The sequence below is a fragment of the Cryptomeria japonica genome, chromosome 1 (genome assembly GCF_030272615.1).
Source record: "Cryptomeria japonica chromosome 1, Sugi_1.0, whole genome shotgun sequence".
NCBI classification, from domain to species: domain Eukaryota; kingdom Viridiplantae; phylum Streptophyta; class Pinopsida; order Cupressales; family Cupressaceae; genus Cryptomeria; species Cryptomeria japonica.
Genome location: NC_081405.1, coordinates 623,288,493 through 623,360,581, shown reverse-complemented (window position 1 = coordinate 623,360,581; position 72,089 = coordinate 623,288,493).

Sequence of the window (72,089 nt, the reverse complement as noted above, 5' to 3'; positions counted from 1 at the left end):
TGGCCAATTCCTTGAGGGGGCATGCATATTTCATTATTATTGTCTACGGCATTTTCATTATTGTTCTTTGAAACAACGCTTAAAATCGCATTGTCTCAAAGAGGGGCAAAATGTAGACACCTAAAAATGGTCAACGCTTGCGGAGTCATACTTTAACATTTGCGCATTGCCTCATTTTAGGTTTTTACGTTGCATTAACATTTCTCCTATGTTTCGCACATGGTCTTTATCATTTGTGAGCATCGAGTCATTCTTCTACATTCTTCATTTGTCTCGCCTCTCAAATTTGGTCTTGTCAACAATACTATCCAGTCATGATTTTAATCGATCTTATCCTATTGCATCAATATGCGTGCTTATTTGTCATCATTTTGGACATCGTCAATCCTAATCAGGGTTTTGTCCTCCTGTCAATCTTGCGATCGATTTGTCATCAATCATTGTACTCTTATCAATCTTGTCAATTTATCATCAATCCTTATCATTTTCAATTCTTGTGCTCTTGTTCAATCTTGTCATTTTGCGATCGATTTGTCATTGATCGTTGTTTGTCTCAATTATGTCAATTTGGATCAATTAGTCATTGTTCCTCGTCAATTGGTGCATTTATTAGTTAAATCATTTATCACATTGGTCATTTATCAATTCAAAATCATGATCGATATCAATTATCTTCAATCAAGACCTAATTGTCATTCTCGCATTGCTAATTTGTCTTCTAGGGTTTTATGATTTAATCATTTAACCTTGTGTGTCATTTCTTCCTCTAGGATTAATAAATTGTTTATTTATCCTAAGTCTTCTCATTGCAATTAAATGTTCATTTAATTGGCTAATTATTCCTCTTTTTGTGAATTAATTAATAAATGACAAATTATTAATTAATTTACCAATTTCTTAATTCTTAATTCTCTAATTTCTTAATTTTCTAATTCCTAATTTCAATTTCCTCCTATTTCTCTCCTAAATTCATGGAAATGACATGTCAATTTGTCATAAATTTGTCATAATTGACAATCAATCAATTTTGACATAGAAGTTGTCATGATTTGTCATAAATCATCAATCAACAAATTTTGCATAGAAGGTGCATAATTTGTCATAAATTTGTCATAATTGACATAATTGACTTGCAATTTCCATTTGAATTGAATCATGGTAATCTTGTCATCTCTCCAATTCTTCTATAAATTGGATGATCTTCATCAATCAAGGCTAATTGGTAATCAGACTATCGAATTTACGCTTCTAGTACTCTTGACCAAAAATCTTGTCTACTTGCTTTCAATTATGTGTGTGCACTTGTAGGTGAGATCCACAACCAAACCATTTGAAGAGGAAAGAAGAACAATGGAGCCGCATGAAGGAGCATTCAAATCACACCTTTGGTTTTCTTAATTTCTAGTTTTGAATGTTTTTTATTTCATGTCTCTATTGAGTGTTTTTTAGGATAGATCATTGCAATGAATGCTTTTTGTGATTGAGCTATTACCTTTATAATGTTTGTGATGATTTCCTATTTCCTATGCTACAGTATTGCATTCACAGAACATGATATTCCCAATGATAGACTTCTCCATAATGACCCACTACATCTAGAAGCTTACATACATAAGAGAATAATCATAAGAGTACTTATAGATGGAGGAGTCGGTCTCAACATATGTACATGAAATCTAGTTAAGGCATTGGGATATTCTGAGCTGCATATTGATCGTTCAAAAATAATAAACATCAAAGAATATGATGAGCAAGAGTGTCCTTCAAAAGGTATAGTTATGCTACCAGTGCAAGTAGGACCTATAGCAATAGAGGTTACTTTACAGGTGTTGGACAGAGAACTAGGGTACAACATGTTATTGGGCTGCCCGTGGATTCATACCATGCAAGCTAAACAATCAACATTTCATCAATGTGTTAAATTCCCATATAATGGAATTGAAATCACCATAAAGGATGATCTAAATCTATTCCAACACTATAATGACTTAAAGGAAAGTGTAGATAACCAGGTACCCATTAATCAAGGAACACCCCTCACTACACAAATGGAGTCATTAACGATCACAGAAATACAAAAAAGTGTACCTACAACATCTTCTTTGTAGATTAATGATGTTGGTTGTGGGGAATACTCTATTTCAAGTACCGCAAATGGAAAATAGTTATCTCTTTGTCCTAGGTCTTCTGGCAAGCTTCAAAACATAGTAATGAAACAAGAAAAAAGAAAAGAAATAGTAAGATACTCAGATTCATGCTCTTTCATTAGGTGGGGAGATCTACAAGAACAATCTTGTTGGCATTGTGTTGTCATTGATGTCAACCGATATGAGATGACCACTGGTAGTAGAGATGGATGTGCAACACTACTATGAAGTAGTACAGGATGTGATATCTTTGATATCACCTTGTGTTGTAGAAAACTGGTAAGGCAAGAAAAAGTGGCCAGTGGAGTCACTAGTAAACAAGTTAGTGCCCAACTTATGTGATGAGATAGAGAAGTGTTTGAGCGGTTGTTTGTAATGAAGAAGCAAAATATTACCTAAATCACATCAAAACTGGACAAGAAGAATGAACAGGTCACCAGTATGTTGTGATGCTGCAGAATAGTGGAACTCCTACTGGATGAAGTTGTAGTCATTGATAGTTTTGATCCTTAATATAAGTACAGATCCAATAGCCAACAAGATGAGAGAGGGGGGGTAAATCATACAAACTTAATCTTCCATAAAAACATCAGATTCAACCTTGGTAACATATATTTCAGTAATATAACCAAAACTGTTAAACATGCAAACTCAAAAGCATATGAACATCATTAACCTCATAACAACAGATTTAAGATGGAAACCCAAATAGGGAAAAACCACTGTGGGATTTTGGACCCACTAAGAAATATACTCTTCTAGAGTATGCTCGGTTAAAAGAAAATCTTGTTAAAGATTACAAACACATTGCTAGATGTGACCCGGTTAAGGGATTTCCCTTAGATCTGTTAGGATCTTCACCTTGTTAGAAGTGACCTTGTTAGAAGTGACCTTGTTAAAGGATTTCAAACACTCAATCAGAATGTCACCTTGCTAGAGGGTTTTACAAATAAGACTGTTAAGTCCACTTGGTTAAGAGATTTTCTGTCACTTTCACAAAAAAATAGTAATAAAATCTATCTGCAACTTCACATCTAAAATGCTAAAGAAGCTTCTTATTTGTTCAATACAATCTAGACATAAAACTAATCTTGTCTATCTGTTGGGCTTCTATACTCTGTTATTCAAATCAAGTCTTCAAGCTTCTATGCTCGGTAATCATTATGTAGCATCCCTGTGCATACACTTGCCCACATACATTGTTTATCAATAGTTTCCTATTTATTAACAATTAGGTAACCGCATAATCTCCTTGATCACATTTCCCATGATCAATCATAAACATCAGATCTTCAATCTTGTCCAGGTTCAATGCTTCTTTCGATCTGAAAATGTTTTACCCCACCTTGGAACTTGCATATTAGTCTTGGAACTTGTGCCAAGGTATTGTGGTTCAATCTGAGCTGTAGATCTCCATGCCAACTTTGCCTTAGATTCGTTAACAAACTTCATTCACAACTCACCAATCATTGATCAGTTCTAGCTCATTAGCTTCCTTCATTAAATAACGCATGTAAAACATTTAATGCATTCTATTATAGCTTGGTTACAACTTGGTAACAACTTAGTGAATACTAAACTTCACTCGGTAGACATTCCGCCTTCATTAACCGATAGTGATAACCTTAGGGTTTACCGACTAGGTTCTTTGCTTGATAACATAGTATAGTATTAACCTTTATATTTACAACATATGTATGATGTTAAAACAATCTAAACATCATGATCTCATCATTGTCTGACTCAGTACTAGTTGCCCATTGAATACCTTATTCATCCCCTTATTCATCATATTATTTCTTGTGTCTTTTACCGACATCTTTATAATCTTCATATCATACTTCTCAAGATATGGCAACATCATATTGAATTAGAAAATCAATTTCTTGACATCAGTGACAAAATAATAATATCAAGATAGTAAACATCTTTAATCATTTATATCCATAATCATCAACAACCTTCTCCATATCCTTATGAAATGCCAACAATCTTTCATTGTCTGTTATAATGCAATATTGCCAACAATCTCCCCCTTTGGCATTGATGGCAAAACCAATTGATTTGACCTTAAAAGATTTGGATTACTATGACTCTGAAATTCTAAAATGCTCTCCCCCATATATTAGACTTCTCCTATTTTCAGTCTTCTTTCCAAGCTGTAGTCTGCTGATTTTTCTTTTAGTCTTCTCCCCTGATAGGTCTTCTTCCTCTTTATATTAGTCTTCTCCCCCTTTGACAACAATGCCAAAAAGTAAAGAACTAAAACATAATTAATTTTTGTAAGAAGTTATTTCCTACTGTTGTGTATCAACTGAGTCTCGGTTAGAGTATTTGTCTTCAATTCCTATTCCCTGTAATATTTCCTGTATTATTTCCTGTACACCTTTAGAAAAAATCGTAAAGTGTATAAATCAACACCAACTCCTAAAAGATATTCATTAGAGTCATCAGATTGATGCTTTCACCGAACTCAGTCAGTGAGTAGAAGATAGGGGTAGGACTCCTAACTTACTTTTGAGATATTCAAAAGTGTCCCTTGGTAGTAGTTTGGTGAAGATATTTTCTATTTGTTCCTTTGTGCTAACATACTCCAATACCACTTTCTTCTCTTGAGCTTCTTCTCTAAGATAATGATATTTGATATATATGTGCTTTGTCTTAGAGTGCATAATAGGATTCTTTGAAATATTAATGGCACTAGTATTGTCACAGAATATAGTTACTGGCTTGGTAACTTTCTCATTTATACCTTCCAACTGTTGTTTGATCCATGCAATGTTGGTACAATTCAATGTTGTAGCAACGTATTCAACTTTTGTTGTTGAATGTGAAACACATCCTTGTTTCTTGCGAAGCCAACTCACTAGTTTTTCTCCTAAAAAGAAATCTCCTCCACTTGTGCTTTTTCTGTTATTAATGTTGCCTACCCAATCAGCATCAGTATAAACTTTTAAATAAAAATCATTTCCTTTCTGATATACTAAGCCATAATCCTCTATGCCTTTCAAGTATCTAAAAATTCTTTTGATTGTTGTCATGTGTGTTTCCTTAGGATCTGCAGAGAATCTTGCAACTATACCTATTGCATGTGCTATATTCGATCTGCTATGAACAACATATTGTAGCTTTCCAATCATGGATTGGTAAAGTGTCTCATCAACAGATGCAGATTCATCATTCTTTGATAATTTACAGTTGGTAGTCATAGGAGTACTTATTGCTTTTGAATCCTCCATTCCAAATTTCTTCAAGATTTCCTTTATGTACTTGGATTGAGTAATGAAAATCTCATTTTTCATTTGCAGTATCTATAAACCTATAAAATACTTTATCTCACCAATTAATGACATCTCAAATTCTTTGCTCATTTCATTTCCAAAGTTCTTGCATAAAGAGTTATTTCCACAAAATATAATATCATCAACAAATATGGCTGAGATCAGTATTTCATTTTCATCATTCTTCATGTACATGTTGTTGTTCTCACTTGTCCTTATAAAACCAATCTTAATCAAATAAGAGTACAATCTTTCATACCATGCTCTTGGTGCTTGTTTCAAACCATATAAAGCTTTTTCAATTTACATACCTGATCTTTATTCTTGTCTTCAACAAATCCTTCAGGTTGTTGAATGAAAACTTCTTCTTCTAATATTCCATTCAGAAATGTAGATTTGACATCCATTTGGTATATCTTGAAATTTTTGAAAGCAGCATAGGCGGACAATGTTCTTACTCCTTCAAGTCTAGCAACAAGTGCAAACATTTCACCATAATCAATTCCTTCTTCTTGAGCATAACCTTTGCAAACTAGTCTTGCCTTGTTTCGAATGACCTCTCTTTTTTCATTTATCTTGTTTCTAAAAATCCACTTTCTACCAATTACATTTTTGTCCTTCGGTCTTGGGATTAGTGTCCATGTGTCATTCTTCTTGATTTGATCAATCTCTTCTGTCATAGCATTTATCCAATCTTCACTGTTAAATGCCTCTTTCACTATTCTCAGTTCAAATTTGGATATCAAAAATGTGTTTTGTCTCAGTTTGCTTCTTGTCATCACTGGATCATCCTTATCTCCTATAATCTGACTTGGTGCATGATGTCTTCTAACATACTTGGCTAATATAGGCTTGGTAGGCTCTGTATGATCTTCTTCATCACTTGGTAACTGGATATTCTCTTCATTTACTTCAAAAATCTTCTTGGTAGGACTTCTCAGTTGAACATAGACAAATTCATCATAGTCTTTTGGTTCCTTGGAATTTCCTTCATCATTTCTTTCTGCAAATTCATCAATTTTCACATTTGCACTTTCTACTATTTTGTTAGATGATTTGATCAGACATTTAAATGCTTTGCTTCTAGAAGAGTAACCTAGAAACGTTCCTTCTTCACTTTTCTGATCAAATTTGCCATTTCTATCATCTTTATGAACATAGCATATACTTCCAAAGATTTTAAAATAACTTACATTAGGTTTCTTATCATACCAAATTTCATATGGTGTCTTCAAAGTACCTTTCTTCAATTGAACTCAGTTCAAGGTGTAAACTGCTGTGCTTATTGCTTCTCTCCAAAATGTTTGTGGCACCTTCTTTTCAATCATCAGTGTTCTAGCACAATCCACAATAGATCTGTTTCTTCTCTCAGCTATTCCATTATGCTATGGAGTTCTTGGTGCAGAGACTTTTCTTTTAATACCATGATCATTGCAAAATAAGTTGAACTCATCAGATGTGAACTCTCCTCCTTTATCTGATCTAGGACATTTAAGTTTTCTTCTTGTTTCATTTTCAACTCTTGCCTTGTACCATTTAAACATTTGAAAAGCTTCTGATTTTTCTTTCAAAAACATTACTGACATCATCCTTGAATATTCATCCACAAATAATATGAAATATTTATCACCATAATAACTTTGAACTTTCATAGGACCACAAAGATCAGTGTGCACTAGATCTAAAATTCCTTTAGAAGTGTAAGACTTACTTGTAAAGCTTGATCTTGTCATCTTACCCATCTGGCATCCTCAACACATAGAATTCTTAGGTTTTTCCAGACTCGGTAGACCTCTTACTCTGTGCTTCTTTCTTATTTTGATCAGATTATCAAAATTGACATGACAAAACCTTTTATGCCATAACTAGGTATCATCTAACTTTGCATACAAACACTTATTCTGAGTTGAGTCAAGGTGAAATGTGTTACCTTTTGTTTGTGTCTCGGTAGCAGCTAACTTTCCATTTTTGTCATGAACTTTGACAATTCCCTTCTGAAATTATATTTGGTAACCTGTGTTGTTTAGCTATGCTACACTCAACAAATTGTATTTCAAACCTTCAACCCAATAAACATCATTGCATCATGCATTATCAAGAAGTGTTATAAATCCTTTACCTCTCACTGGACATGGTGCATCATTTCCAAATCTAACATAGCCTCCATCATAATCTTCTAATATACCAAACTTGTGTTTATCTCTTGTCATATGATGTGAGCATCCACTATCTATAATCCAAGAATCATTAGTGTTTTTGTGAGATATTAGGGCTTTTTATTCATACCTTTCTTCATCTAATCCATCCTTGATAGCCACATAAACTACTTCCTCTGTATCAGTCTCATCTGATTTATCATCATTGGATTCCTCATCAGCTGTTAGGCACGTCTTTCTATCTCTTCTTCTGAAGTCTCGATGTCCTCTGTAATGATTATCTTTCTATCTATAATCTCGGTAATCTCTCTTTTTATTAGAATCTTTGTCAAGACAATTAGAAGCCATATGTCCTATTTTATCACAATTGAAACATTTCAAAGGTAGTTTTCCTTTATACTTACCTTTGCCTCTGGGTAACCTTTTGGCTAATAGTGCTTCAAACTCTTCTTGCTTTCTGATTTCCTCATATAATTTGTGTACTACCTCCATGTTCTTATGAAATCTTTCACTTGCTCCACTATGATCTCCTTTGGAGTACTTATACTTTCTTTCATTGAAATCATTAGATTCATCAAGATGAAAAGAACTAAATGTAGATTCAACTTTATTTACCGAAGATCCACTGTTATCAAAATTACTTAACTCAAATGCATGTAGCTTACTAATAGTAGCATCTAAAGAAACTGGCATATTAGGTACAAACCTCAATTCATTGATTGCAGAGACTCAGATTGCATAAGCTAGTAGAAGGGTTCTGAACAACTTACTTGTTATATCCTTTTCTTGAATAGTTCCACCTGCTCCTTTGATTTGATTGACAATCTCCTTTAGTCTTGTACTGTACTGAGTTATGTTCTCACCTTCATTCATCCTCATAGATTCAAGTTGTCCTCTTAGACTATCTACTTTTGCTCTTTGAACATGTTCATCTCCTCCATATATTGATATGAGCTTATCCCACATTGCCTTTGCATCATTGCAGCCTTCTAGATCATTAAACTTTGAATCGGTCAATGCAGATGTTATTTCAATCATTGCTTGAATATGTTCTTGCTTTGCCTTTATCTCTTCCATAGTCAATGGATAGGTGCTTGGTGTGACAAAATCATTCCCCAGATACCACATATTCTCCAACTCCTGATAGATGTAGCTTCATTCTTTTCTGCCATGTAAAGAAACTTGACTTGTTCAGCTTCAGTGCATCCCTCTTATACATCTTTGGATCTATAACTCAAGTGCCTTTAAACTTTCCTTCTAGAGTCTAGTGCTCTGATACCAATTGATAGTTCTGATACTTAATATAAGTACAAATCCAATAACCAACAAGATTAGAGAGGGGGGTGAGTCATACAAACTTAATCTTCCATAAAAATATCAGATTCAGCATCAGTAATATAACCAAAACTATTAAACATGCAAACTCAAAAGCATATGAACATCATAAACCTCATAACACCAGAATTAACATGGAAACCTAAATAGGGAAAAAACCACTATGGGATTTCGGACCCACTAAGAAATATACTCTTCTAGAGTATGCTTGGCTAAAAGCAAATCCTGTTAAAGATTACAAACACATTGCTAGATGTGACCCGCTTAAGGGATTTCCCTCAGATCTGTTAGGATCTTCACCTTGTTAGAAGTGACCTTGTTAAAGGATTTCAAACACTCAATCAGAATGTCACCTTGCTAGAGGGTTTTACAAATAAGACTGTTAAGTACACTTGGTTAAGAGATTTTCTATCACTTTCACAAAATAACAGTAATAAAATCTATCTACAACTTCAAATCTAAAATGCTAAAGAAGATTCTTATTTGTTCAATACAATCTAGACATAGAACTAATCTTGTCTATTTGCTAGGCTTCTATATTTTGTTATTCAAAATAGGTCTTCAAGCTTCTGTGCTCGGTAATCACTATGTAACATCTGTGCATACACTTGCCCGCATACATTGTTTATCAACAGTTTCCTATTTATTAACAATTAGGTAACCGTTTAATCTCCTTGATCACATTTCCCATGATCAATCATAGCCATCAGATCTTCAATCTTGTCTAGGTTCAATGCATCTTTCAATTTGAAAACATTTTACCCTGCCTTGGAACTTGCATATTAGTCTTGGAACTTGTACTAGGGTATTGCAGTTCAAACTGATCTATAGATATCCATGCCGACTTTTCATTGCCTTAGATTCGTTAACAAACTTCATTCACAGCTCACCAATCATTGATCAGTTCCAGCTCATCAGCTTCCTTCATTAAATAATGCATGTAAAACATTTAATGCATTTTTTTATAGCTCGGTTACAACTTGGTAACAACTTGGTGAATACTAAACTTCACTCAGTAGACATTCCGCCTTCATTAACCGATAGTGATAACCTTAGGGTTTACTGACTAGGTTCCTTAGGGTTTACCGACTAGGTTCTTTGCTTGATAACATAGTATAGTAGTAACCTTTATATTTACAACATATGTATGATGTTAAAACAATATAAACATCATGATCTCATCATTGTCTGACTCGGTACTAGTTGCCCATTGAATACCTTATTCATCCCCTTATTCATCATATTCTTTCCTGTGTCTTTATTGACATCTTTATAATCTTCATATCATACTTCTCATGATATGGCAACATCATACTGAATTAGAAAATCAATTTCTTGACATCAATGACAAAATAATAATATCAAGACAGTAAACCTCTTTAATCAGTTATATCCATAATCATCAACAACCATCTCAATATCCTTATGAAATGCCAACAATCTTTCATTGTCTGTTATAATGCAATATTGCCAACAATCATGAAAAGAAATGATTGACAGTGAATGTGCTTATATAGATCACATGTGCCTATTTGGATAGATGTTGGACAAAAAGGGAAGTCACATTAAGAGCATTGCAATATGCAAAAGGCAAGGTGTCACTCCACCTATAAGTGGAAATTATCTCTTATTAAGCATTGTCTGCATAAGTGTGATGAGGTAAAGGCAAGTACTTAAAGTCTCACATCAGATCCACCAGTGAATTGAGGCAATGCCTTAAGTGCATGATGTTGTCCTCAAAATTTGATTCTCTTTAACATCCTTAAAATAATATGATTGAACTTGGTGTAGAAGAGACATCAAAGATAAGGAAATTCTCAAGACAACATATGACAAGGTTTGATTGAACCTTCTACACTTCGGACTTACTCAGAGCCCAAGTGGGTATACCTTTGTGAATTAAATTCACACTTTCAAACATAAACCCACAACAAACTAGTCCAGGAAACCAGTGGATCTATTCACCTTGAAATTAACTAAAAACAAAAGAATGGAAATTATACTTAAATTCAGCATTTCAATCAACAAAACATGCAATAAACAACTTCAATCAATACCAGTGCCTTATCCAAGGTCACAGAGTCATCTAAACTCAGATAATACTCCTCAAACAAAATATCTTTACGCATGCCATTGGCTTGGTTTCTATTAATCCTTGTATATGCCTGACACCTATAAGAATTTATGCATTTCAAATTAAACTATGATCATCAAGATTCAAAGTCTATTCCAAAGAGTTTACTAGTATGAGTGATCCTTGCATCTTTAATTTCCCTCCTAAAGAGAAAAGCTAGCGAACACTTCTACTAAAAATTGCGTTGCAATCCCATTCAAACAAAATAACCCTGGATTATTCAGAATGAAAACAGTAAACAAATTGTAAACACACTTGAAGATGACACAAAGCTTCACTCAAAACTGATGGTCTGTATATTGATATTAAGTTCAGAAAAATATTACAAGAAGTTTTGAATATTCTCCATTAGACTTAGAAAAGCTCAGATAAATTTCTGCAGCGTTTTCTTACAATTCTTTGTGATCCTCTTCCCTCTAGTCCTAGTATCCATTTATAACAACATGGATGCACAAAGCTTTGGAATTTTCAAGGAGAGTTTGTTACAATCATTTCTTTCAAAACAAAGAAGTTACAAGCCTTTCACAAAAATAGTTACAAGTTCTTCTAGGCCTCTACATCTTCTTCAACAGGTTGTTCGGTTGCAACCTCTTCTACCTTTTCAGGGGCACTCTCCAATTGTTCTAGATAATGGGTGGCATATTTTGTTGTCCACTCATCATACACATCTTCTGTCAGCCATGAGAAATTAATCACTTTATCCTTAGCCTTGGTCAACCTTTTCCAAGAGTTTCTCATTTTGTTGACTTCTAAATTGAGAAAACCATAATGTGACTTAATTTTCTCTATCTCTTGTATTGTCAAAACAAAGAAAGAAGCATCATCTAGATCAATAATTCCCTTAATTCTTGCTGACAGCTTGGCTTCTACCTCCTTAAGCCACATTTGTTTGTCCTTCAGTTGATTTGGGCTAGCAAAAACTCCTAGGAGCAACTCAAAAACTTGATCAACATATTCCTTTTTGCACAAATTAACTTTCCTATCAGCATTATCCACCCCTGCAGCTAATTGTACTAAATCTTTGGTGATGTCAGAAGTGGATCTAATGATAGGATTGGCCCTTGCTTCATCACAAGATACACACATAAACTTTAAATCTTGCGCCTTAGGCCTCCATTTGTCAAAAATAGGTGTCAAAATGGCTTGTCTCCCCTGAGCTCATTCCATATATCCAAAATTTTACCTACATTATTGTAGAGCAATAAGGCTAGATCTTTATTAGGCTACTCAGTTTTTCTCTTTTCACATCTAGCATTATATTTATCTATGTTTTGTTTCCATATAAACTGCATAAATGCTTCTGATGTGACAAAATTGTTGTCAGCCAAGAAGGCATTACTTGCCTACTTTATCTCAGGATCCCACTCTTGGCCTTTGATTTTAGTGGTGGTAATGTCCATTTTAGCAACAAAGGGTTCTTCTGGCATCCCTTCCTCCACTTCATCATAAGTGTAGGCAATTTCCCGTAGACTGCCTAACTGTAGGAGTTGCTCAGCTACTGCTTGCTCATCTCCTATGTGGATAGGGGCTTTGGATGGAGAATACAAAGGTGCATCTGATTGTACTTCTTTCCCTACCCTTTGCTTCTTTGGGCTCTCTTGGATATCAATGACATCTTGTATCTTCCTCTTTCCTTTAGAGGTAGAGGGCTCCCCTATTGTAGGCATCAACACACTATAACTAGATTTCTTTTGCAGTGTATAATCACTAGGAGGGATTGCTTTGCTGGAAGCTGACCTAGTTAGGATCACTCTTGCCTTTTTAGGGTTGCCTTTAATCATAGCTTCCCTCTTCTCCTTCAGGGTCTGCATCACATCCTCAAAGCAAACAATTATAAACTTTATTTTCTCCTCTAGAGGGAAGAAACTAGACAATGGGTCATAGCTGGCATCAAACTGATGCACAAAATCCAAGGCTTTCTTATAAGCCACCCATTTCTCTTTCCTCAGCTCCTGCTCATCTAGATCAAACTCATTTCTGATGAGGTCTTCAGGAAACAGAAATTGATGGGGCCTACCTCTGCATGCTACTTTCTTTCTAAACATGCCATTGAAGAAGTCTTCTGGATCAACACACCTGGACACTGCAGTAGACAAATGATAAGGCTTGAGAAAATCATCAAAGCAATTCCAACCTCCCTTTGTTATTACAAATTGGTGGGCTATGGTAGCTATAGGGAAAATAGTCCCTTTACCCCTACCTATCAGCTCTGCCTCTTGTACACCACCAATTTGTCTAAGGATCTCTGCAATTCCCACTTTGAGAGGAACCTGATAAGGTAACAAGAATGGGGTGCCTCTAAAACCAAACACTCTAAAGACTGTTGATACTGGATACAAATAAATATCACTCCAATTGTGAACAATTTTTATGTTCTCTGCAAATTCTTTTGGTCTTATGAATTCCAAAAGAACCTTGGGGATTCTTGGGTTCTCTGAGTAGAGGAGAGTCCTAATCTTGGATGCAAAGTATTTGTCAAACTTCAAGAAACTAGCATCTTTTCTATCCCATGACAACATAGTACTCCATAGTTGTACTGGCATCTTTTCTCCTTCTTTCTCCTTAATTAGGTCCAATCCACTAGCAAAGTAATCACCACCTTTGAAAAGAAATAGATGCATCAGGAGTGAGTACCATCTGAAAGGCCTGTCCACCTTTCCATTCTTTATTCCTGTTAACCCTCCATGGATAGCATCAGTAATGAAAGAAGCATAATCAAATGTAATTGCAAGAGAAGGATTCAAAATCTAAGCAATCATTAATAGGTAGTGATTTGGCATATTTGCTTCAACATCTTCTCCCAAAATTTGGTAAAGTGCCCAATACATTCCCTTAGCCCTAAGGGTGAACATACTCGATGAAAAGGGCTCTTCTGTGTTGGGTCTTACAACTGTCAACCCACCTATCTTCACAAAAAACTCCTTGAGAGGCCCGTTCCTAAGATGACTCCTCTGTGCACTATAAATTTGAGCTAATGATTTGAAATTTATGGGTTCTAGAAAATTGGTAAACTCATTAAGCCCAAAAGCATTTATGAATTCTTCAGCATTAATCTCAATAAGGGTTTTTCCATTTATGTCCCGAATGCTTCTTATGACTGGATCATAGTTGAGTGCAATTTGGGTCAACAAATCTATGTCCATAAATACCCCTGGGACTACCAACTTCCCAACATCTAATTCCCAAATTCTATTTTGCGGGGTTGGAGAATTTCTCATTCCAAATCCAACCTTAAATAACCCCAACCCAGACAATCCAACTTGTGGGTCTCTCAACCAATTACCCTTGTCATATAGTCCTTCTCCTATTTTCAAACGGGGAGCTCTAGGCACTAATTCTTTTGCCTTCGATGCCTGATTAGTTGACAATGTCAACTGTTCAAGAAAATCATCACAGATACTTCTTTCTGAATAATTGACTTTGCCAAAAAATTCTCTTTTAGGTGGCATTTAAAAAAAAACGTAAGAAATGAATACCACCCCTAAATAATTCTATGACGAATCAATATCTTATCTAAAACACACCACACAGAAATTTACTACACAAGAGTATGAGAAAACCTATTCTTAACTTGAAGGAATTTGCTCTGCAATTGAATTGACTTGCTCTGTATCTAAAGAAGATAGCTCTGTATCCACTCCTCTGCAATAATTTTTTAAAAAGGATATCTTCATCCGGTTGATAAGAAAATCATATATTATACCTAGGGTCTTAACTACAACATTGATTCCGCATGCTTCGGCTATCCCTTCAAAATTGAATTCATAGGAGAATTCGTATTTTTTGCTCCAATGGGTCACAAAGTACCTGCAAGTCTTTCTTTTCGCTCTTTTGCAACTTCGCAAAGCATAACTATCAGGTAGCTTGGTCCTGCAAAATAGCACCGACCATTCAATCAAAAGAAACCTGATCGACTGTTACACCGACCAACAACCTTGGCTTCGCACTGGTTCCGGCTTCTCTATTGGCTACGTGCTACCACATGGCACTCAACCACTGGCCTTGAAATACTTTTTGCATTCAACTCAATGTCGGCTGCGTGTCTTCCTTTTTATACCACCGATTCCACCTTGGTGGGCCCACAACTTCTTCTAAGACCACGTGTCTTTGAAAACATTACCATCTATCATGACACATGGATGGTCCTTGTTCACTTTCGCTATTTCGTAGGGTATAAAGCACGAGCATCTTACCCTTGCGAAATAGTGCAGGCAGTCAGATCATTTTTTAGTTGATCAGCTTTTAACCATCTGAATAGGCTCCAGGAGGGGTGGTCCCTCTGACTCACTTTGAACACCTAGCATCCAATCACCTTCACAGCTGACATGTCACTTTTTCATTTGCTGCGAGAAAGTACTAGGCTCCAATTAATTCTTGACACCTGTATTCGCTAGGTCATCTCCTAACTTGCGACCTGACTCACCTCTAAGGCCCGCCTTTTAACCTTTAGTCCCGACCTGCTGACTATTGGGACTTATGCTACGTGCCGCCATTTTACTTGCTCTCATCAACCAGCTAGACTGCCTAGGTGGCATGCCATGTCATTTTTGCAACTTCATTGGTTTTAAACTACGCGCAACTTCACCTAGCAAAATAGTAAAAGCCATAGATCCATCCACGAGATGCACACTAGTTACTGGACCCAACAACTTTAGGAGGAACACACATAAGGCATAAATTTTTTGCAATTAATTAACATGACCGCCTAGGCAAAAACAAGGGGGAACACTTCCTACGATCCCATGACCCATTACTTAAGTGGATAAAGTAATGAAAGAATAGAAACCAGAGGGTTTTAAATAGACATTATGCGATTTAAAGTCAAAAACCCTAAACCCTCAAGACCCTACACAGAGCTGAAGCAGTTGAAAATGCACCTTACTCAAAATTTCAAAAAACCATAGCAAAATATGGGAAAAGAAAAACCCATTTTTAATCAATGATAACAGCAGCTCTGACTGGGGATGGTTGATTGCAAGGTCAACACAAGAAAACTCAGAAACTCTGGAGAAACAGACCAAAACACAAACCAAAATAGAAAAGCAAGAAAGGAACAAAATATGTACAAACAAAGGACCTACCGCATGGACATTAAGAGAAATAATGCTTCACGAATTGTCCATGCATTGGAAATTCCTGTATTTCATCATTCAAATTCTTCAAGAAATATGAATCCTTACCATTTAAGTCATAAACCACAAAAGTGCCAATCTACAGTGATTCGAATTTCTTGTGCTTTCCCTTATCCTGTCCTTTTGCATTCCACTGAAGAGCCATGTCATCAATTTGAAACTTCCTTAATGATGTCCTTTTATCAAAAAGATATTTTGACTGCAAATGGATCTTTTGATTTCTCTTATGGGCAGAAGTCCTAAGCTCCTCCATTTCTACAATTTGGATCATTCTATTTTCCATTGGTTCAGATATCTCCATGTCATCATTTTGCAAAAACTTATAAACTGGAAGAAGATTGTTTACCAGCAATCTGGCTTGGGCACCATAGACTAGTTCAAAAGGTGTCATTCCGATGGATTTCTTAACTATTATTCTATCTACCCATAGAGCTAACTTTAGTTTTTGATCCCAAGATCTTTTATTCTCTTCCAGGATTTTCTTGATAATATTCAACAGGCTTTTATTGCTGGATTCTGCTTGTCCATTCCCCTGAGGGTGATAAGGTGAAGAGTATGACATGAGTATAACATGACTAGTACAAAAGCCTACAAACTCTTCTAATCTGAAACACATGGCATTATCCATCACCAATTTTGCAAGTGTTCCAAATCTAGTTACAACATTATCCATCAGGAAATCAATGACAACTTTACTAGTAGCTCTTCTTGTAGGGATGGCTTCTACCCATTTGGTGAAATAATCAGTGGCCACCATGATCCATCTGTGACCTCTCCTTGACCTCTCAACAATCTCTCCAATAAAATCAATGCCCCACTAGACAAAAGGAGCTTCTATAGAGACTGGATTTAGGGGTAGGGCTCCTTCATACTTCAGCTTGGATGAGAATTTATGACATGGGTCACATTTTCGAACATATGCATGAGTATCTTTAAATAAAGTGGGCCAATAGTATCCAGCCCAGATTATCTTACCACTAGTAGTCTTAGCAGAGTAGTGACCTCCACATACTCCATTATGCATTTTAGTCAACACCTGTTTAGCTTGAAATTCATCCAAACACATTAGTAGCTCTCCATCTCTTTTCCTCCAGAAAAGATCACCCTGAATGAGTACATACTTTTGGGACTTGAGTTTTAGAGTTCTTTTCTGATTGTGTGTCATCTCTTCTGAAAATGTGGCACCTTTTAAAAATTGGACTATCTCTAAGTACCAAGGTTGCCTCTCAATACTAGTGACTAAAGCATCTCCAACTTCAACATTATGTATTTCTACATTCATGAGATTAGATTCAGTCATGAGCTTAGCCAAACCTAAACCTCTCACCAATTTGGTGATCTTTATCTCTAAGTTGAATTCTTGAATTCTATTGATCCATCTGCATCTCTTCTTGGTAACCTCAGACTGAGACAAAATATCCTTAACTGCAACATGTGGGACATAGGCAATGATATTTGCATTCACTAAGTATGGCCTAAAAGCCTTAACAGCTTTAACTAGAGCATAAGCTTGTTTCTCCATGGTCTCATATTTTAGTTCTGTCACCTCCAAAGACTTACTATAGAAGGCTATGGGATGTTCATATCCCTTATTGTCCTTTTGTACAAATACTGAAGCCACCATATGATATGAAGCAAAAGAAAACAAAGAAAAAGGTTTACTGTAATCAGGAGATTTTAGCACTGGTGCTTCCTGAATAGCCCTTTTGATTTCAGCAAAAGCCTTTGAGGCTTCTTGGTTCCAACAAAATTTGGTATCCTTCTTAAGCAACTTGACAATAGGATTCACTATCTCTGCAAAGTTTGCAATGAATCTCCTAACAAAATTTACTTTGCCTAAAAAAGATTGAATACCTTTCACATTTTTAGGTTCAGACACCTTATTGATTGCTTCAATTCTTTCAGGGTCTATCCTTACCCCCTCCTTGGAAACTATGTGTCCCAGTAGCTTTCCCTCAGTGACTCCAAAATGACATTTCTTGGGATTTAGTGATACACCAAATTCCAAGGCTTTATTGAACACCTTCTCCAGATGTCCACAGTGATCATTAGCCTTCTTAGAGAAACAAGTTAGATCATCTTGATAAACCACCATGATGATGTTAATGAATTCTTTGAAAGCTACATCCATGGCTCTTTGAAACGTATCTCTAGCATTTTTCAACTCGAATGGCATTCTCACATAAACATATGTTCCCCATGGAGTAGTAATGGCAGTTTTGAATTGTTCAGATTCCTTCACTAACACTTGATTGTATCCTGAGAAACCGTCCATCATGGATAAAAGGTCGCATCCTGTCACTCTCTGTAGCATGGCTTCCATGTTTGGGGATGAGTAATTATCCTTCAAGGAAGCAACATTTAAATTCCTAAAATCTACACACAATCTGATGTCTCCATTCTTCTTCCTTACTGGGACCATATTGGAGACCCATGAAGAATGCCTTATTGGTTTGATAATCCTCCCTTCTCTCAATTTGGTCAACTCTTGTTGCATTTTAGTTTCTAAAAAGGGATTGATAGGCCTCTATTTTTGTCTGAAAGGCTTAGCATCTGGAAGTAAAGGAACTTAATGCTGAAAAAGATCTTGTCTATACGCCTTTAGGTCTTCATAAGACCAAGAAAAAACATGTTTATACTTCTTCAATAAATTAATAAGGCTGGTCCTGACATGAGGGGGTAGCTTCTTTCCAATATATACTAACTTAGGGGATGATTCAGTCCCCAGGTTTACCTCCTCTAATTCTTCCAACTTGGTGGTAGACTACTGATGTAAGTGACTATCATTATAATTGAACATGCTCTTCAGCTCTACCAACCCTTTAGGTATCTCATTGGTTTCCAATTGGACTAAATCATTTCCAAACACTGTTTCCTTATTGTCAACCACCTCCACCAATGCATTACAATCAATCTTTTGTCCATCATAATCATCAATACATTGGATAAACCTAAGAATGTCTTCATCATCAGCAAAAACTTGCCAATTGTACACATTATTAGGAATAGCAGGTCTAGATTTTATTTCTACAGTGGAAATATCGGTTAGCATTGCATCATCATTTTTCAAAGCAACATTAGCTTGGAAATCTGCCATAATATTTTTTTCTCGCTCTATCCAATTAATAGAAAATGCATCAAAATGTTCAATAACATCCCAAATGGCATGCTTATACTGCTTTAATCTATCATTCTTGGAATCATATTTAGATCTCACCTTAGAGACAACCAATTCTAAATCCCCCATCACTTTCAACAGTTGGATTCCATGTCTTTTTGCAACCTCAAGTCCCAGTAATAGGGCTTCATATTCTGCAGTATTATTTGTGCATTGGAATGCCAACAAAAATGAATACTTAAAAGTTATACTTGATGGGGATACAAAAAGAACCCCTACTCCAGATCCTTCTTTAGAGAAAGCTCCATCAAAATATATCTGCCACAATCCATACCGTTGTGCTTGTAACTCAACCACAATAGGGTCAGTATTCTTCAATTAAGGTAAAATTGGTTGAAGTCTAAAGTTATGTAGATCTACATCAATCATATAATTAAGCATACTAGGGTCTACATTTTCAATTACCCTAGGAGCTCGTGGCTCTTTGTACAATTTGACCTGATTACCATTAATAGGAATGGTGGCATAAGATAAGTCCAGTTGAACATTTCCCCCTACTGCTGCTGCCCATTGCCTGGAAAGTAACATACCATAGTGAGGTTTAGTGTCAGTAACAATAACATCCATTTGTAAGTGGCTTTAGGGAATGCTGCTATTTTTACTTCTACATCTTTCATTGTACCTATCATAGGTACTTCTCTGTTATCCATGGCATAGCATTTCCCATACACAGTGGTTACTGATAACCCTAATTCTTTCATAACACCATAGGGCATTACATTAGCAGCAGCTCTTGAATCTATCATGCAGTTTTTAATCAACCGGTTATTGACTAACAAGGTAACATAGAAGGCATCTACTTGAGAAGGCTCTTGAGTGATAGTGGTTCCAACATAAACCTCAGGGGTTTGGAACTCTTGATCCTTTCCAACTTTAGCTGAACTGGTGGGTAAGATTGTATCACTATCAGATATACTAGAGAATAAAGACAAAGCTGCATCCTTATGCTCTTTAATCTTTAGTAATTCTACTAATGGAACAATAACCTTCATTTGAGTAAGAGCTTGGGCCATGTCAAATGTAGAACTATTGCACATTTCAATGTTAGCTCTAACTCTTTCTGTTTTGAATTGACTTTCTTTTTTCACTGTCTCTGCTCCTTGTACATCACCAACATTTTTATCATCTTTGCCTTTGGATACATCTTTAACTTGTTCTCCTTTTTCTTGACTGACCTTAAGAACAGTAGTAGCACTACTTGATGCCCCTCTTTTAGTAACTTCCTTTACGAACATAGAACCTGGCTCACCTTGATCAGTGTCTCTCTTGGTGCTTCTCAGGTTATAGTTATGTTTTTCTTTGGCAATGGCAACCTTAGTGAGATTTCTAACTTCTTCTTCACTAGGCCTCCTAATATGAACCTCTTCATCTTCAATTGTTACCACATTCAATGTAGGATGCCAATCTAAGGTTAACTGTCCTTGCACTAACCTTTCATTATCAAGCACATCACTGTATCTACTTTGCACAGATTCCTCATCACTTTCTATGATGGTTTCAAACATATTAATGCCAGGCTCTACTTCTGGTCTCATAGATTCTTCAAGAGCTTGAGCCACTACACACTGATGAGGAGAATGTGGTCCATCACAAGCAATACACCAGGGAGTATTTTCTATATTGTGAACATTTTTCCCTTTCAAGGGATCTGGAGTGTCTTGACTTTGGGTAATTTTGGGCTTCTCAATTTGGGGTTTACCATCCTTCCAATTGGTATTATATGACATATCATGCAATCTAGGGGGTCTATCTTGCCAATTATAACGAGGTTTATCATTTTTGTTAACCTTGGCAGTCAAATTTTTCATAGCCATAACCAATTTCTCTATCTTATCATCCTCCTTAGCAACTTTATTAGGTTGCTGTTTGGTTTCTTTCCATAACCTACCATCTGTCCTTCTTCCCAACTTCCCAAATTTTTTTCTATTTCTTTCTACATTTATGGCAATTCTAAAAGCATCTCTCAGGTTATGTGGGTTCTCATCTCTCAAGATATAAGCCATCATCACTTGATACAATTTGTGCATGGCCTTCTGGAATCTAGCATTGAAATCAGTGACCATTTCATTTTCAGATTTTTTGATGTTGTTGAATTCATTTAGCATGAAACTCACATTAGTCTTGTCACCATACTGCTCTTGAAAACAATTTTTGAAATCTTCCCATGACCCTATGCTATTAACCGGGAGACCTCTGTACCAATCTCTTGCATCATCAACTAGGGATTGAACAAACAGTTTCATAATAACATCTTCATCTACTATCTCATAATCGTTTATTAAATCCCCAAAAGATTTCAGATGCTCCTCAGTGCTAATTACATTGTTCCCAACAAATTTATGGAGTCTATCTCTTAACTCAGTAGGGACATGATTTGGATATCCCAGGATCCCATCAAAGAACAGTTGTCTATATTGTTCTAAATTGATTGGTCTTCTTTGAAAAGGGGTAATAGCATTATTATTTCCCATGGTCATTTTAACTTCTGGGATTGGAGATTGAGGTACTTGGGTGTGTTGTTTATTCATAGGGATTTGACTTACTGAGGCAATATTAGCTTGTACTACAGGTTGAGTAGTGGCCTGAGGAAGGGAAATATGTTGAGAATTAGGCTTGCTAAGATCTTCTCATCGAAATGTAATAGGGGGAGCCTTTAAGTAATTAATCTTTCTTTTTACTTCTTGATTTCCTGCTTCTAACTCAGCCTTTTCTAATTCCATTTGGAGATCTTCCTTTTCTTTCCTCATTCTTTCCATTTCTCTCTCATGTGCTAAAAGCTTATGAGAAATCTCTTTTGCAATTTTAGATTCCATCCCATCATCTACCCATTTCTGTTTTCCTTTGTCCACATTAGTTCTAGGAAGTTGAGAGTCACTAAACACTTCCCTATTAGGCTAGACTACCAACTTATAAGCTTGTTTAGTTTTCAGGATTAGGATCTCTCTAATCACAGGGCCTTCCTCATCACTCTTTTCTTTCTCCTTAGCAAGTACTTCAAGATCAGCTATCTATCTAAGGAGCCTATCCCTTTCCATTAATTTGGCTTTAACTTCCTTCTCCTTATTTGCTTCCTTTTGGGCTCTTAGGGAGATTAAGTGGTGGACTCTTCTATTCAAGTCTTCAATCTCTTGAGACACTTTATCCTCATCAGGGAAGTTTTCTTCAGAGTGTGATACATTAACATGATCTATGTCAATCAAACTAATGTTCCCATCTATTGTCCTGGGAATGGAGTGCCTAATTGCATTTGAACTGGTTCTATCTCTTGCAGAAACACTAACATGAGATAAATCTTGATTTAAAATAGGTGCATTATCAATATTTCCAAACAATCATGAATGGAAACCTAATATATCATGTTCTGAATCTCTGGAAGATGAATTAGACTTTGCATAAATAGGTTGATCATGCATCTTACTAGTATTATTTTTTTCTGTACCCAAGCAGCTTTTGATGGCTCATGCAGCACAGATCTCTTCTGGCCTCTTCGCGACTGTTCTGGCAGACCTTCTTGCAAGGTTTCACGAGGATGTTTCTTCATGAATGATCTTGTGTTTTTGGCTCCTTGCATCTTGCTTGTCTTCCTTTTAGAAATATTTGTATCTCACAAGGACTAGTTCAAAAAATAACAGAGTCGCCACCCACAAAACTATGGGAATTATGAAAACAAGCAGTCTAATCCACAAACACGCAACAATTTTCTTTATAAGCCTCAACACAAATCTGCATTTATGTCGTTATTGTGACTCTCCCCAGCAGAGTCACCAATACTATTGGGAGTATTTAAAACTGAGTCAAAGTTTGTAGGCCCATTTCAAAATTTTGCCCTGCATTTCCGAATGATTAAAATAAGTCAGTTTGAATGGCCTAATTAGCAAGGGGGGTAAAATGGATCTAGTTGATTTTTGAAGGGTAATGCTCAGGATTTATGTCCTACACCTTTCATTTGACCTATCCAATGATGTGCAACTTTCAGAATTCAATTTGGATAAGTTTATGAGGTACCCAATTTGAGGGGTGAGCTGGAAGTGCATTTTAGGCACAGATGCAGATTTTATTGAGTAGCCTACTTTGAGCGATTACATCTTTTGCCCTATTGATCACCATGGATAAATTAAAATGAGATTCAATTCTATTCATAAATGTGAGTCGGTCTAAAAAATTTCAAGTCCTAACGAATCCATTTGCTCAGTTTTCAAAGCCAAATCCATTTACAGTTTGTGTGGTTTGGCAAGTCCCTGTTTCGACAGCTAGTCGGAGCCCTATTTTGCATAAGTGTAAAAGTTGCCTCAGTAAGCATCATGTTAGAATTTTTGTTCCAAGATAATGTTGGTATAAATGATGAGCTATGTTTAAAATTTCAAGCCTTTATCAATCCGCTTGATCGGTTTTCAAAAGAGCTCATTTTGCCATCAAATGTAGTTATCCGTACTTTTAGTGCCGTATCAGTTAATGTAGCCATTTTTGTGAGTGCACCATTTGCATCCTATCAGTCTTTTGGTTGAGCTGAGAATTCAAAGTTTTAATATGTACTTCAAGGTACCTATGTTTCAAATTTGAGGGCCTATGGAGGTCGTTTGGTATTTTTGAGAAAGGCGTCATGTGTTGCCAGGACATTGACTTCATCAGGTCCGCAGTGTCGACAAAGCCAGTTGGGCATTTTTGAAAATTAATATCTCCTTGCTCGGGACTCATCTTGAAAAACCATTTGGTAGATGTCATCCTTGTATATCAGAGTACATGCCTGTTAGATGGCGAGACCCAGAAAGGTGTTTTGACAGGTTTGAAAATTACGTCTTTGCGATTAAATGCGAAAATGTGGCGTAATTGCCTGAAGGTTGTAAAATGCGGATTAATGATCCAAAAATGATGCCGATCATTTCTAGAGGTGTGTTTAAAGTTCTTGAATCATTCTAGATGTCAGTTGCATGAAATCGAAAAAAAATTTAGTCGGACCCACTTTGGGGCCCGACCTGGCTCATGCCCATGCACTATTTTTAATGGCGAAATGGTCTGAAATTCATGTTAATGTGTAAGCTATTTGTAGTTGGAGGCAAGAATGTTCAGTTTTATTAAGCTAAGTATATCTTATAATTCAATTGGTATGTGAGTGCAAAGTAAACGGAATGTGCTGTGAGGAGGCCTTTTGAAACATTCAGCCAAATATGTTTTGGCGACTGGTGCAGCGTTTAAAAGAGGAAATGAAATCTCCAGCAGCCTCTTCATGTGAAACATTGCAAGGAATAAAAACTCTAGCAATGGGCATTTGAAATACCTAATTTAATAGAGCATGTGAGGAGGCCATTAATTCTTCAGGCTAATGTAAATCAGCAGATGATTGAAAACTAGCTAATTCTCCCAGTATGAAATTCTGATCAAATGCATTGCCATCAGTCTAATTTTCAGTGTGGTTATTGAATGTGTGATCTAGCAATGTTGAAATTTCAAAAAATGAAACTTCCAGCCAATAGCAATTTCAAATGGCAGGCATAAGGGCCATGATAATTTTATTTTGTCCTCCTTACTGTGGTATGTGGAGTTTTATGTTTTCAAATTAATGTATATTGGCAGCCAATGTTCTTCTTGGTGGAGTGGTGAATGAAGAAGAAATTAAAACATTCAAAGAAAATGCAAACCAGATTGTGTTGTCCCTCCCTCATGTGCCTTTTTATCCTCTTTGTTGTGCGTAGATGGTGACAGGCAGCGTTGAAACCAAGTGGTAAGTGTGCAGCTTGTGTGGTGGTCTTCAAACCCCATGCTGTCTTCTCCTCCCTTGGCTATGATCTTCTCTAGTGCAGTGTTCAGCAAGGCATTAAAACCCAACAACCTTACCTTCTCCTTTGGTCATGTGGGGGTTTTAAAGCAGCAAAGTGGAATGAGAATGGAAATGCCAATGCCCATCCAACTCCTCCCTGCTGCGTTGGAGTAGAGTTTGAAGAAGGGAGCATGTAAAAGCCTCCACGCATAAGAAAACCAGCAGGCTTAAAGCCTTTCCATCATTCACCTTCCCTTATGTGCAGTTCACGTGGTATGCAGAGGGAGTTGCAGAAGACTTCAATAAGTCTCACATGGCATGTTCAAAGGGGGGGTTTTTTAGAGAGTTTTTTTTAAAACAAAAGGGCAATCAGGCAGAAATCACCATACCAAATTGCAGATTTGGCAAATGGAAATGCCAATGAAACCTCTAGCATCCTCCCTTGTAGTGTCGCGTGGTTAGAAAGACCATCAAACTTCATGCAAATGTCCAAAAATGCCATTAAAGTCTCAGAGAACTCTTCAAAGTGCAGTGTTAGGCAAAACACAATATCCCACATTGGCTGGGCAGAGCTCTTCTTTAATATTTAAAAGCAAGAACGCACACATCTATAATGTCTAAGCCATAAAGGCTTTTGACAGATGGTTCTTGATGGGAGCCCAAGGTGGGCCCACGTGCAGGTGTGGATCTCGAGGCGATAGAGATGGTGATTGGGAAGTGACCAGGTGGACCCCACGTAGGCACGCTTCTCGAGGTAGATAGGCAAAATTTTGCATAGGAAGGCCGACTTAACGAGTGAGCAAGTTCGAGATGGATCAACGGTGCACACATTTTCGTGAAGGCGAGATGCACGGAAGTTAAGCCTTGTGAAGTTGCGAAAAGGGTAAATTTCGAGCATGTTAGATGGAGATCGACGGCCTGCGCGGTTTCGCAGATTGAAGATGCATGAACGTTAGACCCTACAAAGTTGTGAAAGCTAGGTGGCGCATAGGTGGCAGGTATAGTCAGATGTCCAGCAGGTGGGTCTTGGTGAGGTGGCACCTTGTGGTGATGATGTGGCGTACACGTGGCAGCTAAGTGGCAGTGACAGAGCAAGTGAACATGTGGCAGTGATGAGGTGTCATCCCAGGTGGTGCCCAATGGACCCCATCAACCAATTAGAACCTGTCACATGGCAAAAGCATCAGGACCAAATGGAGGTAAAAATCAAAATTAAAATGAGTAAATGATATAGTTTAAACTATATTAAATTTCAAAAAATTTAAATGATTGAGCACATTGGGGAATTAATTCGCCCATGGTCTCAATTTTGGCCAAAATATAAAGTGTTATATGTTTTTGGAAAACTCTCAAAGTGAGGAATCCAATTATGGGGTTAATTTTGACAAATGTGGGATATTTTGGAAGCAGTTTCCATAGGAATGAAATTTAGTTAGAGAGGAGACACTTGGCAATTTAGTTGCAGATTTGATTTGGTTCCCTCTCCTTCTTATTCCCAATTCTTCTCACTTGTAAGGGTTCCAAAAATTTGGAAAATGATCCAAATTTTATGGCTTCTACTTTCTAAATGTCATGACCCAAATTTGTAAATGCTTCTGGTTTGTTTTAGGGTACAGAGGATTGTAATGCATTGTTGTAAATGTGATTTTAGTTGCAAGTCTTGCTTGTGTCAGGCATGAGTAATTTCCCATGATATTGTCTCTATGTATGCATTTAATTGTTATGAATTGAATCCTCAAGGAGGCTTATAATTTGTCATCTCAAGGAGATTGTATGATAGTTTGTAGGCATTCTTCAAGGAAGAGTTTAAATTCTATAATCAGTCATAAACAATGGAATGTGTCCAAGATTTGATAATTTCATGAATGGATTGAGGAATGCATTAGTACATGGTATTAGTGTAGGGATATGTTGTCAGGAAAAACAACTTGCATCTATGATTTATATTTGTAGTTTTGTATGTGACTCTGCTGCCCAATGAACAAGGCACTGGTCTTTGACAGATTTGGGAATGGTCTCAGAACAACAATTTTAAAAGAAAATCTATTTCCCTTTATGTTTAGGGGTTAATGTTTTATCCTTCCAAAGCTCTATTTCACCTATTGTTTGTATAAGATCCAGCCCATCTGTACATGTTACCTAATTTGGTGAGCTTGTGGAATGGTTTGTCTGCTCATTGTTGATGCAGTCTTATGTTTGTGATTGTTGTATTCAATGCATCAAAAGGGTGTCCCCCCCTAGGTCTAGCAAAACCTAAAGTACAGGAGGATCATTAGGATCCTATCTTATGTTGTCCAAGCCCTGAGGTGTTTCATTGATTGAGATTGGCTATCTCATAGATAGATTTATAGGTGTCTTGGGTTATCACTTTTGGTGAACAACACATGAGATTAGGACCAACAGATAAGGCATGTTGAGATACTAGTTCAAAGGAAGTGAGAAGTGTTTGTCACCTTGACAAACCAATAGAGGAATGAAAAAAATTGATGAGGGAAAATGTAAGGCTAAGCAAATGTAGTCAGAAATACATTGACCTGATTAAAGATGGATTCTTGTGAAGATTGATGACATGGTGTCATCAAGAGTGGTAACTGGTATGTAAGTACATCGTTAATATGGACACGGTGCATATACTTGATGGGAATGTGCATGCATAGGTTAGTCATGTCTGAAGACTAGTTTAAGGGTTACAGCGGCTGATTACGAAAGGTCATAACAAGAAGGACAACTAGCAAGGTGTCATGTGCAAGTAGGGGTTGATTACTAGTAGATGGAACTGGTTGTTTGAATGATCGGTGACTAGGTATAAATCAACATAATAGTGTGATGACGTGGATAGTGACAATGATGCAACTAGAGGATGAAATGGAAAATGTGCATGAGGTGGTGAACCTAAATCAGATAAAGATGGAATGTACATCAATGGGGAAGGTGTAGAGTTGGTAGACTTTAAAGGAAATCATGAAGCTCAAGGTGAAGTTGCAAAAGTATGTGACTTGAGATTGAATGAACAAGAGAGGATCAAGAATAGATTGATCGACGTGATCAGACTAGTTGAAGCAACCCATCATGCCATTAATGGTGATTGACCAAGAAGTATGCCGATAGATGGATGCAGGTTCCTAAAGAAGGAAGGCATGTTCTAGAAGACACATTGATGATGGATTTGTGTAGATGGATGTCAGGAAGATCAGATTGAGAAAGATCTAATTAGATTTGGTTTGCCTCAAGGATGGTGAGGAAACCCTAACCACCTGAATTTTGTATTGGGCATTGGCGAGAAAACCTGGCTATAAGTATGAAGGTCAAAGAGATTGTTTGTTGTTGGATAGAAGAACATTGTGCAACTGCGAAGTGTGATACTTCTGCAAGTAAGACAAAACTATCCAAGTGCTCAACAAGCATCTGAGAAGTGCGTGAGAGTGAGGGAGAAAAAAGGTTGAAGTGTTCAACTGGTAGAAGACCATAACCAGTAGTATTCATATCGGCAGAGCAGAAGTGAAGGAGGCTGTAGAGAAGGTGGAAAGAGAATCGATAATGTGTTATACGGGTGAAGAGAAGAGAGTAAGGTGGAGATCCATCAGAGGAGAAGAAGAGGAGAGGTGTACCGGTAGTTTAGTAGCACAAGAGAGCAGTAGAAGAGTGAGTCGGTGTAGTAAAGAAGGTTTCTCACTGCAAGAGTAAGATATATGAAATGGTTGCAAGATTCACTTGAAACAAGATAACCTCTTTTTTATTTCATGTTTATATTGTGAAGACTAAGGTGTAGCTCGGTGTAGGGGTTGGTGCTCCTTGGGTAGGTTCACTAAATTCAGGGGTTGTAGTTCCTCTGGGTTGTAGCCCATAAAGTCAGGGGTTGGTGCCCTAAATCAGGGGTTGGTTCTCCTTGGGTTGGTGCCCTAAACATTGTAAATGTTTTCATTGTGAGGTTGGATTGGAGTAGTAGACTCTAGCAACATTGCTCATCAAGGTTTTTCCCATCTTGGGTTTTCCTCATATATGCTGGTGTTATGTGATGTCCCCTTGTGAGAGCTTCCATTTGTGTTGGTATCCCCACTAACCGGTAAGTCTGCATTGAGTTTGATCCATAAACTGGTATACTTACATAGGATTTCTAAATGAAAAAGATTTGAGAATCACTGATTCAACCCGTCCCCCTCTTAGTGGTGAATTGTGTCCAACAATTGGTATTAGAGCATAGGTTCCTAGCGAGATGAACTTTCTCCAGCTTGGGTAGATCTTGGCCTAAGGACACAATGGTTTGTTTAGTGTCAATCCCTATTCCAGTGTTTTATGGTGAAAACTATTCTATTTGGATCTGGAAAATGGAGGTCTTTCTATCCTCTCTATGGTTTGATGTATGGATGTCAGTTGTTAATGTTCTCCCTAGAAATGTCAGTCCTCCCACCAGATCTAAAGAAGAAATAAGCTTCTTTTACAATGAAGAAGCCATGAAGGCCATATTCAGTGGGCTCAATGGTAATGTCTCCTCACAAGTGGATAAATGTAAATTTTCAAAGAGTCTATGGGATAAACTAAGGAAGCTCTATGGAAATGAACTCTTCTCTACTAGATCTATGTGTATAAGTGAGAAGAAAAATGTAGTAGATACATGTACAAACGATGAAGGCAGATCCACTAGCAATCGCAACATTGATGAAGAAGGAACCCATCTTCTCATGGATCAAAGATCTGAAGATGAAGTGCACACATCAAGAAGGGATAATGTTGATAGATCCCACCGGTATGATGTGTCTGACAATAACACTAAAAAGGAAGAAGAAGGAGACAAGGTAAATAGATATAGTTGGCAAGATATATTTGGAAGTGATGATGAAGAAGAAGAAGATGCAAAAGCAGATCTTGAGTGTGAATTGGTAAGTGCTCTAGAAGAGCTTCAAAATGTTAGAAATGGTTTTAAAAACTATAAAAGATCAATTCATGAGGATTGCAGCCAATTGAGAACCTGCCTTGAAGTATCAAACCAGAAGGTTGGCTTATTGACCACTCAACTAGAAGAGACAAAAAGATTGACTGATGAGTTTAAATCAATCTTGGAATCCAAGGGAATTAAAATGGAGAATTTGATAAATGAATACAAGCTATTTAAGAATGTTGTAGTTGTTGAGAAAAATTTTCTGATCAGATGCCTTGAAGATTCTGAGGAATGTATCTCAGAGTTAAAGACTCAACAAAAGGACACCAAGGAATGCAGGTGTAAAGATCTAAGGGCTGAGCTAGAGATGAAGGATAAAGAACATCAACAAGTAATAGTGGAAATGGAGTTCCTTAGGAAATAACTTGTGAAATGTCAAGATGAGATCAAGATGAGGATGAAGAATGATGTTGCATGGAGAAATAATGCAGATCTGAAAGGAAAAGGAAAGAAGAGGGAAGATAGTGTTACTGGTAGCATGAATAGGGGAAGATCTCCTACTAGTAGAAGACAAAGAAATGTTGCTGCCACCAAGTCAAGACAAGCATGGTAGAAGAAGAAAATAGATGAAAGATCTACAGAGAATGGACAACCCTAGATCCATTCCTGGAGAAGGAAAAATGTAGATGCCAAACTAGTAAGAACACCTCATGTTTGGCAAAATAAATTTGTAAGTAATAAGCTTCCTCTCTCTGATTATTGTTTTGGATGCAAAGGTTATGGCCATAGGGTAGAAGAATGTAAAATGAGGTCTAGGAATAGACTGAGTATTCTTCCTAGGCATAATAAATCAGATGGCTATAGATTTTATGCATATGAGCATAATGCATCTAGGGGTAGAAGCATGCATACTCGTTCTTTCGGTACTGCTAATGTTGTATGTTTTAACTGCAATAGACCTGGACATAGAAGTTATGATTGAAAGAGGAAGAACTTGTAGTCCTACAACAACAAATTGAATAGTCATGCTCATCGTGGAAGCAGTTACAAAGGATACAAGTAGCAAAGACCTGCATGGAACAAGCTGAGTGGTGTTCCTTCTCAAGCAAGGTATCCAAGGGGATCGACAGATGGCCACAATGACATGAAAAGAAGAAGAAGAGCGAACTAGTACAATAGAAGGTTCCCTTTTCATGAGGTTAACATGGATGTTGTGTGCTACTACAACACTTCTTCCTATCTTTTCAATCAGCAAGAGAAGAAGAAATGTTCTCCCCAGACTAAAAAGGGGAAGAAAAGAGAGGTCATGTAGACATGGAGAAAGAAGAAGGTAAATAGGACCATGAACCGACAGTGTGCACCCTTTGCATAGGTGATATCTCCAAAGGCTTAAAGAAGATGCATGATATTAGGGGGAGTAGCACATTCAATTAATTATTCGCCCCCTTAGTGAAGAAGGAAATAGAGAAGAACGTGTTGTTGCTGGTGTGAAGGATGAAAATGTAAAGATAAGTGTGTGTAGATGCTGCCTTGACTACACACATACAGATCAATGATGGATCACTACTGCATGCATCAATAAGTGGAGGTTAACAATTGGCATCAGGTGTTAACTAGTATGTGCAGGATGTTATTGACATGGTTGTAAATAGGCACTTGTAGGTTATGTAAGACAATGAGGTTAGAATTCATTGTAATAGCCTTGGTAGCATGGAGTGAAGTTATGTCTCAGGTGGTATTGGAAAAGATTTGAATGACATTTGTTGGCCTTGTGGTTGATCATGCAAGCTTTCATGTTTTTGGGCTAACTGGTTTACTTTATGGTATGATGAAAACATTGTCTCGCATTGTGTAGATCCAAGATCATGTCATAAGTTGTGGTGGATATAATGGAATTGAAGAATCATTAGATGATCTCATATTCAGAGCTGAACTGGCATATGGAGTAGATTGGAGTCTCAGTATTGTACCTGACTGAAGATAAGAACCTGAGGTGTATGACTTAGGGGGAGTTCAAGTGCTCATGATGCAGAGTTGGCTTTCTTGAACTTCTAAGGGTACTGACTACCATACAATAGGAGATGTTACAAAATGACCAGCAAGTGAGTAGTATTCACTGACATATCAACAATTGGTATCAACCCTTCTGTAACTTGAGTACTCTATCAAATATGATTAAAACCTACATACTCAATTAGTGTCAGTTAATTGATAAGATCTCTCATCTCAAGTGTTGTGACTTGAGAAGACGTAACAACCAGTAACAAGCTAACAAGTGGATTCAATAGAAGTGTTACATCTAATGAAGACAAAGGGGGAGAAAGAATTCTATCAGTGACCAATTAACATAGGGAGGAATGATATCCTGATAGTAGCCTTTGTCATTGTTGTCAAAGGGGGAGAAGGATTCTATAGTATATTGCATACTATGTGTGAAGCAATAGATCACAGCAAAAGGGGAGAAAGAATATGTAGTATGCCGGAGACTACATGTGTTGACATCAATGCCAGAGGGGGAGATTGTTGGCATTGTGTTGTCATTAATGTCAACTGGTATGAGATGACCACTGGTAGTAGAGATGGATGTGCAACACTTCTATGAAAGAGTATAGGATGTGATATCTTTGATATAATATTGTGTTGTAGAAAGCCAATAAGGCAAGAAAAAGTGGCTAGTGGAGTCACTAGTACACAAGTTCGTGCCTGACTTGGGTGATGAGATAAAGAAGTGTTTCAGAGGTTGTCTATGATGAAGTGGTAGAATATTACCTAAATCACATCAAAAATGGAGGAGAAGAATGAACAAGTCATTGGTATGCTATAAGGTTGCAAAACAATGAAACTCCCATTGGATAAGTTGTAGTCATCATGAGAAGCAATGACTGACAATGAATGTGCTTATATCTGATCACATGTACCTGTTTAAAAATATGTTGCACAAATAGGGAAATCACATGAAGAGTATAAGTGTGAAGAGGTAAAGGCAAGTACTTAAAGGATCACATCAGATCCACTCAAGAATTGAGGGAATGCCTTAAGTGCATGAGATCAAGATTGATAAATAAGGCATGTTGAGATACCAGTTCAGAGGAAGTGAGAAGTATTTGTCACCTTGACAAACTGGTAGAGGAATGAACAAAATTGATTAAGGAAAAGGTAAGGCTAAGAAGATGCAGTCAGAAATAGATTGACCTGATTAAAGATGGAGTCTTGTGAAGGTTGATGACATGGTGCCATCAAGAGTGGTAGTCAAGATGTAAGTCCATCGTTAATATGGACAAGGTGTAGATACTTCATGGGAATGTGCATGAATAGGTCAGTCATGTCTAAAGACTAGTTTGAGGGTTACACCGATAGATTAAGAAATGTCATAACAAGAAGGGCAACAAGTAAGGTGTCATATGCTAGTAGCGGTTGATTATTGATAGATGGAACTGGTTGTTTGAATGATTAGTGACTAAGCATAAATTGACACAATAGTGTGATGAGGTGGGTACTGATAGTGATGCCATGAGAGGATGAAATGGAAAATGTGCATGAGGTGGCGAGTCTGCATCAGATAAAGATGGAATGTACATCGATGGGGTAGGTGTAGAGTTGGTCAAGTTTAAAGGAGATTGCGAAGCTTGAGCTGAAGTTGCAAATGTGCATGGCTCAAGATTGAACGGACAAGAGAGGATCGAGGATAGACTGATCAAGAAGATCAGAGTAGTTGAAGCAACCCATTATGCCATTAATGCTGATTGACCAAGAAGTATGCCAATAGATTGATGCAGGTTGCTAAAGAAGGAACACATGTTCTAAAAAATGCGTTGATGATGGACTTGTGCAGATGGATATCAGGAAGATCAGATCAAGCAAGATTTGATTAGATTTGGTTTGCCTTGAGGATGGTGAGGAAACCCTAACCACCTAGATTTTGTACTGGGTGTTGGCGGGAAAACCTGGCTATAAGTATCAAGGCCAAAGAGATTGTTTGTTCTTGGATAGAAGAACATTGTGCTACTGCAAAGTGTGATACTTCTTTAAGTAAGAGCAAATCAGCCAAGTGCTCAATGAGCATGTGAGAAGTGAGTGATATTGAGGGAGGAAAAGGGTTGAAGTGTTCAACCGGTAGAAGAGTATAATCGGTAGTGTTCATATTGGCAAAGTAGAAGTGAAGGAGGCTGCAAAGAAGGCAGACAGAGAACCAGCAAAGTGTTATACCAATGAAGAGAACAAAGTAAGGTGGAGATCTAGCAAAGAAGAAGAAGAGGAGAGGTGTACTGGTAGAGTTTACCAGTAGTTTAGTAGCACAAGAGAGCAGTAGAAGAGTGAGCTGATGGGGTAGAGTGTTGGCATATGTGAACTAGTATGAAGACATGTTGTCATTGTATGTTGTCATTGATGTCAATATGCTAAAGAGTGAATCGGTATATGGAAGTAAGCAACTGGCAAGAGAACTGGTTGATAACTCAATGATGAATGGATAGTACTAACCTATTACTGAGAGGGGGGGGCGAACTAGTACAAACAAAAATACAGTCCTAAACTGGTTTGACTGCAGACACTTCAAATGACTGGCAAATAGTGACACTGGTTTAAAATAGAGTGCAACTAATAAAGCTAAGAATGACTGAGACAAGCATTAACTGGTTACTCACTTAGCTTTTCACTCAACTCAAGACTACTCTACCATTTCACCCTTATGCATAAACAGGTAATCTATCATCATATTATAATAACAACTAGTTCAACATATTTTATTGATAGGCATAAAACACCAAACCATCATATGCTTGATAGACAATAGAAAAGTATCACAAGATAAAAGCATCACACATGACACACATATTTTTCATGTGGAAACCCAACTGGGAAAAACCACAGTGGGGATAAGTACCCACAAGCTATTTTTGAACTCTTTAGAAGTCTGCTTTGTTAGGAGCCTTGTCCAGTTAGAGACATTACAATAGGTTCTGCTAGGAACTAATCTTGTTATGGATCACCCGGTTAATGGATGGCTACAATACCTAGTTAAGGGTTAAACCCTATTAAAGGTTACCTTGTTAGAGGATTTCAAGAACTTAATAGCTAAAGGATTTCAAACTCAATAGCTTTGAATTATCTTGTTAAAGGATTTATAGCAAGCCGGTTAAGGCTACCCTGTTAAGGGATTTTCCAACTGTTGAGGTGGTTAGAAATCAATAGGTATTACAATGATCTGGTAACAACATTCAATGCCAATGCAAATCCACTTAAGCTCCCCTTCACCTTCTACACTTACACTCTACAGGTATCACTTCTCTCCTTTTTGGTCTGGCAAGAATCATGTATCCCTTCTCTTGGATACACACACACAACTTTTGCCAACACCCTTAGAAAGAGACACAACATCGACCTTATAGGAAAATAGATAGGTCAGTAGCATAAACCCTAAACCCTAAAACCTGTTAGGTTAAGGAATTCAAACTGTTCAATCTTGACCATTGAGAACACTCTATTAATTGCAATAGTCTTGATCCAATCTCAAGACATTCTCCATCGTCCATTTTCACCGATTTCATGGTGACTGATAACCCATCACACATTATCACCATTTTACAGACTTCGCACATTCTTGAGGTAGATAGGAACAATCTCCTTCATGCAATATCCTTCACGCATACAAGGCTAACATGGCAACATGATCTGTTCTTCATTACAATGCTAACTCATCACACAATGTCACTGGTTGAACCACACAGGCTTGAAGCACTTAAACTGGAAACCCTAAAGTTGAGACTACCAACCGGTAGTCATACAACACTTCCATGTGTCAGTTCCCATAACCATATGCCAGTTAACCTTGAACAAGCACACCACTTCACTTTGGCACAAATGCCAATTCATAGTGTTCTACCAGTTCTCTCATATGCCAATTCTCACTTCTACATCATATTCATATCAATGGCAACATACAATATCATTATGTCCACATACTAGTTCACATAATGCCAACACCAGTATGATACTAAGAGCTGGTATATGAGAGAACCGGTATAATATTGTGAACTGGTATATGTGAAAAGGTGAACTAGCATGCTGGTATGAGAACTGGTATATGGAAGTTTTGCATGACTACTGGTTGGTAGTCTCACCATCAAGGTTTCTAGTTGAAGTGCTCCAAGCCTGTGTGACTCAATCGATGACATTGTTTGATGAGTTAGCATTGTAATGAAGATCAAATCATGTTGCCACATCAGCTTGAGCCCTTGAAGGATCTTGCATGAAGGAGATCGATCCTATCTACCACAGAAATATGAGAAGTCTCTATAAACAGTGGAGAATGCATGATGGTTTACAAGCCACCATGAAAGCGATGAAGAATGAACGATGGAGAATGTCTTGAGATTTAATGTAATGTGTTCAATGGTCAGGATTGAACCATTTGAATTACTTAACCTAAATGGTTTATGGTTTATGGTTTATGCTACCAACCTATCTCTTTCCTATAAGATCGATGTTGTGTTTCATGTTGAGGTTGTTGGCAAATTGTGTGTGTGTATCTAGGTGAAGAGATACATGATTCTTGCCAGACCAGATGAGATATGAGGATTGATTCTTGAATTGTGTGTGTGTAGAAGGAAGGAACTTAAGTGGATCTGCATTAGGCAATGAGTGCTACTATTAGATCATTGTAATACCTAGTGATCTTTAACCACTTCAATAGTTGGAAAATCTCTTAACCGGGTAGCTCTAATCAGCTTGTTGTAAATCCTTTAACAGTGTGACTCAAACTAATTGAGTTCTTGAAATCCTTAAGAAGGTAACCTCTAACAGGGTTTAACCCTTAACTGGGTATTTAACCATCCTTTAACTAGGTGATGTCTAACATGATCGGTTCCTAGCAAAACCTATTGTAACAATCTTTAACCAGACTAGGCTCCTAACAAAGCGGACTTCTAAAGAGTTCAAAAGTAGCTTGTGGGTATTCATCCCCATCGTGGTTTTTCCTAGTTGGGTTTCCAAATAGAAAATCTATGTGTCATGTGTAGTATTTTTCATGTGATGATTTAAGTGATTTATGTCTAGAGGTAATCATGTAGAGGTAAATCATGTTGAGCTAAATGTTATTATATTTCTGATGATAGATTACCTATTCATTCATAAGGGTGAAATGGAAGTGTAGTATTTAGTTGAGTAGAAAGTTAAGTGATTAACCAGTTAATGCTTGCCACAGTCATTCTTAGCTTTACTGGTTGCACTCTGTTTCAGACCGGTGTTACTATCTATCAGACATTTGCAGTGTTTGCAGTCAAACCAGTTTGTGAAAATAATTTGTGACTATACTGATGCACCCCCCCCTCAGTATCAGTTTGGTACTTATTGTTCATCATTGAGTTATCAATTGGTATCAGAGCATCCTCTAGGTCCTCTGTGTTGTAAGCTTAACCATTTGAGGGAAAGATCCTATTGTAATGATGAAGAGAGAAGGTCCAAAGTTCAATAGAGAAAAGTTCAAAATATGGAAGGATAGAATGAAGATTTACATCAAAAGCATGGGTGCTCAACACTGGAGCTATGTTGAGAATGTTTTTGTTATTCCTATCGGTACTCTCACCAATGATGAAAAGAGAGAAATATAGGAGAATGGGCAAGTCATGGAAGCCCTAATCAACAACTTATCTGACATTGAGTTTATTGATTTCCAGGATAAAGATAATCCTAAAGAAGTATTGGACACTCTTGAGAATATCTATGGCGGTGATGAGCATGCAAAACAAGCTAAGAAAGAAAGCCTTAGAGAGAAGTTTGAAGACATGTAGATGGTTGAGGGTGAGACCATTCAACAGTATGGAATAAGAATCAAAACTATTTTTGGAGATATCAAGAGTGCATGTGGTAAAATGGAAGATTCTACTGTGGTAAGCAAAATTCTAAGATCCTTATTACCGGTATATGCAATAAGGGTTGCTGCTATTCAGGAGCTGAGATCAATAGACAAGACTAAGGTATCCCTAGACTCCATCATTGCAAAGTTGATAGCCTATAAGCTAAATAGTTTTGATGGTAGTGTTCAAAAGACTGAATCAACTTTTAGAGCTTTTGTTGTACCATCCAAAAAAGGAAAAGAACCAAGCACCAGTGGTAAACCAAGACAGAGAAGAGAAGTGGATGATGAGGAGATCCTGATGGAATTTGAAGCTCTTCTTGCCAAGAAACTTCCTAAAGGAACTAGTAAATATAGGTAAGATCCCTTTGAAATTTTTTCCTTGTAATCAGATAGGACATAATGCTATAAACTATCCTAATGGTGATAGCAAGGACAAAATGGAGAGGTTCAAGAAATTTAAAGGAGGAAACCAGAGAAACTATTTTGTTGTAGTTGATGAAGGTGTCACAAATGAGGAATTAGAAGATGAAGAGAATGAAGATATTGTGTTTGTTGCAGTAAAGGAAGATGTGTCAGACAAGAAGGCTCTTGTCTCCCGCCTTGATAATTCCAACGAGTGGATTATTGACAATGGTTGTTCTCACCATATGACTGGTGACTAGAGCAAGTTTCTATCTTTGGAAGAATATGATGGTGGTGTGGTTTGCTTTGGTAATGATGCACCATGTATGGTTAAAGGAAGAGGGTCCATCTTTCTAAATGGAAAAAGTAGTGCTGACAATGTGTATTGGGTGGAAGCTCTTAGAGACAATCTATTGAGTGTTTCCTAGCTGAGTGACAGTGGACTCACTTTGGAATTCAAAAATGGAGAGTGCAAAATCAAAGGAAAGAATGGTGATTTGATGACCACTAGTATGCAGACCAAAGGTAACTTATTTTAGCTAAATGCAAATATAAGTACATGTCTTATCACTAAGTTTGATGATAGCTTGATATGGCATAGGAGACTCTACCATGTAAAATTTGACAACATTGTGAAGCCTAGTAAGATCAAGGCAGTTAGAGGACTCCCAATGCTGAGCAAACCAGAAAATCCTTTGTGCAGAGAATGTCAACTGGGGAAAATGTCTTCCTCAACCTTCAAAGGTAAATCCTTCGTAGCTGACAACTTACTTGATCTTGTGCATACTGATTTGTGTGGTCTTATGAAAACTAGGAGTGTGCAGGGAGATAGGTATTTTTTGATTCTTACAGATGATTGCTCAAGAATGATGTGGGTCACATTCTTGAAGGACAAATCTGAAGCCTTTGGAAAGTTCAAAGCTTTCAGAGCATTGGTAGAAAAGGAAAGTGGTAGAAGAATCAAATGCCTTAGAACTAATCAAGGAGGGAAAATCACTTATGGTGAATTCAACTAATATTGTGAAGAGAATGGCATCAAGAGGCAACTGTTTGCCGCCCAGACTCGACAACAAAATGGCTTAGCACAGAGAAACAACTAGACTATGGTTGAAGCAACTAGAACTATGTTGATCCAAGGAAAAGTTGCTCACACCTTTTAGAGAGAAGCGGTGAGCACTGTAGTCTACACAATGAACTGGGTACTCATCAAAAAGGGAAAGGATAAGACTCCTTATGAGTACTAGACCAGTAAGACACTAGTGGTAAGCTACTTTAGAATGTTTGGTAGCAAATGTTATATCAAGAGGAGTGAACATCAGAGCAACTTCGATGCAAAATGTGATGAAGGAATATTCCTAGGATATTCCACCAAGAGTAAAGCTCTCAAATGTTTCAACAATAGGACTCAGAGAATTGTTGAAAGCATCAACATCAAGGTTGATGAAAACTCTAGGAAACTTGAGGAAACCGGCAGTGAGCAAGTCGGAGATGAACCGGTAGTAACCTTTTGGGAACCAGTTGCAAATCAGCCCAGTACCAGTAATTGTGTTCCTACACCGGTGGATGCTGATGCTGATGAAGATGAGGATGAAGAACAAAAGAAAGAAGAGTTTGTTAAGAACATACCTAAGTATGTCAAACTCAGTCATGATCCAAAGTAGATCATAGGAGACAAAGATGTAGGAATTCTTACAAAAAGAAAGGTCAGAGAAAGCTCATGTATGATCTCTGAATTTGAGTCTAAATCATTCAAAGAGACACATAAAGATGAAGATTGGATCAAGGCAATGGATGAGGAACTTGACTAGATAGAGAAGAATGGCACATGGTCTTTGGTATCTAGACCAGAGCATAAAAATGTCATTGGTACCAAATGGGTTTTCAGAAACAAGATGAATGAGGATGGCATAGTGGTAAGGAACAAAGCCAAACTAGTATGTAAAGGATATGCTCAAGAAGAAGGAGAAGACTATGGAGAAACTTTTGCCCCAGTAGCCAGATTGGAAGGAGTTTGTATGCTTCTTTTATATGTAGCTTTTAAAGGATTCAAGGTATACCAAATGGATGTAAAATCTGCATTCCTAAATGGAATACTTGAAGAGGAGGTGTATATAGAGCAACTAGATGGGTTTTCCCTATCAGAAGACAGTGACATGGTGTGTAGGCTACATAAAGCCTTGTATGGACTGAAGTAGGCACCTAGAGCATGGTATGAATGTTTGCACTCCCATATTGTGAAGATTGGATTTGAAAGAACAAGTGAAGATAGTAATATCTACTTGAAATCAGAAGGAGATCAAATTCTGATTTGTAAAGTATTTGTTGATGACATCATCTTTGAAGGTGATGACAAGATGAGTCATGAATTTGTTGACGAGATGAAAAAGGAGTTTGAAATGTCACTCATAGGGGAGATTAAGTTCTTCATTGGACTACAGATTCAACAAATGAGAGATGGAATCTTTATTACTTAGTCCAAGTATGTCAAAGAGGTGTTGAAGACCTTTGGCATGGAAGATAGTAAACTCGTTGGTACACCAATGGTGACCGATTGTAAGCTATTAAAATAAGATGACTCAATAGTGGTAAATGAGAATGATTACCATTCAATGATTGGTAAGTTGCATTATGTAGTGTATAGCAGACCGGACATTGCACATGCAGTGGGTATTACTGCTCGGTTTCAACAAAGCCCTAGAGAATCCCACTTGGTAGCAGTCAAGCGGATTCTTAGATATATGAAGGGAACTATTGACTATGGGTTATGGTATCCATATAATAATGATTTCAACCTAAAAGTGTTCACAAATGTTGATCGGGCTGGTAATGTAGATGTCCGAAAGAGCACAACCCATGGTGCATTCTTTCTTGTTGGCAAACTAGTCTCATGGATGAGTAAAAAGAAGAGTTGTATGTCTTAGTCTATAGCAGAAGTAGAGTATGTTGTAGCTTTTATGAACTACACCCAAACTATTTGGATGAAGCATGTATTGAATGGCTTCAAAGTTCTTGTATCTGAACTGGTAAGCATATTTTATGACAATACAAGTGCAATTAACATTTCCAAGAATCTATTTTTGCATGCTAGAACCAAGCACTTTGAGCTCAAGTATCATTTCTTGAGGGAGAAGGTTCAGAACAAGGAGGTTGTGTTGGAACATGTTTCCAGTAAGGAGCAGTTAGTAGATATATTCACCAAGCCTCTACCAAAGGCTTCATTTACCTATTTAAGAGGTGAATTAGGGGTGCTACCCCTTCAAGAGGTGAACTGAAAGTATGTACTCCACATCGGTTTGGTATTGCAGTGTCAAAATTTTTCTAGATTGATGTGTTGAAGGATGCTACTCCTCAGGGGGAGCAACATAGTGGAACAGGAAAGCTTGTGCCTCCACTTTGGCATTGTTGTCAAAGAGGGAGAAGATGTGAAGCGGAGAAGATATTTGCAGCAATGGGGAGAAGAAGTGAAGCAGACTGCAGTATTGGGAGAGAAGGTATCAAGTGGACATATATCTTTGTATATTGTCATCAATGCCAAAGGGGGAGATTGTTGGCATATGTGAACCGGTATGAAGACATGTTGTCATTGTATGTTATCATTGATGTCAATATGCTGAAGAGTGAACCGGTATATGGAAGTAAGCAACTGGCAAGAGAACCGGTATGATACTAAGAGATGATATATGAGAGAACCAGTATATGTGAAAAGGTGAACGGACATGTTGGTATGAGTACCAGTATATGGAAGTTTTGCATGACTACCGGTTGGTAGTCTCATCCTCAGGGTTTCTAGTTGAAGTGTTCCAAGCCTATGTGACTCAACCAATGACATTGTGTGATGGGTTAGCATTGTAATGAAGATCAGATCATGTAACCACGTCAGCTTGAGTTCTTGAAGGATCTTGCATGAAGGGGATCGATCCTATCTACCTCGAGAATATGCGAAGTCTCTGTAAATGGTGGAGAATGCAAGATGGGTTACAAGCCCCCATGAAAGTGGTGAAGAATGAATGATGGAGAATGTCTTGAGATTCAATGCAATGTGTTCAATGGTCAGGAATGAACCGTTTTAATTACTTAACCTAAATGTTTTAGGGTTTAGGGTTTATGCTAGCGACCTATCTATTTCCTATAAGGTCGATGTTGTGTTTCATGCTGAGGTTGTTGGCAAATGGTGTGTGTGTGTCTAAGTGAATAGATACGTGATTCTTTCTAGACCAGATGAGATAAGAGGATTGATTCCTGAATTGTGTGTGTGTAGAAGGAAGGAACTTAAGCAGATTTGCATTAGGCAATGAGTGCTACCATTAGATCATTGTAATACCTATTGATCTTTAACCACTTCAACAGTTGGAAAATCCCTTAACTCGGTAGCCTAATCAGCTTGCTATAAATCCTTTAACAGTGTGACTCAAACTAATTGAGTTCTTGAAATCCTTTAAGAAGGTAACCTCTAACAGGGTTTAACCCTTAACTAGGTATTTAGCCATCCCTTAACCAGGTGATCTCTAACATGATCGGTTCCTAGCAGAACCTATTGTAACAATCTTAACCAGACTAGGCTCCTAACAAAACGAACTTCTAAAGAGTTGAAAAGCAGCTTGTGGGTATTCATCCCCATCGTGGTTTTTCCTAGTTGGGTTTCCACATAAAAAATTTGTGTGTCATGTGTAGTATTTTTCATGTGATGATTTAAGTGATTTATGTCTGGAGGTAAATCATGTTGAGCTAAATGTTATTATATTTCTGATGATAGATTACCTATTCATGCATAAGGGTGAAATGGAAGTGTATTATTTAGTTGAGTAGAAAGTTAAGTGATTAACCAATTAATGCTTGTCACAGTCATTCTTAGCTTTGCTGGTTGCACTCTATTTCAAACCGGTGTTACTGTCTATCAGACATTTGTAGTGTTTGCAGTCAAACCGGTTTGTGAAAAGAATTTGTGACTGTACTGATTCACCGCCCCCTCTTAGTACTAGTTTGGTACTTATTGTTCATCATTGAGTTATCATAGAGAAGGTATCTCACTGGTAGAGTAAGATATATGAAATCATTATAAGATTCACTTGTAAAAAGATAACTAATTTTGTATTTGATGTTTATATTGTGAACACTGAGTTGTAGCTTGATGAAGGGGCTGGTGCTCCTTGGGTAAGTGCCCTAAAGTTAGGGGTTGTAGCTCCTTTGGGTTGTAGCCCATAAACTTAGGGGTTGGTGCCCTAAATCAGGGGTTGGTTCTCCTTGGGTTGGTGCCCTAAACATTGTAATAGTTTTCATTGTGGGGCTGGCTTGGAGCAGTAGACTCCAACAACATTCCTCACTGAGGTTTTTCCCATCTTGGGTTTTCCTCGTATATGTTGGTGTTATGTGATGTCCCCTTGTGAGGGCTTGCATTTGTGTTGGTCTCCCCACTAACTGGTAAGTCTAGATCAATTTTGATCCATAAACCGATATACTCACATAGGATTTCTAAAGGGAAAATATTTGAGAAGCAATGACTCACCCCCTCCCCCTCTTAGTGGTGCATTGTGTCTAACAAATCTTTGAATGAAGATGTGAATCACTGGATATATAAAGAAGAAGATGACATGACAATACCCAAGTTACCTTTAGATCAATATGACACCAAATTCAAGATGCTACAAAAACATGGGTATGATGGTACCACAAGCTTGGGATTACAAAGGCAAGGAAGATTAGAACTTTTTGTACCAAGAGTTAGGATACAAACATGTACCAAATATAACATAAGTAAGGAAACACACACTAGATATACTTAACAAACCAAGGCTACCAATGGAATACATATCTCAAAGTCAGTTTTCAACATGAGCATTTCCTTCTTCATCTTAGACAAGCAAGAAAGTACCAACATTGCCTAGTATGGAATCATATGGTGAAGATATGAGACAACTTGTACAAGAACCAAGCACTGATTCACCCAGCAATAGAGTATCTAAAACATTCACACAAGCAAATATGGTAATAGACATAGGCTTAGCACTACTAATTGAGCCTAATCCTTGGTTGTCATCAATAATTCTGCTAAGGGAAACAAGTCAAGCTCCACCTAATGAATCAGATGAAGAAATACTATAACAACTTATACCAGGTTTAAGAAGGGTAACCCCAATACAAAGGATGCCCGCAAATCTACAACAAAATTTGATGCAAGAACAAGAGGAGATAAGTGATACAATCTTAGAAGTTGAAACATACATAGAAAGAGACATATTCTGATGACTATGAATTCCTATCTGATCGTGACTCCATCCCATGAACAATTGGCATGATAGAGTGTCACAAATATCCTATAGATGATGAAAATATACTAGATCACTCAAATAACTAGGTATGCGTGTTATTAGAATCTGTTACAATAGAAGGGAGAAATGGATTAACCCTTGTACACTCACATTTGATTGATTAGGGATGAGAATGAAAACCAACTCTAGATTGGTTTGAGAATGATGAACCTATTGTAAAATTCGTTGGTGTCGTAGAAGGATTTCCACAAGGTGATCACAAGGCAGGATTTGTTTTAGATCTTGATAGAACAACATACTTTGGAGAGGCAAGTGCCTCTGTAACAGAAGATATGGATCAAAGTGACCACAATGGCAAGAGTGAGCTAGACAACTGCCCTATTGAAAAAGAGAATTCAACATTACTCATGGAAGAAACTAAAGAAGTCAATATAGTAGAAGGGGAAGTTGTACATAATATCCACTTAGCAAAATCATTAAACTAGGAAGAAAAGGAAAATTCATATAGTTTTCCAAACAACCTACTATCAATTTCACTTGGTCATATGCGGATATGCCAAGCCTAGATCCAGAGTTGGTTTTACATCATTTACCATTGCTACTAGGAATTAATCCATACAAACAAAAGCTAAGAAATATGCATCCATAGATTGCACTACTACTCAAAATAGAACTCCAAAAGCTTATGGATGTGGGTTTCATTCAACCTATTGACTACGCAAAGTAGATATCTAATTTGTTACCTATGACTAAGCTGACTAGTGGCATAAGAATGTGTACTGACTACTGAGATCTAAACAAAGCATGTCCTAAGGATGATTTCCCATTACCCAATATAGACATGATAGTTGACTTAACTGCTGGGAATGAAATTATTTCATTAATGGATGGTTTCTCAGGATATAACCAGATCAAGATTGTACCAGAAGATCAACACAAAAGGACATTTACCTATCCATGGGGAACATACTATTGGAACTTCATGTACTTTGGGCTTAAGAATGCATGAACAACATATCAAAGGGCTATGACCATACTATTTTATGACATGTTCCACAATATCATGGAAGACTATGTGAACGATCTACTGGCTAAATCACAAACAAGATAACGTCACCGTGAAGTCCTTGCAAAGATATTTGATTGATTAGAGAAGTACAATGTCAGGATAAACCCCAAAAAGTGTGTCTTTGGTGTAACAACGGGAAAAATTTTAGGATTTATTGTGTCTAATAGAGGAATTGAAGTAGATCTTCCAAAGGTCAAAGCAATCATTGATACACAACCTCCATCAATGCTTAAGCAGTTAAGAGGGTTGCAAGGAAGAATACAGTCTATAAGGAGGTTCATAGCATAGCTAGCAGATAAATGTCATCCATTTGAGTATTTAGTCAGAAAAGGAGTTACCTTCAAATGGACAGAATAGTGCTAAGAAGCTTTTCAATCTTTAAAAGATTATCGTTTGAATAATCCAGTATTAGTTCCACCTACTCAAGGAAAGCCCCTATTACTATATATATCAACACAAACTCATGTTTAAGAGCCTTGTTGACAAAACATGATGATCAAGGAAAGGAAAGAGCAATCTACTATATAAGTAGAACCCTAATTGGATATGAGCTTAATTACACTCCTATAGAACGAGCATGTCTAGCAATGATTTTTGCATCTCAAAAACTTAGACATTATATGCTGAGTCACAAAGTCTAACTCATCGCATATTTTGATCTACTCAAATATTTGTTAGGGAGAGCTACATTGACTGGAAGATTGGCTAAGTGGGTCATGATTTTAATTGAGTTTGATATAGAGTATGTGGATAGAAAGGCAATCAAAGGGCAAATTATAGCAGATCAGTTAGCAGAGTCTCCCTTGCAAGACAGTCACCCACTACTAATAGACTTTCTTGATGAATCTGTGTTTATATTGATAGCATCTACCATGTGTAAATTATACTTTGACGGGTCCTATACAAATCATGGAGCTGGAGTTGGGATTATTTTCATCACCCCTTAAGGTGATTCTATCCCTAGGTCATTTAGAATAAATTTTCCCTATACGAATAATATTTCTGAATATGAAGCTCTCATCATAGGACTCCGTACCGCTATATAGTAGAGGATAAAATAATTACAAGTCTATGTTGACACACAACTAATTATAAATTTAGTCAATGATGACTATAACACAAAATATGATAAATTGTTGCGTTATAAACAAATGGTAGAATATTACAAAGAACATTTCAATAATATCACTTTTGAATAGATTCCAAGGATACAAAATAAGTTAACTGATGCCATGGTTGTAGTAGGATCTCTGCTAAATATGCCTAATAATAAAACACAGTTTAAGTTTAGTGTAGAACAATTGATGATACTGATTCCCTCATTAGAATATGTATGTGAAATTGTGGGTCTAGAATACCCATGGTATAATGAGATATACACATACCTAGTACTCAATATATGTCTACTGATTTTTCTACAAATCAAAAGAAAACTCTTATTCGCTGGGCATCCAAACACACTATTATTGCTAACACATTGTATAGAAAGGGCTTTTTGATGGAACCCTTCTCCGATGTCTTGATGAAAGAGAAGCATAACTTTCCCTAAAGGAGGTACATGATGTAATTTGTGGGGCGCATCAAAGTGGCCCACCATTATCAAATAAATTGTTAAGAACTAGATACTATTGGCTAACAATGGAAAAGGATGCCAATAAATATGTTCAAAAATGTAAAAATGTCAAATGCATGGAGACCTTATTCATGCACCGACATAGGATCTTCAACCTATTACATCACCATGGCCATTTTCATAATGGGGGTTAGATCTAGTTGGTAAAGTTAATCCTACTTTTTCCAATGGGCACAAATTCATCTTAACCACTACTAGGTATTTTACTAAATGGGTTGAGGCAATTCCCATACATACACCACTGGTAAGTAAATATCAAAGTTCATGCTTAGTTACATTATCTACTGGTACACGATTCCAATGTGCATAGTTATAAATAATGGACGTCTATTCAAAAATCAAGAAATGAGAGAATTGTGTAAAAAATTTCAAATACAATAGAGGTTTTTAATGTGATATTATCCGTAAAGAAATGGACAAGAAGAGGTAGAAACAAGACAATATTGAATATCCTAAAGAAAGTTGTCACTGATGCAAGATGGGACTGGCATCTCTAGTTAAATCCTGCTCTTTGGGCTTATAGAATAGAAGTACACACCCCTATAGGAGCAACACCATATTCATTGGTCTAAGGTACAAAAGAAATACTACCTATTGAAATAGAACTATTATCTTTAAGAGTCTCCTTTAAAAACATCATATTAGAGGAAGATTGTTGGGTTGCAAGATTACAAGAGCTTGAAATGCTCGATGAAAAGAGACAAACTGATTTAAATCATTTGCAAGGTTACCAGAACAAATTGAGAAGGAGTTACAATAAATGAGTATATCCAAGGAATTTTGTAGTGGGAGATCTAGTTCTCAAGGAGAACCAAAGGAACCTAGCGGAACAAGAAAAGCCAGGGAAGTTTGAACCTAACTAGCTAGGTCCTTTTAACATAACAAGGGTTATAGGCAATCGAGCATACAATCTGGCTACCATGGAGGGAGATCCACTCCATGACCCTATGAAAAACATGTACCTTAAACAATATTATATGTAAGGGTTGGATTAGTTTAGGTTTTAATCTCCACATTGCTTTCATTACTTACATGTTAAGGTAATAAAATAAAAGGAATAAAGTGTTATGCCAAATTTCCACCTCAAGGCAAAAGAGAAATGATATATAACTGAAATATGATGCACACAAAGTGCGAAAAAAAGCTTGACTATGGGAACATGAGAGTAACTCCATCAGGTCTATGAACGCCTTCTCTCAATGAAGCAATATTTGAGAGATTACAGTCTATAACCTCGTCAGAGCTCTAAAAGCTTGCTAGCAGCAAGGCTCTATTCGAGATGCTTTTAAAGTTAGAATAACCCATGTAGCTAGTCATATAGAATTCTAAGGATATTTAGTGAACACAAGAGAAGGAATTAACTCATTTGCACACACATGGACAAAAGAAGATCAAAGTTTCAAGAACCAATGGGGAATTTTTTTTCGTGTCTCCATTTGTAAATCCTAGTCACTAAGTGTGTTAATTGGGATGTTGCAAGGGACCTTAAGGCTTGATTGATTGATTATCTATGAAATGTTGTGTACCTCCAATTCAACTAGTGTATTACAAAATACAAAGCAATCACAATCATCCTTGTTCGAATAGGAAATGCATCTTCATCATGCATATTGCATTAACATAGGTCATGTCAAAAATTCATTGTCTCCATATGAATTTTGTAGATCATCATGTCATATAGGTTTGCATACTAGGGGCATAGATGAAAAATCCTAAAAATCATAAAAAGTCCTAAAAATCCAAAAATAGTGAAAAACATAAAATCCAAAAGCAGTGAAAAACAGTAACAAATAATAAAACATTCAAATATGAACCTTAAAAAATACTAAAATTATTCAAATATGATCTTGAAAAAATACGAAAAACATTCAAAAAGAGTACTAAAAAAATCCTAAAAATCATATAATGTCCTAAAAAAATCAACCAAAAACATTTAAATATTGATCCATAAAAACCAAAAACAATAAAAAATCAATCAGAAAAACTTGCAATAAAATATCTCACAAGAAACAAATGCCCTAGGAGATATCTAGAAAACACTTCACACAAAGTTTACAAAGGATATGACTATCCAGTCAAACATCTGCAATCAACTGATCAAACTGTCTTATCAATCATATCATATCCATATCAAGTAATAATTATGTTGTCTTAAACAAAAGAGGATACAATTGAAATAAGATAGGTCAGTCTTGTTGTTCTCAAATTCTGATCCCCTTCTTATCCCCTTTGATGAGAAAGAATAACTCTGTATGTGAATGGAGAAATCAAGGAACAAGAACCTTAGAGAAACATATGACAAGATTTTGATAACCTTCTACACTTCGAACTTATCCAAAGTTTAGGTGGGTATACCTTATGTGAATACTTTCACACTTTTAAACAAAATCCATAGTAACCATTGTCCAAAAACTAGTGGATCTTATCGCCTTAAACAAGAAACTGAAAAAATATAGGAAAACTTAGGCTCATTTTCACTGTTGATCCTCAAGAGATTTAGAAAATAAAACATTAATAGATACCAGTGCCTTATCCGAGCTAGAGAGTCATCTATTTTAAACAAGAACTCTAGAATTAAACATATCCATGCATCTCAATCACTTTGGCTTTTATCAACTCCATACATGCGTGACATGTATGATAATCCTCCCATGTTATACTAAACAGTGTTCATCAAATTCAAAATTCCCAACAAATAACCTACTGATAAAGATATTTCTTGCATATTTAATTCCCCTCCTGAAGAACAAAGCTAAGAAACATATCTATAAAGATTGCATTACAATCCCTATTCAATTGAAATAACCCTAAGCTACCCAAATGAAACCAGTAAAATATTTGAAAGCATACCAGAAGACAACACAAATTCTAGGCTCAAAGTTAATGGTCTGTATATTTATATTCAATCTAGAAAATCTTACAAAACTGAGATAATTTTCTATGAAACACTTAGAAAAAATGTAGATAAATTTCTGCAGAGTTTCTTTACAAATTCTTGTGATCCCTTTTTCCATTGTCGTAGTATCCATTTATAAAAGAATGGATGCATACAAGCTTTGGACCCTTTTGAGAAAGTTTGTTACAAACTGAATAACTCTCCAAGAAATGGTTACATGTTCTTTCCAACATCTATAGCTTCTTGCCCCTTTTGTTCTATTGCAACCTCTTCTAACTACTTCAGAGCATCTTCTTTTTGTCCCACATAATTGTCTTTCCATTCTTGAAAAATATCATCACTTGGCCAAGCAAAACTAACAACCTTCTATTTCATGTCTTCTAGCCTTTTCAAGTGATTCTTAAATTTCCAATTTCTATTTCTATGAAACCGTAATGAGATTTCACCTTTTCAATTTCTTCAATTGTTTGAACAAATAGGTTGGTGTCATCAGTTTTGATTATTTGATTGATCCTTAGGGACAAATTGTGGTCCACCTCTTTCAACCAGGTCTTCTCTTCTTTCAACTGAATTAGACCAATAAAACCTCTTGGAAACAATTCAAATTTATGATCCGAATATTCTTTTCTATAAATATGGGCTTTTCTTTTCACACCTGCCCTTTCCTCTAAGAGAATATTCATCTCTTTTATAAACTCACTAGTAGACCTTAGAGTGTCATTCTCCTCTGCATCTGGATGAGATGAACACATGAATTCCAAATCCTTACCTCTAGGCATCCACTTATTTAGAATTGGTTCCAAAGTGGCTTAATCTTCTCTGAATTTGATCATAACCTCCAGATTCTTTTTCATATTTAAGTATACATTGGAGGTTTTGACTGAGTCAACAAACTTCAAGATTGTAGCTTTCACCTTCTCCTCATATTTGTTTGCATACAAGGCTTGAGCTTGTTTCAAGCTTTCCAACTCATGTTGGACATTTTCAAGTGATTGGGAACTAGAGGGCATAGGAGAAGGGGGGTATTCTACAATGGGACTGGTAGGAGGGGGTCTTGCTAGAGAGGAGGCTATCATGAGAGTAGAGGATTCACCTAGATGGTGCTTACTAGCCAATTGACTCTGGAGTCTAGTAATGATGCTGTCCCTGTTGGCTATTCCTTCTTTAGCCTCATTATAAGCCTTTAAGATAGTCTCCAACTTCAATTGGAGATTAACTCTTTCTTGTCCCTCTTTCTCTGCTACTGCCACATTGAACTTTGCAGTTTCCAAAATTGTGCTTGCAGCTTCCACTACCCCTGTATCTTTGACTCTCTCAACAATCAAGCCTCCTAAGAGGCTAAAATCTGATGCATTTTCCCTCCTTTTGTTCTCATCCTTCTTTAATGACCACGTGACAAGAGCAACATCATCCTTGCTGAATGCCACTCCTTCAATAGGCTTTGTTTACTTCCTTACTGCATCAAGCACTAGAGCATCAACTATATCCCATTCAGGGAGAATTCACACACTAGCCTTTGCTATCATTTCTCTTCCTTTCTCAGGGGTGATAGTTTTAAATTCTTCCATGATTTCTTTCTTTATCTCTTCCTCAACCTGAGTTGTATCTTTGAGAAGCTGTTCACTCTTCCTCTGTTCACATCTGACCTTGAATTTCTCCATGTTTTGCTTGCATACAAATTGCATGAAAGCTCCTGTTGTGACAAAGTTACTATCAGCCAAGAATTATTCACTGGCTTGCTTAACAGTAAGGTCCAATTCTTGGCCTTTTAGCTCACCATCAGTCAAATTCATTTCAGAACTAGGTGGCTTTTCAGGGATTCCCTCTTGGGTCTCTTTATAGGTATAGGCAATCTCATCAAAACTCCCTAACTGTAATAATTGTTCAGCCACTGCTTGCTCATCTCCAATGTGGATAGGGGACTAAGATGGAGAATATTGAGGTTCATTAGTTTCAACTTCCTTTCCCACTCTTTGCCTTTTAGGGGAATCTTGAATGTCAATGACATCTTCAATTTTCCTTTTCACTTTTGAAGTGGAAGGCTCACCTGTCACTGGCATCATCATAGTGTACTTTGACTTCTTATGAATTACATAGTCACCAGGTGGGATAGCCTTAGCAAAGACAGCCTTAGCAAAGACCAACTTAAACTTATCAGGATCATTTTGATTTATGGCATCCCTTTTTTCTTTTAACGTCTGCATGAGGTCTTCAAAATAGAGAATCAAGAATTTGATTTTCTCCTCAAATGGGTTGAAGCTAGAAAGAGGCTCATAGATACTATCAAATTGATGGATAAAATCAAGTTCCTTCTTGTATACAACCTACTTCTCATTCCTTAGTTCTTGTTCATCTAAGCTGAATTCATTTCTGATTAAATCTTTGGGGAACTGAAATTGGTTAGGCCTACCTCTACACACTACTTTCCTTCTGAACATGCCATTGAAGAAGTCCTCAGGGTCTGCACATCTTGAAACTGTAGTTGATAGCCTATATGGCTTAAATAATTCTTCAAAATATTTCCGTCCACCCTTAGTGATTACAAAATGGTTGGCCATGGTAAAAGTTAGGAAAATGGTCCCTTTACCCCTATTAGTTAGCTGTGCCTCTTGTGCTCCTCCAATCTATCTCAATACTTCTACAATCCCTATCTTCAATGGGACCTGATAGGGTAGTAATAGGGGGTACCTCTAAATCCATACACTCTGAAAACAATAGACACAAGGTACAAATACATGTCTCCCCAATTGCGAACAATCTTAATGTCCTCTGCAAACTCCTTAGGTCTGAGGAATTCTAAAAGAGCCTTAGGAATTCTAGGGTTTTCTCTGCATAAAAGAATTCTAATTTTAGATGAAAAGCATCTATCAGACTTCAAAAAACTAGCATCTTCTCTATCCTAGGATAAGATAGTGCTCCAAAGTTGAGCAAGCATCTCTTCCTTATCCTTTATCTTGATCAAGTCCATTTCCTTTGCAAAGTAATCAGCACCTTTGAACAAGAACATGTGCATTAACATGGAGTACCATCCAAACGGCCTATCCACCTTACCACTTTTTATCCCTACTAGCCCTTTATGAATTGCATCAACAAGGTATGAGGCATAATCAAATGTTATTGCTAGGGAGGGGTTTAGAATTTGTGCAATCATTAACATGTAGTGGGTTGGCATATTCTTTTCAGCATCCTCTTCAAAGATCTGACATAATGCCCAATACATACCCTTAGCTCTCAGAGTGAATAAATTGAGGGAGAATGGTTCCATTGTGTTGGGGCCTACAAATATTAACCCTCCTATCTTAACAAAGAATTCTTTCAATGGGCCACTCCTAAGATGATCCCTCTATGCATTCTAACCCTGGGCTAATGACTCAAAGTCAATAGGCTCTAACAAATTGGAGGCCTCACTAAGTTTAAACGCTTCCCTGAATTCATCTTCATTTATTTCAATTAGGATTGATCCCTTTATATTCCTGATGCATCTTGCCACAGGGTCATAATTTTGTGCAAATAGGGTAAATAGATCTACATCCATGAATACACCAAGGACCACAAGTTTTTCTACATCTAGTTCCCATATGCTATTTAAAGGAATTGGGGAGTGTCTCTGCCCAAAACTGACTTTGAACAATCCTAACCCTGATATCCCTATTTCAGGGTCTCTTAACCAATTGCCTTTATCATATAGGCCATCCCCAATTTCTAGACGAGGGTTCTTTGGTACTAGCTCTTTGGCCTTAGCCCCAACATTGGTAGACATGGTTTATTGCTCTAAAAAATCATCACAGATGTTCCTGTCCTGATAATTGACTTTTCCTATCAACTCTCTTCTTGGTGCAATTCTAAACAAGCAACTATACCACTAGAAACTAGCATAGACCTCTAATGAAATAATTCACACAACAATATTTGGAAACAAACCAGAATTATCAAGAAAAGCACAAAAAACCTGATTTTTCAACTTAAGAGAGTCACTCCACACCAATTTGCTCTACAACAAACTTCGATGAAACAATACTAACAATCAAGGTTATGCAGACTCAAAAGGACAAGTTGGCATTGAATTTTTAGAAATTAAGTCCGCATGCTTCGACTTTCTTTTCAAAATTGAATTCACCAAATCGAATTCAAAACTGGCTCCAATGGGTCATAACTTCTTTGAGTCTTTCCTCTGTTTTGCTCTTTCGCTATTTCGTAGTGCATAAAACCTTTGTAGCTTTCTTTCGCCAAACAACGCTAGCTGTTGGATCACAAGAACTTACACCACCTTTACCTCCATCTGATCTCTCTTTGTGAATGTCGGGCCCCACCTTCTTTTGACTATTTCATGGGCTTTAACACTTGTGCACTTTTCCTTTGCAAAGCCACGCTAGCTGTTAGATCAAGCTCTAATCACTTGGCTTTTAACTCTAACCAGGACCATCAATCTCACAAACTAACTGCACCTCATCTTGACAGCTAATAGTTTTTCACCATTTCACAGAGGTTAAGCCATAGGCATCTTCAGGCCACGAAACAACAAGAACCATTGGATCAACCATGAGATGAATACTTTTTAACAAGCTTCAAACCTTTTAAGTGGGCGCTTTATTAAGAAATCACTTACTCTATTTATTCGCTGGTTAACAAATGCCACATGGCAGTCGGCCATTAGTTCTGGAAACTCCTCTGGGTTCCACCCTGAATCCACCATGTGTTCTCTTTACCATTCCCACATAACTATCGGTTACACCTAGGTAGGCCCTCAACTACCCTTCAGAGCCATGTGGTGTTCGACACATCACTATCAAGCTCTATGAAATGTAGCAGCTGTCATGCCTTCATGTGATTTCCACTTGTCTTTTGCCATTTCATGAACATTAATCTTTGTTTGGCTTGCAACCATGAAACCACAAGGATCATTGGATCAAAATAGACCTGATCGGCTTTTAACTTCATGCTCTGCCTATCCTTTGGGCCCGACCGGCCTTTTCGTGACTTCATGATGACTAACTTACTAGCATCTTACCTTTGCAAATTCACGTGAGTCGTTTGATCTCAGGAACTTGCTTGTTGTTTACTCTTTATGGCAACCTTGCCCGAGCCCACTGCAGACCATCAACTGAGCACCCCGTCACTGCTCTGTCATTGCCAACTAGATCTACCACCTTTACCCCCAACTTTTTGCTACTTCATGAAATGTAAAATGCACGCATCTCCCAGTCGCGAACCAATGTGAGCCATTGATCCTTTTCCAACCTGATCACTCTTTAACCAAGGAAGACTGCTTTTCTCTAGGACCTGCCATGTGTTTTTGTTGCTTCACAGAACATAAACCATGTGCATCTCAGGCTAGCGAATCAACGCAAGCCATTGTATCACAATTAAAATGTAACTCTTTTACTTGACGGTCAGTCCATCTGGTCAGGCCCACCTATGCCTTTTGCTACTTCACGATCGGTAACTCATAGGTATATTAGCTTAACGAAACCACGTGCACCTTTAGATCAGAAGGAACCTACTCACCTTTTAGGAAAGACATAGAAGGATAATGCGCTGATAAACCCACTTAGGAAAATTAAAGAAGGGAGGGGGGACACTTTTCATGACCAACGGACCCTCCTTTAAGTGAATAAAGTAACATGAAAATAGAATTATAAGGGTTTTTCTCAGACACAAGAGCAATTTAAGACTTAAACCCTAAACCCTTATTTGGACCCAAAGCAATTAGAAGTAACAAGGCCATAGCAAACTCAAAATTTTCATAAACTTAGCCAATTATGGGAAAAGAATACCCATTTCTTAAACAATGATAATAGCGGCTCTGACTGGGGATGGTTGATTGCAAGATCAACACAAGGACTGAGAAAACTCTGGAGAAATAGACCAAAAACAAGCCTAAAAACAACAAATAAAATAAACCTAAGTATATACAAACAAGGACCTACTATGCATGGACTTCAAGAGAAATAATGTTTCAGGAATTGTCCATGCACTAGAAATTCCTATACTTCATCATTCATATTCTTCAAAACATATGAGTCCTTTCCATTCAGATCACAGACCATGGAGGGGCCAATCCATAATGACTCAAATTTTTTATGCTTTCCCTTGTCTTGTCCTTTTGCATTCCATTGAAGAACAACATCCCCTATTTGGAATTTTCTCAGCAATGTTCTTTTATCAAAAAGATATTTGGACTGCAATTGGATCTTTAAATTTCTCTTGTGAGCTAGAGTTTTGATTTCTTCCACTTTCACTATCTGAATCATTCTGTCCCCCATAGGTTCAGACAACTCCATGTCTTCATCTTGTAGGAACTTGTATACTAGAAGAAGATTATTTACTAGCACTCTAGCTTGTGTACCATAAATCAATTCAAAAGGTGAAACTCCAATAGCCTTTTTGACAGTGACTCTGTCAGCCCACAAAGCCAATTTCAACTTTTGATCCCAAGACCTCTTGTTTTCTTCTAGGATTTTCTTGATAATGTTCAAGAGGCTTTTATTACTAGATTCAGCTTGTCCATTTCCCTGAGGATGATAAGGTGAAGAGTAAGACATGATTATCCCATGATTAGTGCAGAATTCAACAAACTCTTTTGACCTGAAGCTCATGGCATTATCCATTACTAAATTTTTGGGGACTCCAAATCTAGTTATAACATTATCCATCAGGAAATCAATGACAATTTTGCTCTTAGCTCTTATGGTGGGAATAGCTTCAATCCATTTGGTAAAATAATTAGTCGCAACTATGATCCACCTGTGACCTCTTCGTGATCTCTCAACAATTTCCCCAATAAAATCAATGCCCCGTTGGAAAAAAGGGGCTTCCACTATGACCGGATTTAGGGGTAAAGCTCCTTCATACTTCAATTTGGATCAAAACTTCTGGCATGGGTCACATTTCCTGACATGTTCATGGGCATATTTAAATAAAGTAGGCCACTAATACCAAGCCCGGACTATCTTGCCAGCAGTTGTCTTAGCAGAGTAATGACCTCCACACACTCCATCATGCATTGTAGTTAGCACTTTTTTAGCTTGGGATTCATCCAAACACATTAGCAGTTCCCCATCTCTATTTCTCCAAAATAGATCACCTTGAATGAGAACATATTTTTGTGACTTAATTTTTAATGTTCTTTTTTGATTGTGGGTCATTCCTTCTGAAAATGTTGCATCTCTTAAGAAATAGACTATCTTTGAATACTAGGGTTGCCTTTCAATACTCATGACCATGGTGCTAACAACTTCAACATTATTTACTTCCACATTAAGAAGATTTGATTCAGTCATGAGCTTTGCAAGGCCTAAGCCTCTTACCAATTTAGTAATCTTTATCTCTAAATCAAACTCTTGGATTTTGTTTATCCATCTGCACCTTTTACCTGTGACCTCAGATTGGGATAAAATGTCTTTGACTATAGCATGTGGAACATAAGCAACTATTTGTGCATTTACCAGATATGGCCTAAAAGCTTTGACAAACTTGACCAAAGCATATGCTTGCTTTTCCATGATTTCATACCTTAACTCTACAACCTGCAAAGATTTACTATAGAAAGCTATGGGATGCTCATACTGTTCATTATCCTTTTGTAAAAGCACAACAACCACTATGTGATATGATGCGAAAGAGAACAGAGAGAAACGCTTACTGTAATCAAGGGATTTCAACACTGGTGCTTCCTGACTAGCCCTTTTTATCTCATCAAATTCCTTTGAAGCTTCTTGATCCCAGTAGAACTTGGTATCCTTCTTGAGCAGTCTAACAATGGGCTTGACAATTTCTACAAAATTTGCAATAAACCTTCTTACAAAATTCACTTTACCCAAGAAGGACTGAATACCTTTAACACTTGTGGGTTCTGATACATTTTCTATGGCTTCAATTCTTTGAGGATCTATCCTAACTCCTTCTTTGGAGACAATATGCCCTAGCAACTTCCCTTCAGTAACAACAAAATGACACTTCTTAGGATTCAAAGATACTTCGAACTCCAAAGCCTTATTGAAAACCTTTTCTAAATGCCCATAGTGGTCATCTTCCCTCTTGGAGAAACATGTCAAATCATCTTGGTATACTACCATGATAATATTTATGAATTCTTTGAATGCTATATCCATTGCCCTCTGGAAGGTAGCTCCTGTATTTTTTAAACCAAAAGACATTCTGACATAACCATAAGTTCCCCAAGGGGTGATGAAAGTAGTTTTGAATTGTTCTGATTCTTTCACTAGAATTTGGTTGTATCTCGAGAATCCATCCATCATAAATAGTAAATCACAACCAGTCACCCTTTGCAACATAGCTTCCATATTTGGAGATAAATAATTATTCTTCAGGGAAGCAATACTCAAGTTTTTGAAGTTGACACAGAGCCTTATGTTTCCATTTTTCTTTCTAACCGAGACCAAATTGGAGACCCATGAAGAATGCCTTATAGGCTTAATGATTCCCCCTTCTCTCAACTTGGTCAATTCTTGCTGCATCTTAGTTTCTAGTAGGGGATTAATAGGTTTTTGCTTTTGTCTAAAAGGCTTAGCATCTGGAAGCAAAGGAACTTCATGCTGAAACAAATCTTGTCTATACACCTTTAGTTCTTCATAAGACCAAGCAAAAACATGCTTGTACTTCTTTAATAAGTTAATAAAATTAATCCTAACATGAGTAGGAAAGTTCTTTCCAATATAAACCAACTTAGGGGATGATTTAGTCCCTAAGTTTACCTCCTCTAGTTCTTCTAACTTAGTGGTTGACTGTTGGTACAGATGACTGTCATTGTAGCCAAACATACCTTCAAGTTCTACTAACCCCTTAGGTATCTCATTTATTTCTAGCTGGACCAAGTCATTTCCAAATATTGTTTCTCTGTTATCAACCACTTCTACCAATGCATTGCAATCAATTTTATGTCTGTCATAATCATTTATGCATTGTATAAACCTAAGGATATCTTCATCATCCTCAAACACTTGCCAGTTATAAACATGGTCAGGGATAGCAAGCCTAGCTTTTATCTCTATTATGGATAGACATCATTCTTCAATGCAACATTTGCCAAAAAATCAGCCATGATATTCTTGGACCTTTCTATCCAATTGACAGAGAATGCACTAAAATATTCAATTACATCCCACATTGCATGCTTATATCATTACAGTCTCTCATTCTTAGATGCATATTTAACCCTAACTTGAGAAACAACAAGCTCCAAATCTCCCAACACTCTTAACATTTGTATCCCATACCTTTTTGCCACTTCAAGCCTCAATAACAAGGCTTCATATTCTGCAGTATTGTTGGTACATTGAAAAGCTAACAAAAATGAATATTTGATAGTAATACCTAAAGGGGACACAAAGAGAACTCCTTCCCTAGATCCTTCTTTAGAACAAGCTCCATCAAAGTACATGTGCCACAAAGCATGCTGTTGAGACTTCAATTCAGTCACAATACTGTCACTATTTTTCAGTGGAGGCAGAATTGGTTGTAGTCTAAAGTTATCATGATCCACTTCAATCATACAATTTAGCATACTAGGGTCTACCTTTTCAATTACCCTAGGGGCACGTGGCTCTCTATACAACTTTACTTGATTTCCATTAATGGAGATGGTAGCATATGATAAATCCAATTGAACATTTCCACCCACTGGTGCGGCCCACTGCCTAGATAACAACATGCCATAATGGGGTTTTGTGTCAGTTACAATGACATCCATTTTATATGTTGCCTTAGGGAAGGTTGCTATTTTAACTTCAACATCTTTCATTGTACCTATCACAGGAACTTCTCTGTTATCCATAGCATAGCATTTCCCATACACTGTATTCACTAATAATCCTAGTTCTTTTATAAGACCATAAGGCATTATATTTGCAGTTGCACCAGAATCTATCATGCAATTTTTTATCAACCGGTTATTTACCAACAAAGTAACATAAAAAGGATCAACCTATGAGGGTTTTTATGTAGTGGTTGCTCCTACATAGACCTCTGGAGTTTGTAGTTCCTGATCCTTTTCATTCTTAATAGAACCTGAAGGTGAAGCTGTATCACTGTTAGACAATTGAAAAAATAAAGATAAAGTAGCATCTCTATGTTCTTTTATTTTTAACAACTCTACTAATGGGACAGTGACCTTCATCTAAGTAAGAGCCCAAGTCATATCAAATATGGAATTAGTACTCAACTCAGTATTAGCTTTAGCTCTTTCTGCCTTAGGCTGACCTGCCTTCTTTGTTGTGGCAGCTCCTTCTGTATCATTAGTAGCTTTATTATCTGTATCCTTGGGTACTTCTTTAACTTGATCTTTCTTCTCTCTACCAACTTCAGGCAAAGTAGCACCACTTGCTGCCTTCTTCTAGGATACCTCTTTTATAAACATAGAACCAGGTTCACCTTGATCACTATCCCTTTTGGTACTCCTCCTATAATAATTGTGTTTGGCCTTGGCTATAGCAGCCTTAGTGAGATTTTTTACTTCTTCCTCACTAGGTCTTCTAAGATGAACTTCTTCATGCTCAATGGTTACCACATTCAGAGTAGGATGCCAATCAAGTGTTATCTATCCTTGAAAAGACCTTTTACTATATGACACATCACACTCACTAAATTCACTCTGTAAAGACTCCTCATCACTTTCTATAATAGTTTCAAAAATGTTAATATCAGGCTTATCCTCCTGTTTCATGGATTCTTCAAGGGCTTGAGCTACTGCACATTGATGAGGAGAGTGTGGTCCATCACAAGCTATGCACCAAGGAGTATTTTCTATGTTATGAATATTTTTTCATTTTAAGGGTTTAGGGGTATCTTGTCTCTAAAAATTCTTAGGCTGTTCATTCTGAGGCTTACCATCCTTCCAATTGGTGTTGTAAGGCATATCATGCAATCTAGGAGGTCTATCTTGCCAATTATAATGAGGTTTGTCATTTTTGTTCACCTTGGCAATGAGATCCTTCATGGCTATCACCAACTTATCTATTTTATCTTCTTCCTTAGCACCTTTGTTTGATTGATGTTTTCTTTCCTACCATAGCCTACCATCAGTTCTTCTTCCTAATTTTCCAGATGCCTTCCTATTTCTCTCTACATTGATAGCAATTCTGAATGCATCTCTTAGGCTATGTGGATTTTTATCCCTTAAAATATATGCCATTTTAGAATCAAAGGCACTTTAGAAAGTATTTAGGCACATGTTATCATCTAATCCCGTTACCTAAAATAATCTATGCATTGCTTTTTGAAATCTAGCATTAAAATATGTGACCATTTCATTATCATATTTTCTAATATTGTTGAACTCATTAAGCATGAAGATCACATTTTTTTTGTCACCATACTGTTCTTGAAAGCAATTTTTAAAATCCTCCCAAGACCCAATGCTATTAACAAGAAGACCCCTATACCAGTCTCTTGCATCTTCTATTAGGGACTGAACAAATAATTTCATTATGACATCTTCATTTATGATCTCATAATCATTAATCAAATCACCAAAATACTTCAAACGCTCTTCTGCACTGATTTCATTGTTCCCAAAAAATTTATGAATCCTATCTCTTAGCTCAGTTGAAACATGGTTAGGATACCCAGGGATTCCATCAAAAAATAGCTACCTATATAGTTCTAAGTTGATAGGTCTTCTCTGGAATGGGTTAACAGCATGGTTATTACCCATGTTCATTCTTACATTGGGGATTTGAGTTTTAGAGATCTAGTTATTTTGGTTAATAATAGGAGCTTGACTGGCTATTGCTATATTAACAGGCAAAGTTGGCTGAATTTTAACAGGAGGGAGGGAAACTTGCTGAGGAACAAGTTTATTTAGATCTTCTGATGGAAAGATGATGGGGGGAGCTTTTAGATAGCCAATTTTTATTTTAACTTCTTGGTTAGCTGCCTCTAAATCCATTTGTAGGTCTTCTTTCTCTTTCCTCATCCTTTCCATTTCCCTTTCATGTGCTGATAATCTATGAGAGATTTCCATTGTAGTCTTAGATCCTGACCCACCTTCCATGCATTTCTGGTTTCCTTTGTCTACATCTTTTCTAAAAGACTGCGGGTCACTAAGAATTTCTCTATTTTGTTGCACTTCTGACTTGTATGCTGATTTGGTCTTAGGGACTAAAATTTCTCTAATCATAGGACCTTCATCATCAATCTTTTCTTTTTCTTGGGCAAGCAACTCAAGATCAACAATCTATCTCAGGAGCCTATCTCTCTCCATCAATTTTACCTTAACTTCTTTCTCTCTATTTGCTTCCTTTTGGGCTCTTAAGGAGATCAAATGATGAACCTTTCTATTTAGGTCCTCTATTTCCTGGGATACTTTATCTTCATCAAGGAAGATTTCTTCAGAGTCTGATATGTTAACTTGGTCAATATCAATTAAGCTGATATTCCCATCAACTGTTCTAGGTACAAAATTTCTAACTACATTTGAACTACTTCTGTCTCTCCCAGAAAAACTAGTATGAGATATATCTTGATTTAAAACATGAAAATCTTCTATATTTCCAAATAAACCAGAATGGAAACCTAAAACATCATGTTCAAATTCTTGAGAAGAAGAATTTGACTTTGCATAAATAGGTGTTTCAAATATCTTACCAGTATTGTTGCTTTTTTGCACCCAAGCAACATTTGATGGCTCATGTAGTACTAACCTTTTTTGACCTCTTCATTACTATTCATGTAATCCCTTCTGCAACGTCTCATGAGGATCCTTTTTCATGAAAGATCTGGTGTTCTCTCCTCCTTGCATTGTGCTTGTTTTCTTTTCAGAACTTTACTTATTTCCAAAAGGATTGGTTAAGACTAATAGAGTCGCCACCCACAAAGACTATGGGAAAAATGAAAACAAGCTTCACACAAATTTTTTTGCCAATCTTCAAAACAAAATCACTAAGATTTTTAGAGAAAGAGGGAACACTAATCAAAGATCGCGAAAATTTCTAAATACAAATATCTAGACAACATTTATAGTTCATTGAAGCACCAATTTGCAACATAGACACACCTTGGCTCTCCCCAGCAGAGTCACCACTTTTGTTGTTCTCAAATTTTGATCCCCTTCTTATCCCCTTTGATGAGAAAGAATAACTCTATATGTGAATGGAGAAATCAAGGAACAAGAACCTTAGAGCAACATATGACAAGGTTTTGATAACCTTCTACACTTTGAACTTATCCAAATTTCAGGTGGGTATACCTTATATGAATAATTTCACACTTTTAAACAAAATCCATAGTAACCATTGTCCAAAAACCAGTGGATCTTATCACCTTAAACCAGAAACTGAAAAAATATAGGAAAACTTAGGCTCATTTTCAGTGTTGATCCTCAAGAGATTTAGAAAAGAAAACATTAACAGATACTAGTGCCTTATTCGGGCTAGAGAGTCATCTATTTTGAACAGGAACTCTAGAATTAAACATATCCATGCATCTCAATCACTTTGGCTTTTATTAACTCCATACATGCCTGACATGTATGATAATCCTCCCATGTTATACTAAACAGTGTTCATCAAATTCAAAATTCCCAACAAATAACCTACTGATAAAGATACTTCTCACGTATTTAATTCCCCTCCTGAAGAAAAAAGCTAAGAAACATATCTATAAAGATTGCATTACAATCCCTGTTCAATTGAAATAACCCTAAGTTACCCAAATGAAACCAGTAAAATATTCAAAAGCATACCAGAAGACAACACAAATTCTAGGCTCAAAGTTAATGGTCTATATATTTATATTCAATCTGGAAAATCTTACAAAACTAAGTTAATTTTTTGTGAAACACTTAGAAAAAACGTACATAAATTTTTGCAAAGTTTCCTTACAAATTCTTGTGATCCCTTTTTTCATTATCTTGGTATCCATTTATAAAAGCATGGATGCATACAAGCTTTGGACCCTTTTGAGAAATTTTGTTACAAACCGAATTACTCTCCAAGAAATGGTTACATGTTTTTTACAACATCTCTAGCTTCTTGCAAATTTTGTTCTGTCACAACCTCTTCTAACTACTTCGGAGCATCTTCTTGTTGTCCCACATAATTGTCCTTCCATTCCTGAAAAACATAATCACTTGGCCAAGCAAAACTAACAACCTTTTGTTTCATTTCGTCTAGCCTTTTCCAAGTGACTCTTAAATGTCCAATTTCTGTTTCTATGAAACCATAATGAGATTTCACCTTTTCAATTTCTTCAATTGTCTGGAAAAATAGGGAGGTGTGATCAGTTTTTATAATTTGATTGATCCTTAGGGACAAATTGTGGTCCACCTCTTTCAACTAGGTCTTCTCTTCTTTCAAGTGAATTGGACCAATAAAACCTCCTAGAAACAATTCAAATTTATGATCTGAATATTATTTTCTATAAAGCTAGGCTTTTCTTTCAACACCAGCCCTTTCCTCTAAGAGAATATTCATCTCTTTTATAAACTCACTAGTAGACCTTAGAGTGTCATTCTCCTCTGCATCTGGATGAGATGAACACATGAATTCCAACTCCTTACCTCTAGGCATCCACTTATTTAGGATTGGTTCCAAAGTGGCTTCATCTTCTCTGAATTTTATCATAACCTCTAGAATCTTTTTCATATTTAAGTATACAATGGAGGTTTTGATTGAGTCAACAAACTTCAAGACTGTAGCTTTCACCTTCTTCTCATATTTCTTTGCATACAAGGCTTGAGCTTGTTTCAATCTTTCCAACTCATGTTGGACATTTTCAGGTGATTGGGAACAAGAGGGCATAGGAGAAGGGGGGTATTATACAATGGGACTAGTAAGAGGGGGTCTTGCTGGAGAGGAGGCTATCATGAGTGTACAGAATTAACTTGGATGGTCTTGACCAGCCAACTGACTCTGGAGTCTAGTAATGATGGTGTCCCTATTGGCTACTCCTTCTTTAGCCTCATTATAAGCCTTTAAGATAGTCTCCAACTTCAATCAGAGATTAGCTCTTTCTTGTGCCTCTTTCTCTGCTACTGCCATATTGAACTTTGTAGTTTCCAAAAATATGCTTGTAGCTTCCACTGCCCCTATTTCTTGGACTCTCTTAACAATCATGCCTTCTCAGAGGCTAAAATCTGATGCATTTTTCCTCCTTTAGTTCTCATCCTTCTTTAATGACCACATGACAAGAGCAGCACTATCCTTGCTGAATGTCATGCCTTCCATAGGCTTTATTTCCTTCCTTACTTCATCAAGCACTAGATTATCAGCTATATCCCATTCAGGGAGAATTAACACACCAGCCTTTGCTACCATTTCTCTTCCTTTCTAAGGGGTGATAGTTTTAAATTCTTCCATGATTTCTTGCTTTATCTCTTCCTCCACCTGAGTTGTATCTCTGAGAGGTTGTTCACTCTTCCTCTATTCACATCTGACCTTGAATTTCTCCGTGTTTTTCTTCCATACAAATTGCATGAAAGCTCCTGTTGTGACAAAGTTACTATCAGCCAAGAATTATTCACATGCTAGCTTAACGGTAATGTCCAATTCTTGGCCTTTTAGCTCACCATCAGTCAAATTCATTTCAGCACTAGGTGGCTCTTTAGGCATTCCCTCTTGGGTCTCTTCATAGGTATAGGCAATCTCAGAGAGACTCCCTAACTATAATAATTTTTTAGCCATCGCTTGCTCATCTCCAATGTGGATAGGGGACTAAGATGAAGAATATTGAGGTTCATTAGTTTCAACTTCCTCTCCCACTCTTTGCCTTTTAGGGGAATCCTGAATGTCAATGACATCTTCAATTTTCCTTTTCCCTTTTGAAGTGGAAGGCTCACTTCTCACTGGCATCATCATAGTGTACTTTGACTTCTTATGCATTATATATTAACCAGGTGGGATAGCCTTAGCAAAGAGAGCCTTAGCCAAGACCAACTTAACCTTATAAATATCATTTTGCATTAAGGCCTCCCTTTTTTCTTTTAAGGTCTGCATGAGGTCTTCAAAATAGAGAATCAAGAATTTGATTTTCTCCTCAAAAGCGTTGAATCTAGAAAGAGGATCATAGCTACTATCAAATTGATGGGTAAAATCAAGTACCTTCTTGTATGCAACCCACTTCTCCTTCCTTAGTTCTTGCTCATCTAAGCTAAATTCATTTCTGATTAAATCTTCAGGGAACTGAAATTGGTGAGGCCTACCTCTACACACTGCTCTCCTTCTAAACATGCCATTGAAGAAGTCCTCAGGGTTTGCACATCTTGAAACTGCAATTGATAGCCTGTATGGCTTAAAGAATTATTCAAAATATTTCCATCCACCTTTAGTGATTACAAAATGGTGGGCCATGGTAATAGTTGGGAAAATGGTCCCTTTACCCCTATTAGTTAGCTCTGCCTCTTGCACTCCTCCAATCTATCTCAATACTTCTACAATCCCTAGCTTCAATGGCACCTGATAGGGTAGTAAATAGGGGGTACCTCTAAATCCATACAATTTGAAAATAGTAGACACAGGGTACAGATACATGTCTCCCCAATTGTGAACAATCTTAATGTCCTCTATAAACTCCTTAGGTCTGAGGAATTCCAAAAGAGCCTTAGGAATTCTATGGTTTTCTCTACATAAAAGAATTCTAATTTTAGATGCAAAGCTTCTATCAAACTTCAAAAAATAGCATCTTCTCTATCCCAGGATAAGACAGTGCTCCAAAGTTGAACATGCATATCTTCCTTATCCTTTATCTTGATCAAGTCCATTTCCTTTGCAAAGTAATCAGTACCTTTGAATAAGAACATATGCATTAACATGGAGTACCATCCAAACGGCCTATCCACCTTACAATTTTTGATCCCTACTAGCCCTTTATGAATTGCATCAGCAAGGTATGAGGCATAATCAAATGTTATTGCTACGGAGGGGTTTAGAATTTGTACAATCATTAACATGTAGTGGGTTGGCATATTCTTTTCAGCATCCTCTCCAAAGATCTAACATAATGCCCAATACATACCCTTAGCTCTCATAGTGAATAAATTAAGGGAGAATGGTTCCATTGTCTTGGGGCCTACAACTGTTAACCCCCCTATCTTAACAAAGAATTCTTTTAATGTGCCACTCCTAAGATGATCCCTGTGTGCATTCTAAACCTGTGCTAATGACTCAAAGTCAATATACTCTAACAAATTGGAGGCCTCACTAAGTTTAAACACTTTCCTGAATTCATTTTCATTTATTTCAATCAGGACTGATCCCTTTATATTCCTGATGCATCTTGCCACAAGATCATAATTTTGTGCAATTAGGGTCAAAAGATCTACATCCATGAATACAACAGGGACCACAAGTTTTCCTACATCTAGTTCCCATATGCTATTTAAAGGAGCTGGGGAGTGTCTCTACCCAAAACCAACTTTGAATAATCCTAGACTTGATATCCCTATTTCAGGGTCCCTTAACTAGTTACCTTGATCATATAGGCCATCCCCAATTTTCAGACGAGGGTTCTTTGGTACTAGCTCTTTGGCCTTAGCCCCAACAATTGTAGACATGGTTAATTGCTCTAAAAAATCATCATAGATGTTCCTATCCTGATAATTGAATTTTCCTGTCAACTCTCTTCTTGGTGCCATTCTGAACAAGCAACTATACCACTAGAAACTAGCATAGACCTCTAATGAAATAATTCACACAACAATATTTGGAAACAAACCAGAATTATCAAGAAAAGAACAAAAAACCTGATTATTCACCTCAAGAGAATCACTCCACACCAATTTACTCTGCAACAAACTTTGATGAAACAATACTAACAATCAAGTTGATGCGGACTCAAAAGGACAAGTTTGCATTGAATTTTTAGAAATTAACTCCACATGCTTCAACTTGCTTTTCAAAATTGAATTCACCAAATTGATTTCAAAACTGGCTCCAATGGGTCATAACTTCTCTGAGTCTTTCCTCTGTTTTTCTCTTTCACTATTTCGCAATGCATAAAACCTTTGTAGCTTTCTTTTGTGAAACAACGCTGGCCGTTGGATCACAAGAACTTACACCACCTTTACCTCTGTCTGATCTCTCTTTGTGAATGTAAAGCCCCACCTTCTTTTCGCTATTTTGTGGGCTTTAACACTCGTGTACTTTTCCTTCATGAAGCTAGGCTAGCCGTTAGATCGATCTCTAATCACCCGGCTTTTAACTCTAACCGGGACCATCAATCTCATAAACTAACCATGCCTCATCTTGATGGCTAACAGTTTTCACCATTTCGCAGAGGTTAAGCCACAGGCATCTTCGGGCCATGAAACAGTGAGAACCATTGGATCAACCACGAGATGAATACTTTTTAACAAGTTTCAAACCTTTTAAGTGGGCCATTTATTCAGAAATCGCTTACTCTATTTATTCGCCGGTTAACAAATGCCACATGGCAGTCGGCCATTAGTTCTGGAAACTCCTCTGGGTTCCACCCTGAATCCACCATGTGTTCTCTTTACCATTCCCACATAACTGCCATTTACACCTAGGTGGCCCCTCAACTACCCTTTAGAGCCATGTGGCATTTGACACATCACTATCAAGCTCTATGAAATGCAGCAGCTGTCATGCCATGTGATGCCTTCGTGTGATTTCCACCTGTCTTTCACCATTTAGCGAACATTAATCTTCATTTGGCTTGCAGCCATGAAACCACGAGGATCGTTGGATCAAAACAGACTTGATTGGCTTTTAACTCCATTCCTTGCCTGTCCTTTGGGCCCCACCGGCCTTTTCACGACTTTGCGATGACTAACTTACTAGCATCTTACCTTTACGAATCCACGCAAGCTATCAGATCTCAAGAACTTGGTTGTTGTTTACTCTTTCTATGGAAACCTTGCTCGAGCCCACTACGGACCACCAACTGAGCACCCCATCATTGTTGTGTCATCACTAGCTAGATCTACCACCTTTACCGCCACCTCTAGAAGGACCCGCCACCTTTTCGCTACTTCACAAAAGGTAAAACATGTGCATCTCTCGGCTGCTAATCAACGTGAGTCGTTGATCCTTTTCCAACCCGATCACTCTTTAACCAAGGAAGACCACTTGTCTCTGGGACCTGCCACATGTTTTTGCTTCTTCATAGAGCATAAACCATGTGCATCTCAAGCTAGCAGATCAATGCTAGCCGTTGGATCACAATTAAGATGCAACTCTTTTACCCGATGGTCAGTCCATCTAGTCGGGCCCATCTATACCTTTCGCTACTTCACAATTGGTAACTCATGGGTATATTAGCTTAATGAAACCATGTGCACCTTTAGATCAAAAGGAACCTGCTCACCTTTTAGGAGCCGGATTAAGAAATTAAAACTTTAGGAAAGACATAGAAGGATAATGCACTGATAAACCCGCCTAGGAAAATTAAAGAATGGGGGGACACTTTTCATGACCAACAGACCCTCCTTTAAGTGAATAAAGTAACAAAGAAATAGAATTATAAGGGTTTTTCTCAGACACATGAGCAATTTAAAACTTAAACCCTAAACCCTTATTTGGACCCAGAGCAATTAGAAGTAACAAGGCCATACCAGACTCAAAATTTTCATAAACTTAGCCAATTATGGGAAAGGATAACCATTTCTTAAATAATGATAACAAGTCTTGACTGGGGTATGCAACTTTCTGAGATTACACATTATCAACCATCACATTAAGAAACTGAGAACAAAGGTACAAGGTTAGTATAGCTGCTGAATTTTATCCGGGTCAGTATTTATCTTTTGTCATTTGGTGACAAATCATGTTCCTATGCTACTCAAGGATGTCCACAAGTCACTAGAGGAGCCATTATGCGCATTATCTTTTGCTTTGTTTATTGTTTGTGTTGTGAACCAATGAAGTTCTAGGGAAATTGTTGGTTGTTTCTTCAATGAGATATCTTTACATCTTGGTTCCTTATACCCTAATGTTCTAAGCTCCATTGCTGAATAATAAGGTTCAATAATGAATATATATTGTGCAATAAATAATGACATAGGTTTGTGAATCAATCATTCTCATTTCATCTCATTTTCTTATTGCTCGTTTGTTGATTCTTTTCTCATCATCTCTTTCTAAATCATTTTCTATCATCTAACATTATTCTATTTCATTCTAAGGTTCATTCTCTCATATTCTATCTCAATATCATCTTCACATCACCTATCTCTATCTCTAATCAACTAACCATTCTTCTATCTTTCATCTCACATTTTTCTTCTTTCGAGAGATCATTCACACCTTTAATGCATAAACAATCTCTGGAGGGGACACTACAACATAAGTATTACTGGGGCATACTGGGGCAGAAAATTTTTGTTTTCTTTGAAACAACATCGTTCCGAGATTGCCTCAAAAAGTGGCAAATGTAGACACCTAAAAATATCTCATTGATCATATAATAATTATTCCTCTAATTAGTTAAACAATTCACTAATTATTTAATTAAGCTAATTAATCTTATTCTTCTAAATTCATATTTCCTCATCATCTTACTAATTATTCCAAATTCAATTCTATCGTCATTCTTTCATTTAAACCTTTTTCTAATGTTAATTAAATATTTATTATTTAACTAATTATGATTTTTAACCCTTAATTTAAATAATCTTTATTATTTCAATAAATTATTTTTCAATTTCTCTCTATTCAGTTAATCAAATTAATCATTAACCCTTTTCTAAATATTAATTAAATATTTATTATTTAATTAATCATGACTTTAATCCTTTAATTTAAAAAATCTTTATTATTTAATTAAATTCAATTTCTAAATAATTAAATAGTTTCTTTAAATTATTTAATTAACTAATTATTTCTTCAAATTTTAAAATCCAAATCCCCAAATTCTAATTTCATTTATTATCATATTTCTTCTAATTTCATTCAAATTCAAATTCTTCTAATTTCTTCTAATTTCAAATATATGTGCATGATTTAAAAAATCAAATTGAAAATCAAAGTCAAGTTCTAAATATATTCAAATAATAAATTGAATTTAAAATAAATTCAATATTTCAATTAAATCTCATGCAAATATTAAATTGAAAATCAAAGTCAAGTTCTAAATATATTCAAATACCAAATTGAATTTAAAATAAATTCAATATTTGAATAAAATCTAATGCAAAGATTAAATTGAAAATCCAAGTCAAAACTAAATTATTCAATTCAATCAATTAATTAAGTAATTCAATTATCTCTTCAATCTTTATTTCTATCTTTTAGTTATCTTTTTCTAAATAAAGCTCTCAATCATATTTTAATCAGTTAACTATTTCCTCCTCTTTATTTCCTCCAATCTGTTAGGTCGAACTAGGAAAGCTAATGTACTGAGAGGGGAGGGGTGAATCAGTACTTCAAAACTTTTCTTCAAAAACAATCTTACTGATAAACATAAACTGTGTGTAGTTGATCTCATAATATATAATGCTAAAACATAATCATAGAAATAACATTCATACACATTTCACTCCATAACTCAAATATTTTGGTTACGTAGAAACTCTTTGTTAGAGAGAAAAACTACGGTGGGGATGACACCCACAACTTCACAAATGCAATAATAAAGGTTGCTCGGTTAGAGCTACATGTTTAGCTATTTCTAATAGCTTACCCTGTTAGGAGTATCAAGATCTTTAGATCTACCTTGCTAAAGGATTATACAAACACTTTTACAAAATGTTGTACCTGGTTAAAGGCTTTACAATTTATAGACTTTGTTAGAGTCTTTTACTCTGTTAAAGGTTTCTATTACAACTCAAATAATTCAATCAAAAGTCTTTACAAATATCTGCAACATTACATCTAAAATGTTATAGCAGACTCTATGTGCTCAATATGAAATTACCTTGCTCATAGCATACCTTGGTAATTGATAAATCAGCTTGGTGACCTCTTTTGTATACTCTGTCCCTTAAACTATTTTCTGAAAAACCTTCTCGGTGACCTCAGAATATCTCTGTCACTCTTCACATCTTATCTTTTCTCACGATT